Raw genomic sequence first — 69,903 nt, 5'->3', positions numbered from 1 at the left:
ACGTGCGTGCACTGAAGTCCGACATGCGTGCACGCGCGTATGATGCGGGCGGAAAGAAAATGCAGCGTGGCATTGGAGAGGAGCACGTGTTAATTTGCCCACGTGTGCACTGGGCGGAGCTTACTGGATCGGTCCATTACATGGGTACTATCGTTTTGTTTTATTATGGGGTATGATTGTATTATGGGGTATGTTTGTGTTTATTTCAGTATTATAAATGATCGTTAGCGTGATAATTTATTCAAAATATGTTAAAGTGGTACTGACTTTTTTCTTCATTGACTCTTCAGATGCTGAGCCTGAGCCCGAGCAACAGCAACAAGTTCATGAACAACCGGTTTCCAACAGCGTCGAATACGCCTACGCATCATACGATCAGCAGGGACGGGTACCAGCCAAGGCTGACACGGGGGAACCACACACATACACAAATGTCAACCAGGATGGCGGGGGAAATCAAGCGCAAGGTTGGAGGGTGAACCCACATGCTTCCCCGACGAATAACACAAATGAATAGATGCAGCTGGTGCCCAACAGCGGCCCCGAATACGCATATGCCTACGTCTCGCAAGCACGGGCACCAGGGAATGCCCTACCGGTGGAACCACTCCTATTCATCAACGTGAAGAATCCAAAGCCCAATGGGAAACAAGCAAATGTCAGGGGCGTGAAGGGAAACGGGAAGGGTTTGGAGTTTGAACACGAATACTTTGAGGTGAAAAAGTAAACAACCACTGCATATGTGTCAATTGGTTTTTTTTATTGTTTTGGTGTTGTGGCTGAAATATAATTTTAAGAAAGTTATCCTTTTCCCATTTTATTTCAAATATGTAATAGAACCTGAAAGTACGCCATTGTGTCTTTGAGCTTCCTGACCCCTCCGTGACCTTTCTATGGGGCTTTTACACAGGATTGCCCTTTCTCTAGCTATAATGTTTGACAGAATGATTTCTAATCGTAATCACCCGAGAAACACTCATGTTGGAATTTTATCTTGGCAAGATGGGAAATCTTTGGAGATTGTTATAAGAATTGTACTTACTACCTTCACATCCGGATTTTCGTAGCTACGTCCCCTTGTCCGATCAGGTTTACATTCACATTGCGTACTAGCGTGAGAACAAAATTGATAACAACGCCAAGATTTACCTACCTCCATCCGATGGATCTTAGATTGCTTGAATCATAATTATTTGAATACCGTTCTAATCGACGGTCGTTTTAGATTTGTTTGTAAATGAGAATTATTCTTTCAAAGCCATTTTTTTAAATATAGGTCCCAAAAACATGTAAGTCCCCTACTTAAGTTTCAGTTTTTACCCAATGACCGCCACAAAAACATTTCATAAATGTTTATCTTTGTACAAGTGAACCGAGTTTCACTAGTCCACATGTATTTTAGATTTTCGGAAGTAAGAGGTCAATGCTTTTGGCACGATATTTCTCTTTCACGTCATGCGATTGTTCAGTTTCCATAAATTGAGATGCTATAGTAACAGTTTTCCCACGGGTGATGTTCTTAAGAAATCAATGTACCAAAAATAATTTTAAACACTCCGACTTTTACACGCAATTGTGCCTCTTAAATTCTGTTGCGCCTGCGTCTGCCCCTTATCTAAAAGGAAAATTGAGATCAGAGGTGAAGCATGACATGCTGTAGAATAATAATTACAATACACTCCTCTTGCTGTAATTAGAATTCGGTCATGAAAACGTGGCATTTGGAAGATTAAACGTGATAAATAAAGGCAATAAGAGTGTACAAACTTCATTGCCCACGCTCAGGTCATCACATTTTGGGAACAATAACTTATTTGCGTACCTTATGAAAACGTCAACACAATTCCAAGAGGCATGTCAAGTCACAAAACATTATATCATGATTGGGTTGCACTTAAAGTAATTAGGCTCCATTAAGGGACACAAAATATGGTCGAAGCTGTTACATCAATGAACAATAATTTGAGTTTCGTGACAAAACCATTATTATGTTTGTGCACAACCATCTGTTGACTTGTCTAGACACGCCAAGTTCGGCTTACGTGTTTTGCTTCAAGTTCAAATTGTATCTTTGTAACTGTTTTGCAGTCACTTATTTTTGTCTGTTTCTACTGTACTAACTCTCTGCTATCCTTTTCAAGGAGACATCCATCATCAAATGTATTGCTTTTTCGTGGTTTTCATTTTTGTAAGTTATGCTTCCAATATTACGTCGAAGTCTACAAGGATTATTTTATTCCCGTCAAAAATACACTTATTCAGTGCAGGGGAACATCAAATCTTGACACATTTGGAACAACTAAAACTCTGTTATTAATTGTTTGCATATTTGAAATCTTAATACTCTGTCCACGGTGTTTGCTTTGTTGATTTAGCAGAACATTTTTAACATAACCAATTGCCTTTTAGTCTTTGCACCGACTATCTCAGTTAATTCGGACAAAAAGCAAGGCTAAAGTTACATGTAAAATACATGGATATATTCATGTAGATTTTTAAGCCGTTTTTGTGAAGTTTCTTTCAAGCGGCCGCGGCTGTTACTCCGCATTTACACTGAATCCGGCAAAGGGGAATCAACGTTAATTTCCTCCTAGCCAATGCCGATTTACCTGTTTGTATTGACATATTCATATGTCGATGCCGATTAATTGGTTAGAAATTCCCTACCGAAAAGGTTAAGGTTACGTAACACTTTATTTTTAATGAAACTACATGCACACAGACATGTTCACACAGGTGGGCAAAATCATTCAAAATTAATTTCTCCCGTTCGGAAGACGGTATCTTTATGCACCTTTTAGGGTTCATGTCATACTGATCCTTATTATGTGCTAAAAATCGTTGTGATATGATTACTTTTTGTTGATATTAGGCCTGTCTAAGTGCATTTTTGAAAGTTGTAACACATGACGTTTGTATTATCTGCCAATATTTTCAGGCCTCACGAATATTATTAAGCTTACTATATATGCATTTTGGTGTGCAGTAACAATGTGAAGAAAAGCCTCCTTCACGAGTTTACCCAGAGTTATTAATTGATAAATATCACCCTTTTTGCCGGCTTCCATTGGTCAATACCGAGACCCACGCAAAGTCACTCCGAGTGACGCTAATGAATATGCAAAAATTTGCCTCGTCATTGTGTTGTCAGGCCTCAATTCATTCACATTCACATTGCGTACTTGCGTGAGAACGAAATTGATAACGACGCCAAGATTTACCTACCTCCATCCGATGGATCTTAGATTGCTTGAATCATCTTTGAATACCGTTCTTATCGACGGTCGTTTTAGATTTATTTGTAAATGAGAATTATTCTTTCAAAACAATTTTTTAAAATGTAGGTCCCAAAAGACATGTAAGTCCCCTACTTAAGTTTAAGTTTTTACCCAACGACCGCCACAAAAACATTTCATAAATTTTCATCTTTGTACAAGTGAACCAAGTTCCACTAGAGTTTCGCGTTTGTTGAGTTACAAACGCAGAGTGGTCGGGCGGACAGCCTTCTCATTATACACTGCCCAGTTAAGTTAGGAATGTATGTAGAAAAAAGGATCACGAAATTAAATCCCTTCAAGTACAATCAATGTTTCAAAAAGGTATCTTTAACGGTGTGATAAACTTCAGTAAACATTCTATGTGCACAAAAAGTTATTTCTAGTTTGATGACGTCATCAGTCAAAAATGGTTAGTGAATACTGATAAAGTTCGGAGAGGATAATTTGTCATTTTAAAATTAAATAACGTATGAAAATATGGGAAATATAATTGTTTGTATTAATATCACCTAACTTCCGGTTTGACGACGTATTTATAACACCTAACTTCCGGTTTGATGACGTCACAGCATTAGAGATCCAAAGGTGAACATTGTAATGGATATCATTATTTGGACTTCGAAGATATGACAGGGATCAAATGATAGAAATAAAAAAACTTTGATCATTTTCGAATTCTCCTTAAAGTAACTTCCGGTCTGGTGACGTCATGAATTTGAAACCTTGCCACCTTATCTGTGATTAATCAGAGAATGTCAAGGGGCGATTTGGTAAAATTTGGACGGATAGTTTCACAATTACAGAAGGGAAACTATATTTTATGTGCCGATAGGGGCGCCCTTTCGGATGATGACGTCATCACACTGTTTTTTGCGTCTTGCATTCCTCACTATACACTTTCATAATATATATGTCTGTAGTGAAATGCTTCCGCTTTTGAGTTATATTCAGTTTTTATTGCACTTCCGGTAACACCGGAAGTAAAGGTCAAGCGGTTTTGCGTTCGGGAACATGAAATGTTTCTCACGGCATAGTCTACAACCTCACGAAAAAACGAACACGATACTCTATTTAGTTCAAAAGATATAACGCAAACTATTTTGTCAAAGTTTGCCCTTAAATCGCTTGTAATTTGATACCTGATTACGTCATGATGACGTAACAAAATGTACAACATCTTCGTAACATGGTACAAGTTCACACAAGGTTTTGTCATCATACCGTGAACCGTTCGGAAGAAATGCTGCTTTGTTTTGATGTCAGGCTAACGTCTTCATTTTGAATTCACCTAACTTGACCTTCCGGTAGACCCGGAAGTAAAGGTCAAGCGAGTTCACGTACACTACAAAAACTGTTAAGCGATTAATGGTCTATCTGATTACAGAATACAAACATCATTGATTGTTTAGTTCAAGAGTTATAGGTGAAAGTAATTGGTCACTTTTTCAGATAAAATCACTTGTAATTTGACACCCGATGACGTAATCATGACGTCAGAGTAATATGCACCACTTCGGATGAGGGTCGATATATATTGAAAGTTACAAGTTCATACCATATACCGTTTAAGAGAAAACCCGCGGAGAAGTATTGTCCGGAAAAAAAAAAAAAAAAGAAAGAAAGAAAGAAAGATTAATCGTAACAGATCCAAAGAGTGGTCGGGTTGTGCCCGACCACTCAACTAGTCCACATGTATTTTAGATTTTCGGAAGTAAGAGGTCAATGCTTTTGGCACGATATTTCTCTTTCACGTCATGCGATTGTTCAGTTTCCATAAATTGAGATGCTATAGTAACAGATTGCACTGCTCTGTTATAGTGTCGTAATCGGACTAGCTTTGCTGATCAACTGGCCACGCTTCGCCTTTGCAACCACACGGCTGTACAGACAGACTCATTGGTAGTATTGCGCATGCCTCATCGAAGATAATTAGGAGGTGACCGGTCACGTGAGAGGGTCTAATCTATACAAGGGTACATGAGTCCGCTTCCCTAGAGCCTGATTTTCATATGGCACCAGCAAAATATGCGGCTATAAAAGAGCACTTAAACTGTGTTGGCTTGTCACTGTTGGTTCTTCTAAGTAAGCGATATCACTACAACTGAACACTAATCTAGTTTAGAAAGATCACTGTCTGCAGCAACACAGTCAGTAAAATCGCTCAAGACTTAAGTCACACAACTCAAGACAATATCTTACAAGGTATGTTTTTGGAATGATTACACGTTTCTTTTCTGATGTTCGCATTGCAGTCTGTGAACGGAAGACAATCGTAAAATTTAAGCGCGATCCTGTCTAAAGTGAACTGCCAGTAAATTTGAAAATGTATTGTCATCATTTCACATTACTATTACTAGACGAGTTATAATAGAAAAATGCTACTCTGTACGAAGTATTAGAACAGAATATGAGATTAGGCAGAGGAGAACGATATGGTTTATTAGTATTGATTGTGAGAGCTTATAATCTCAGGCTCGTCCAGCTCGAGAAAGTGACAGTTTACTGAGGAGAACTAAAAACAAATGTCTCAAGACACCGAGCATTAGAAGGGCAAAGGGGGCAGGACTGAGCTCCAGTCGGGGGCATGCATTCCTTAATTGCCTTGAATATTATCTTCTTACCATCACCAATAAGTCATTAACAAAAATAAGAGGGGGATATACTAGTTAAACACAATGTTTACAATGTTGTTAATTTATGATTCTTTTCTTCCAGATGAAAACGTTCGTCGTGTTTCTGGGTATCTGCTCCTTGAGTTTCTTTGAGATCGGCGCTTTAGAGCTACCGACTTGCCCAACGCCATCGGACTCTGGTAAGTAAGCCTTGCATTCTCGGTCACACCAAATGTCAAGACACGTCTATTTAACGCAACTTGTATATCTGTGCTACTGTATGGATGCGAAGCATGGATAGTGGATAGCAGCATGGAGAAAAAGATCAGTGCCTTTGCTACTTCATGCTACCGCATCATGCTGGGCGTTAAACGGACGGACAGGGTCCCGAATAGTGTCATCCTCCACACAGTCAAAGCCAAACCACTCATCAACAAGGTGCATCGCAGGCAGTTGAACTACTTAGGTCACACCTTACGCATGAACCAGACAGAACCTGCACATACATGTATATATGCACTGTACACAACCAAGGAGGGAAAGAGACGACCAGGGCGGCAACGCACCTCCTATTTACAATATGTGCAGTCATGGGCGTCAATCCTGGGGGGGGGGGGGGGGGGGGGGGGGGGGGGGGGGGGGGGGGGGGACGGGGGACATGTCCCCCCCCCCCCCCCCCCCCACTTTTTGAAGGGAGGGGGACACAATATCAAATGTCCCCCCCCCCCCATTTTTTAACTCGTGTCCCATTTACAGGGCCCTATTATGTACTTCAATGTATCTTTTGCTTAAAAAATATTGGTTAAATTGGTCAGAAATTGCCTCAGATAGCACCACAGCGCATTTAGAATCCAGAATTGTAGCTCAGAATTCTGGTAGCCAATTCAATGACTCCAACCTCGAAAACGATGTTCAAATAATTAACTTTTGCTACGAAAATATTAGTTAATTAAAGCATGGAGAAAAGTGGTAAGAAATCGCTTCAGATCACACCACAGAGCATCTAGAATCCAAATTTTTTTCGGGGCCCTTAAGCGGGTCCCGAACCCCACGCCAAACGTTTTTGGCAAACATTTTATCACATGTCTGTACTCAAATTTGTTTCCGCGGTAGGCATTTGCTGATTTGTATTTGCCTATATAAAAGGAAACACAAACATTTTTATTTTCTCGTTATACTGTTGACCATACTTTTGTTTCAACAGACCTTTTTTAACTTTTCAGTTGAAATGGTCCATATATTTAACAAAAGATTGAAATGAAGAAAATTCACAATCCCAGTCCTGTGCTTACAGAATAACCGACTGGTTTTTATTTGGTGTGTGTGCTGAAATTGGCCGGGAAAAGTGCATTTAAATTCGGGGAATTATAAACAGTTACGGTCGAACATTGCCATTTCGTTGCGAATATGATATCAGAAAGGTTTAAATTTTAGACATTTGCAAACTAATTCGAGACAAAATTAGCAACATCCAAAATATTCGCAGACATTTGTGACTTTTCAAATTGCTGATTTTACGGTAGACGTAGAACGTTAGCTGAATAAATGACATGTAATTATCAGTTGCGCGGCCAAGACCACTGTAACATATTGAATTCGGGGGTCTGAGAGATAAAACCATTAAAAGGCCGGGATGAAACTCGGATTGAACTTCTAGTAGTAATTGCTCGATCCTTTTCCGATCTACAGGTGTTTCTGTATGCCAAACATCTGCTAAATACCCTAGTGCATGTCTGGATGATGCCAGAGAGGCATGCAGGGAGGATGGCCACCATCTTTGCAGTTTGGACGAGCTAAAGGCTGCCTTTGACAGTGGAGTAAGGAGTACAAACTGGAATCTGTTGGACGTCCGGGATAGGGATGCACGGATACATGTTTGTCAGGTTGGTTCCGGTAAACGTTACGACGGTGACGAGTGCTTTGTGAAAGTTGGTCCTTATGCTACTTGGCACATTCCGAACACCCCAAGACCTTACACCAATGCAAATGCTTTCTGCTGTAAGAATGATCCCGCTACCTTCACATATCACGATGTAAAGATAACAATAGAAATTATCTAAACCGGTTCCAAAAGCGCAGCTTTACATCATTTACAAGAGAGCCATCTTGGATTTTCGTGCTTTTCGAGTAGACTTAATAACTTAAAAAAAAAAAAAAAAAGAGAACACGCCTTCAGGAGGTCTGATGCATGCAAAATGGTGTGTAGCATTGTACGTTGACACGTGTTATTAACAACAGCCATCTGGTTTACGAATTTCAAATTGTCAGAAATAAATAGATTAGTATCTCCTCATTCTCTTATGGAGTATAGCATATTGTCGCCACACCGGGACAGCAGTCCCTGCCTGCTAGGTCAGATCAAAGAAAATGATACAGGTGTTGTGTTCATGACTGATATAGAACACCATTGAAAGACCGCCAATAGTAGGGCTCGATTGGTAAATTGCTGGAGCGCCGGCTCGGCAGTCTTGTTTATTGATCAATTTCATATCGATTAAACGTTTTCACTAGTAGTTTCAAAATTGTGTTTGTTTGTTTCATGCATGTACCTATCGAAACTATAGGCAAGCACGTATTTGTTAGGATAGTAAGGAGGATTGTGATACGACCATTGTTATTGATTACTGATAAATATGACCTTTGCAGTAGAAACAAAGGACATGATAGAAACACTACTGTATGCCACATAAATAGGCATTCAAAAGGTATCATCTGCAGAAACACGCCCTTGTGTATGGGCCATATAAAATTGAAAGTGACGTAAAATCTTCATTTTTGGAGCTTGAGAAGAGAAATGAAAGCCAAAATATAAAGTTAATTACCAGTCTGCTCTAATGAATCATGTTAAATTTGTGATTAAACATACCCTAATGTTTTAGGCCGCATTAAAAAAAATTAAAGCGATGCTAAGAATGTGTCAATAGTCTGGCACCATCCCATTCAACAGTTCACAATTTATATAATACATTCATGGAACACGACCAAAATGGCTTCCTCGTGAATAAGGCCCATTAACAGTGTCCCTTAGACTTTCACTCGCGGGTAAAGAAAAGGGTTGCTGTAATCATGACACTGGATTGGACTTGACCAAGGCTACTGTAATAGTTTAACTTTTGATGGGTAAACATTGTTTAGGTTGAGGTTTTGGTTTTAGGTATATTGATCATTTATTGGTATTTGGGTCTTTGCTTTTGATAAGATGAAACTATCATTGTCCCGAGGCTTTGCTGCTCTCTAGTGCTGGGTGCTAAAGGGTTTGTCTCCTTTTGGTCGATCAAATGATTCACGGCAACTGTTGCCCGGAAAGAAATATAACTAGCCATTTCACAAACCCAGACATCCAGCCGTCAAACGATATTGAAGAGAAATGTAGGCCGAGTTTATGAAAAGGGACAGCGGACAGCAAGAAGGAATTTACGAATAACTAGCATTGATTATCTTTGTTTCGTAACATCTGCTGTACTAAATTATAAAAATCAGTCGAAGATACGCTTTAGAATTAAAAAGGTTTATGGAGACTTACCATAGAAGTATTTACAACACATTAACAATAGCTGGCATGTAAGCAACAATATAGATTAACATTGTGTTCACATGAAATCTGTGCTGATTATGTTGAGTGTAATTCTATTGCATATCCACTTCTTTATTCATTTACAATCAAAGTTGTTAATGTACAACAACATACTCGTAGTATCACTTTCTTATACAGCTTATGCATTGTACTTCTGATTGCATATCGTTGATTTATTATAGTGCGTATAGTTCAAGAGGTGGTGGCTCAGTTGGATCAAATCCATTATTTAAAGTTTAAAAAGTATACCTATTGGAAGTGATTCTGAATTGAAGGTCTAAAAGTAGTGGAAGGTCTGCATGAAGGTATAAACTTTTATTCATTTACTGTTCCAAACTATTCGTTTGAATTTGATTAAAATATAATTATATGGCATGAAGATGAAGTGCCTTTGGTGTTTGTCATTGCATACGTGGATTTCCATGTGTTAACAATGGAAAAAAATTGGGGTTTAAAATTTGAACAGAAAACCCCTTAACTGAACAATGCACTCCTAAAATGACATCACAGCAACATCGCCCTTAGTTGTCACGAAAAGCATCGCAAATGGTAAATATTTAAAGAAATGCGTTTTCAATAACAGAAAGTAAAAGGGATGTAAAATAGTTTTCATACATTACGACAGGATAAGAAAGTTGTACAAAATGTGTTCCTCGGTCAAATTCATGCCATTGTCCCTTAGGCACCGGTTCATACAATGTCATTACACAGTGGTTTAAGACCCAGACATTTCACCCGATTTTTTTTCCCAGTTTTTGTTTATGCTTTTACCTGACATGTCTAAAGATATGATTCAAATCACAAAAAAAGTTATTTTGAGGTGAAATTTACTTCGAAATAGACATTTCATTACAAGGCCTCTTTATTTAATCATGACAGATTTTAATTTGGCTACATGAGATTTAAAGAGTTGCTGTGTCCAGGACCTTAACTTGTTGTTTTCTGTAACCTATTTTTTTCTGAAGCCACTTTATTACTCTTTCATTTGATATATGATTTATATCGATACCTGTGGCAAAAGGTCAGTAAAATGAGCGTAGACATAAAGATTATATCGCTATTTTAAGATAAATATTAACAAAACCAAAACTAAATTATTTTTTTTTAAATCGGCCACCAACGGCCAGGGTATTTTGCACTTTTTCCTTCATAATTTGTTAGACAGACTATCTGGCTACAAAAATAAAATAGCCCAAAAATCCCCCAAAATCTTCTTCATTCCGAAAAATCGATCCTTTTCGCCGGCCTGGTGATCGGAACGCAGCGGCTGAGCAAGAAAAACAGCGCCCTCTGTTGACAAGCCATGAAGAGGGGAATTCTTTTTCCAATCCGACTGCACATGACTCACATTTTACTAAGTGTCCTTGGCATGAAATAAAGATGCACATTTCGCACAGGCAGGTTCTTTGTAGGGTTTTGATGTCGTGTTTTGACACAGTACTCGGACACTCTCGATAGAAGTGACATTTAATTGAATGTACACGAACCATCGGTACCGATGGTTCGTGTACAAACCAGAATGAGCCAATAAGACAACAGCGCCAATGGTGTGTGCACTGACAGATACAACCAATAAGAGATCATACAATCACTGGTGGCCATCGGCCCAGTGGCCTCGCCTAGCTCAGCTATCAGCGAGATTTACGTAACGTTGCGTACTATGTACACTGTTGAAACCTTATACACGTATTTGCTTCTGTTTCCGGACATAAAGGTTTGCTGCTTGCACTATAATATATTGGTTGGACATGGTGGTACAGAAACTTGGAGAACGATAATCTAAACGGGAATATGCTGAATTGTAGCGCCCACTGAGAAAGAGACCTGGAGTTGTAATGTCATGGAATAGGAGCTAGTTGTCTCCTATCAGAGAGGGGGTGTGGACTCCACCTCGGGAGTTGAGGGTGGGTACCCTTGGGATGGAATAACAACTCTGGACTGCACTCACTGATCTTGAACTTGATTATCTCATCATTTAATTATCTCAGTTCGTCTTCATTGATCATCAATTAGCATTGGCACATGGTAGAAAACATCGGTATCGTAGGAAAACAAAAAAAAAACAAGCCAGACTGCTCTCACTCACAGCCGCCTATTCTGGCATCCTGTCGGGATGCCTATCATCTCCCAAAATGAAAGAATTTGGCCTGTAATTTCCAGCAACCTTGCAAGTCATTCAGCCCATCGACAGCGAAAAGCTAGAGAGAGCGAGAACCCTGACAAGTTGTTACACACTCGTACTAGCTGGGCGGACTTATCACTCCACACTTAGTAAGTGTTTATTTTAATTAACAAAAGTTATAATATGCCCCATAACTATTCAAGCAGAATTAATAATCAATTATGTAAAGCTAAATTTCCCATTTAATAAGCAAAAGGTTTTCCAAAGCTTGCAAAAGCAGGTACTATATTCCAATGGTTGGGAATGGATAGAGTTGTTTACATGGGTTAAGTGGCATCTGCCCAGATACAGTGTATAGGTGCTTGACATTAAAGGGACTTCATGAAAGTATGGACACAAATCAATGAAGTCTACACAATCCAACGCATTAAAGGGGAAAGTACTCCCTTCTCCCACACTTTCCCTGTTTTACGAACCATGCGGCCTCGAATGGTTTCAGCCTACTTTTGATTCCAGAAATTATTTCACAGGAAATCATCATATAAGATATTCACACATGTAAGCAATCATTTTCCTTCTCTTGGGAAAACATACTTTACCAGTCCAAGGTGAACAATTTATATTAACTTCAACTACACAAGTTCTATGAAACCATAGCAAGGCATAAAATGTAAATAAAACACAATCCTTTTGTCAGATTGATGTCCCAGTTCTAATTTACTTAAGCTGGTTTAGCTTCCTGAGACCCCATCAGCCGTTTTTCTTCAGCGGAAATGACATAACTCTGATTAGTTTGTTTTTTTTCATGTCAAAAGACGGCATGATCTGAAATTCACCCCAACAGACTTTCTGAAAACCATTAAACTTGGTTTAATTAAAATTCAATGAGCTTCCTCCAGTTTAAATCTCATACCGATTTCCAGCAGAATTATAATTTTCCACAACTTGATTTACGTTTAATACATTGTAACAAATGTATAGGCCCTAATCGTTGCAATTTACAGAGGTAGACCAATGTAAATAAAGCTGGCATTATGAAATTAGCGTTAACATCCTTTTCTTTCGACTTAATATTAATGGATGACTACGGCCAAAAGATAAGCAAAACCACTGAACCAACCAGAAATGTCGATTTCAAAGTCATTGGACAGGGAGTGGAAACCATGCATGTTTGCATTAGACACCCCATAAATTACAATTTGTTTTGCTGATGTTTCAACCTGAAGTGAAAGACACATCACTAAAAACATTTCGCAAATCTGGTTGTCAGTTTGCATAAAGGTACTACTTCAACAGAATATTCTCTTGAAGACCCTTGTCATGTCTTGATGTCAACAATTACAAGGTATCATAAAAGTACATGTTTATATCAAACAAAAGTTTAAATATCAAGGAAATCCTCTCCTCCTATATCAATACACTGTATACAGCTACTTCAATGCTGATTTAAAAAATTAATAAATCTTTCTCTCTGATGGACAATGTTTAAACACTAAACTACAATTACTTGTCTAAAGGTACAGGGTAATATAGACCCCTTACTCTTCAGCATTGACCGAAGAACAAGCACCACATAACCTAAATAGAACAATTATAACAAGCTATCAGTGGCACCCCCAGCAATTTATGGGTCTAAATTTTGCAGCTAAAAATTACCTCTCGGAGGCCCTTGCCATATCTAATGAGGCCTTCGTCAGTGAGATGACACCCATCTCCTGAAATACAATGAGGATGATTTGTTTTTCACTGATAGTACATCTTTACAGTTGGGTGATGCTTCCCAAGCTCTTTGTTAAAGAGGGCGTTGTATCGTTTGACCCTGCGTTTAAATGTGGTAACTGAAACTTGTCCTGGTCGGTCAATACGAGACCTCCTAATCACAGACAGGATTACGAGATGACTGGGATGCACCCCCTGGTCCTCTAACATTGTAAGAAACCGAAGGGTGTCCTGTACAACAACAGCAGGAGTACCCCCTATCCCACATAAATCATTTGATCCGAGGTCAATGAGCAACAGGTCCACTGAATGACGTTTGATTTCCTTATAGTAGTGATCCCCACTACTTAAGATTCTATTTAGCTTAGGCCCGGATGCCCTTCGACAAAAACATCATAACGCAATTCAACATTTAGCAGCTGACTCACTGTTTGACGGCTTCTACGTGCCGACCTTAAAAGCCGCGCGGGAAACGAAAGCCCGAATACGTACACATGTCGTTTATCTGACATATTTCAAAGTCAACAATACATTCCCAAAAATACTAATCTATACAACTGGTTTAAACTACAACCAGAGAAGTTTGAAAAATCCAAATGTACGCTTGTCACTATCTTCAGAATTCCTCAAGCCTAAGATCAGATCAGATTAGAGTGGTTTTCACCAGATCCGCTGAGCGGCAGCCTCCTATTTGAACTTCAAATCTGTGGAATTCTACGAAAACAAAGAAACAATAACTTGTAAATTGTGACATATCTACAAGCTCAATTTACTTATTACACAGGACATTGGTATGTCACATACTTAATCACCATAGGAACTGAGGCCCATCTCAATTTATGTTCTTAAATGCAACAACTCAAAAGTTGTCGTATCAATCACTCATCCACTAGTTAGCTTACAAGGTACAACTTATGTAATTGCACTTGGCCAATTGGCCACCTGATGTTTCAACTTTAACCGTACCGACCGTCTTGGCGCTACTACCGTGGCCGTACCACCTTTGGTATCACATCCTGGCAAACCAGAAGTGCTTTGCGAACCTAACATCGGAGGAATTGCAGTCTTGGGAGGGACACACACCAAAACTTCCTCATCAGAAGACGAGCTATCACTTTGAGGTTCTGGGTCAGACAAATCCAGACCATCTGTATCAGGTAAGTAGTTACGAGGCTCAACCTCACCTAGTTCCTCCACTTCACCCCTCGGGTCAAGAACCATTAGCCTCCTGTTCACCCATTTTTCCTTACCCCCAAGAACAGGTCGTACAGCAAACAAATCCTCTTCGTCATTGCACCTGGTAACAACATACGGTTCTTGGCCAAAGTGGTCACTCAGTTTGTGTCTGCCCTTAAAAGCCAGATTCTTGATCAAGACTCTACTTCCTACCACCAACGGCTGAGTGGGTTTACATTTAGCATCCAAATGCCTCTTATTTGAAGCGGCCGCCTTGATCAGACGATCTTTGACAATACCATAGGCATGATTCAAAAACTTTGCCTGCATCTGGACATACTCTTCTCCGAAGTCTTGCTTTGTATTTCCCACAAGGTGATCTAAGGGAGTCGTTGGTTGCCGACCAAACACAAGTGTCGAAGGGGCCACTCCTGTCACACTAAGCGGTGTCGAGTTATACATATATACTATGTGCGGGAGTAGTTCAGGCCACTTTTTACGTTCCGAAACATCCAAGGACCTTATTAGAGAGCATAGGGTCTTGTTAAATCTCTCAGTTTGTCCGTTGCCTTGAGGATGGTATGGACTAGTTCTTGTCTTTTTGACCCCATACAACTTGCAGAGTTCACCAATTAACTTCCCTTCAAAATTACGTCCCTGGTCCAAATGAACCTGAAGGGGGATACCGTAATGTGAAATCCAATGATCCCGCAAAGCTTTGGCAACCACAGGTGCAGTTTGGTCCTTGCAAGGGACTGCCAACGCATATTTTGTAAAGACGTCGATCGCTAGGCGTTCCATAGGACGGAAGGCCAACAAGTGCCGCATCGGTGTGCGGACAGTCGGGGTGGGTGGATTCGAAGCCACACACTTTAAACAATGGCGTACATGTTCCCTCATATAACCTGCAATCCCTGGCCAAAAACATCGTGTTCTCAACAATGATAGTGTACGGTTAACATCTTGGTGACCCCAACGGTCATGTACTGACTGGACCATCCATTTTTGGAGGTTTTTCGGTGTAAGCAATTGATACACAACAGCCAACACAGCATCCTGCACCTTTCGGTGCAGAACACCATTCCGTTCCACTATCTGACGTCGCTCCCTCAGCCAGCCACTTATGCCAGGAACATTCTTATCAATTCCATCCTCCACCGACTCCCACTTATTAACCCAATGTCTCCACACTGTCCCAAGTTGCTCATCTTCTTTCTGCATCATGGCCAGTTCACTTGAGGTAAACGACGGTAGAACCGATGACTGTTCAGTCACTTCCTGTTTAGAGGCATCGAAGGTTCTGGCACAACCTCCCTGGCCCTCAGCAGCAGCACGAACCTCACTTGGAATGGTGGAACAGTCAGTCACCTCATCCACTACCTCAACAATTTCCACTGGGCGTCTACTGAGAGCATCAGCACACCTGTTTAACTTTCCTGAACGAAATCTTACTTCCATATTGAAGGGTGCCAGCTGTGCGACCCAACGTTGTTCGGTTGCTCCCAATTCGGCAGTCTGTAAATGGGCCAGAGGATTATTATCCGTGTAGACCACAAACCGGGACCCTACCAAATAATCCCGAATTTTTTCCGAGATCGCCCACTTCAGGGTTAACAGTTCAAGCTTGAAGCTTGACAGATCTGAATAGTTCTTCTCTTCCCCGCGCAATACACGACGGTGAAGTGCCCCATCATCCCCAACCTGGAGTAGGCAGGCACCAAGCCCCTTGAGTGAGGCGTCAACCTCTACCACAAAATCTCTTCCAAAATTGGGATATGCCAACACAGGAGTCATACACAGTGCCCTTTTCAGCTCCCGAAAGGCATCTTCAGCTTCGGCCGACCACTTGAACTTTGGGGCCGTCCATGTTTTTGGCCCAGCCGTAGCTACTAGTGCATGTAATGGAGCCGCCACCTTGGAAAACCCACAGATGAAACGACTATAATACGAAGCGAGTCCGAGGAACGAACGGAGTTCCTCGGTGCTTCTTGTAGTTGGCCAACTTGCAACTCGCTCAACTTTGTCAGGGTCCACTGCAACTCCAAAACTACCAACCACATGCCCTAGATGCTTGATTTCACTTTGGAAGAAGTGACACTTACTTCCCTTGAGCTTAAGACCATGCTCAAACAGTCTTCCAAACACAACATCTAATCTCTCAAGATGTTCCTGAAATGTACTGGAATACACCAGAATGTCATCAAGGTACAAAATCAACTTGGACAGATGTATGTCCCCGAAAATCAACTCACCGGTCCTTTGAAAGGTGCTAGGGCTATTACATAACCCCTGCGGCATACGGGTGAATGAGAAAAGTCCTCATGGAACTCTTAATGCGGTCTTATCTACTGAGTCTGGGTGCATGACAAGCTGAAAATACCCGCGTGCCATGTCCAATGAAGTGAAGTAGCGAGAGCCCCCCAACGCCTCTAGAGTTTCTTCAATCCGCGGAAGCAGGACTGCATCTCTAAGTGTAACAGCGTTAAGCTTACGGTAATCTATGCATAGTCGGATTGACCCATCCTTCTTGAGAACAAGGACCGAAGGGCTTGCATAAGGACTCCCAGACCTTTGAATAACTCCCTTCTCCAGCAAGTCCTGTAACAATGTCTGCACTTCCTTCATGTAATGGGGAGGGATACGTCTGAACGGTTGTCTGATAGGCTGATCATTTGTCAACTTAATCTCGTGAGGAATAAGAGTACACCTCCCAATATCTAAAGGGCTCATTGAAAAAGCTGCCTCATTTTTCTTAATCAACTCAGCAATCAGCAAGGCCTACTCATGATTAAACTCCTTTAGACTGATTCCAGGAGGAAGCAGGTATGAGGAACCATCAGGGAAAACAACTGTTTCTCTAGGCGTACTAGGTGGACTATCCCTCACCAGATACTAACAATACAACCGTTTCATCCTCAACATCGGTTCCAGGATTCTGAGATGCACCTGAATTTCGTCGGTCCAAACTTGTTCCACGGTGACCTGCAACCCATCCTCAGTCTCCCAGAGGTGAACCTCCTTACTGAATGTAGCCTCAATAGCAGTCGCTGTTTTCAAACGTTCCGGAAGGATTACCGGAGTTTTGCCAAAATTACAAATTAAAACACTCAGAGAGGAATCCTCTACGAGTTGCGCACCCTCAATAACATGGATGTTATCCATCATTGACTCATTCACCTCACCTCTCGCATCATTAGCATGCACTCCAAGGGAAATCGCCTGTATAAGAACACACACGTCACAAGAATCAGCCGGCAATGGTTCACTTAAAACGCAGAATAAAACACGGGCCGAAAACGGAGCAATGGTCTCATCACGAGCCATGCAAACACTACCAACAAACCCTTGCATTGGGAACATCGACCTAGGAACTTTACCATCCTGTCCCTCATTCAAACAAGTCAGCCACTGCAGGGCAACCATCCATTCATCTTTGGACGGTCCACACGGGGTGACACGCATCTTAGCAAGAGTGCGCAGAATGTTACAACCAAGAAGTACGGGGTACATCTTGCGACGTTCAGTGGGTGCCTCTGAAATGTCGTCTCAAACTAGAAAACATACAGTAATGGTCAACCCAAAAATTGTAACCGGAATTTCAAGATAACCTTTCACGGGTATATCTAAATCATTGGCTCCCATCGATCTAATAAACCTCCCCACTGGCCTCAAACTACCCCCTTTGTTGGCCAAATATTGTTTATAGAACGTTGAAGTTATCAAGGATGTCTCAGCACCACTATCCAAAATACAATGAGTGGACACACCTCCCATGACAATCCCAGCCGTGGGACTACTGGCAATCAGTTTTTCTCGCAATTGCTTCTCAGTATAAGCACGATCAGTTCCTTAAACTTCAACTGCATTTGACTCTAAATGATCATCATTGGTCAACTCAACAGGGATTAGTTTGGGCAGGTCTCTTCCCTCCACCACCTTGCCCGCTATGGTGAAGGGCTCGGGTTTTCCTGTACTTTGGGTTTTGCCCAATCACGATTCTCATCGTTTTTCTTCCAACAATTTCTAGAGATATGACCTGTTTTCTTACAGTGATGGCATGTAACTGTTGGCCTGTTACTCTTTGAAGCGATAGCCAAATCTAGCTTTGTACTTTAATACTCTGGTTAATTCTGCCATCTGACTGGTAGCAGCAGCCTGCTGCTGTGACAGAGTTTCCAATTTCTCAACAATCAACTGATTAGAGGTTACTAACTGAGACAGACATCATCAGACCTCTTAACTGCAGCCCGAACTTGAACATCTTTAGACTCTTCACCACAGACTACAGTTTCCCTGATCTTATTTTTCTTTGCTAGTTTCCCTTCAGACTCTGGGAAAAGTTCCAGCACATGCTCCCTAAACTCATAAAAAGTCAACTTGGGCTTTTCGATCTGTATGCGGTGCAATTCTCTACGAGTTGGAATGAGAAATTGCACCAAGGCAAATGATCGAAAGCACCCAGGCAAATTATGGAGGACACCAATGTACATGAGGACACTAAAAAAGCAAAATAGACCCAACTTGTCTGTACAATCCAAGCTTGAAAAAAAAAAAAAAAAAAACAAAGCCGCGTGGCCGCGTCAATTCCGGAACTTTGGTCTGACCAGAGACCGAATATAATTTTTTTTTTTGGCCTAAGTGATAATTTCACGTAATTCCATTTTCAAAAAAAAAAAAATACTCACAACACTGCCAGGCGTATGAGACATCTATCAAACCTATCTTGGGTTTGTGTTGTGGAAAACAAGGCATTAGATATGCATGTAATGGACCAATCAGAAGATGAGAAACGGATGTCGTTTGGGAAAAAAGAAGATTCTTGGGCGGGAACGGGGGGTGGGACCGGGTACGAGTGACGCGCTATCATCAATACAAAAAAGATGTACATCATGAACAGCGCACCCTGGTACGTTGTCCTGGTTAGTGTTGTTTTCGTCTGAGTCTTATAGGCCTATATATATTTTATTTTTTTAAGAATTAAGGATGAAAACGTACTGTGCACATTATAATGTTTGATTACAACTACAGATGCGTCTTTATATAAACTACCCAGAATGCTATTCCCACTTCCTTTACAAGATGATGGGAAGCTAATCAGCCCTTCCCAACAGCGCCCTGTTTGCAGGGCGGGGGTACGAGCAAATAAATCAAGTAATTATTTCGCATTCAATTCAATGCTCCAATTAATTTTTGAGATAGCGTGTCGACGTGGACTATCGTTCCTGTGCAAAATTAAGGCAAATGTTCTGTTTGGACCGCACTGCAGCCCATCGCCAAGTTGTTCTCCGTGTCGCGACTCAAGACACTGTTTAGGGAGAGAAAAAAATATTTCGATTAAATCTTCTGTCTAGTTTGTCTTCTTTTCATGCCCAATCATCTGGCCACAATTCAATTCAATGCTCCAATTAATTTTTGAGATAGCGTGTCGACGTGGACTATCGTTCCTGTGCAAAAGTGAGGCAAATGTTCTGTTTGGACTGCCACTGCAGCCCATCGCCAAGTTTTGCTACGTGTTGCGACACAAGAGACCGTTTAGGGAGATAAAAACAATATTTCGTTTAAATCTTCTGTCTAGTTTGTCTTCTTTTCATGACCAATCATCTCTGTCCACAATTCAATTCAATGCTCCGATTATTTTTTGAGATAGCGTCGACGTGGACTATCGTTCCTGTGCAAGACAAACTTACTTGCGCGCGTGCCTCCTTTATGTTTCGTTTATTAGAGGGCGCGCCACATAAATAGTGGTCTCCGCAAAGCTTCAACACGGATGCTGCACTTTTGAACAAACTCGTTTCCGATGAATTAGCTCAAAACTAAACATGTCTGTCCTTCCAGCACAATAGAACATAAAAAATATGCTTGCCACGCTCGCTGTATACCTATTGTGTACTCCCTAAACCCGTGTGGACACTCTTCACATAATGACCCCCCCCCCTTCAGTCTTCATGTCGTTCCCCAACGATGTTCGTCCCTGAATAAGGAAAATGTAGCCTACATTTGATTCTATAGCTCAGAACAGCTATTTAATGACTCCAAACTCGAAAAAAAAAAAGACTTTTAAAGGATGATCTTGTGCTGAAACTTTGGCAATCGTCAGAAATTGCCTCAGATCGCATCACAGGGCGCCTGGAATCCACGCCGTTTTTAATGTGACATTGTGTAAGCATCGTTCCCTAGACTTAGCGTAAATACGATGAATTTTCCCAAGCTAGCTAAAGGAGCTAAATTAGAATCAGAAAACAAAATTCCCTCGTAAATATTTGTAACGGGTCAGTAGTTTGATGTAATGAGGTAGGGGAAACTTGCTAGAATTTCATTCAACCAGCGCGATATGTCAGTGCCGGCCGAAATACCGCGTCGCGACACAATTGATGAGACAGTTGCTCGAAGCATGGAGCTCCATGCAGGTGGTGACTCTGAATAGTCAACTGCTCGGTACATAAGAATGATTGTAGAAAAGAGTTACGTAACAGCATTCATGTGTATAGCGCGATGCTGATGCATCTTTCGTGCAGCTATGAAACACAAAGTAGCTCTCCCACTGCGGAACTAAGGATTATGTTTTAAACGCAAAGAGAAAAGCACCTACTGAAAACAGCCTAGTTGTTAAGCTGTCTGACAGCGGACCCAGGGTTAGGGGGTTCGAATCCGCTTGGTGTCACTTTTTGATTTTCGACGCCCGCGGTTCTGCCATTTAAGAGTATTAATTTCCCGTCGTCATTTACCAACAGCAGTTAGCTCGGTCGGTCGGTAAGCTGACTCACAAGTTGGGACTGTCTGCGAAGTCCAGGTTGGCGTCTGCGTATAGGTACGGGGTTCTTTTGCTGACTCGGCAGCAAGGCTTAGGGTGCCACCTCGTTTCCTCCCTTTATGGTGCCTGACTTTCGAGTTACATGGATGGACAGGGAAGGAGGTGTGGTGGGCCGGGTACCGAGTCCCAGAAGAGTTCTATATGGAAGTCGGTAAGGGGCTCATTAAGTTAGGGTCATAAGTCCGACTCCTGAAGACTTGGCCATCGCCACATAACTTTTTGTTTTATTTTTTCTTTACCATCGGAGGACAATTGCAAGAATGATTAATTTGTTATATTGAGAGCTTGTACTGTAATCGTTCGAAATTTATTTTTGAAATTGCTCGAAAATACAAAATTCAATCAAGCTATAATGTTTTTATTTCGTTGTCGCAAAACTGCATGAACATGCTCAGTACCGTGTTCACATATTTATTGGTTGTCATTTCAAAACTTTGAAATTCAATGACGACTTTGAATCTGCCGACAGTTACCTGGGGGTTTCCCAAAACTCGGATTCGTCTCTATTTCGGCTTTGCTTGATATATTGGGCTTAACTTTGGAGATTCCAGCTTAACGTCAGTCAATTTTTCTTACCGAAATATAAAATTGTATGTAAGGAAGAAAGTGTTTTTTTCATATTAATTTTATCGGAACTTTAAAGGCCCTTAATGATATAGCCAAATCGTAAACGAAGGCGAGCTTTAAGAAAGGGCCGTCATGTTTATTTTTAGCACGGACGGATCCAGGAATTTTTGCAGGGGTTTTTTCATCAGCAAAAAAATCTGAACATGTACACACGTTTTTTTCTCCGGACACTTGGCCTCCGTAACATAAAAAAACTAGGGGGGGGGGGGGCTGGTACCATACTTCAATAGGGGGCGCTGTTCGAATTCGACGATTATATTAACACTAGATTACAGAATGGTCTACCGTATTTTGAAAAGGCGCACATTATACCAGTATAATGGGGTTTTTTTGGTGTCACAGCAGGGGGGGGGGGGGGTTCACATTATTTTTTTAGGAACTTGTATGATCATTTTTTTTGGACAGAGCTGGGGGTGGTTTGACCCCCCCCCCCCCCCGATCCGCGCCAGTTTAGCCGTGGTGGCTATCTGCCCTTAGTTTTGACAGAAACCAGACTGGGAACAGCCTTCGCTTGTACACACTGCTCCACCCCAGAAGGGCTAAATTTCATTGGATAGATTTGAACCAGGTGCGCACAAAATGTACATGCATTATTCATGGCGGTGACCTACCCACAATGCTTGATGGTACCTACAAAAAAGTGAAAGAGATTTGCTGTCAACAGCTACCCATAGGATCGCACAAGGCATGATGGGAACCAACATGGCGCAGCAAGATCGTACCCTAACTCTTTCTTCTCATTTATAACGTTGAGGGGGTACTTGTGCAACACGTCTGCCTCCCCATTCAACACATAACCCACTGCGATGACGGACTTTTTTGGACAGCTCAATTCACCACTGAATTAGAAAAAAACATTAGGTATTTAGCCTTGTGATGATCAACACATTCTTTGGAACGATTGATTATTTATGGATACAAGTATTTTATACAATTTGAGGAAACAACATCTCCGATGTACCCCTCTCAACGCACTGTCCACAGCGGCAGCGCATTCTTCTGACAGCTTAACACAGCACTTATTCAGCAAGTATAATGTTTGATTACAGCTACAGATACATTTTCATATAAGCGACCCAGAATGCCATTCCCACTTCCTTTACAAGATTATGGGAAGCTAATCAGCCCCTCCCAACAGCGCCCTGTTTGCAGGGCGGGGGTACGAGCGAATAAATCAAGTAGTTATTTCGCACCAAGACAAACTTACTTGCGCGCGTGCCTCCGTTATGTTTCGTTCAATAGAGGGCGCGCCACATAAATAGTGGTCTCCACAAAGCTTCAACACGGATGCTGCACTTTTGAACAAACTCGTTTCCGATGAATAACTAAAAAAATACCGGATGAATTAAATTGAAATTTCGTGCAGTGATTAACCATGATGTGTAACATAAGTGTATTGAATATCACGAGAAACCGTAGAACAATAAATATAACATGATCGTAACAATGTGATGTTTTGAACGCGAAACATCCACGTCGACTTGCATTCGGATTGTATTGGGCGCGCTCAAAACACTGTGTTGTTACGGCCATAGTAGCTTCATTATTTGACGGTTTCTTATGAAATTAAATCTCGTCATGTTAAACATAATGAAAAATCGGTGGACGAAAATTCAATGGAATCCATCTGGTATTTCTTGAGTTGTTGCCCCCCAAAACGAGTTTGGTGGTCGGGATATCGAGCCACTATTTATGTGGCGAACCCTCTATTTGAAAGAAAATTAAAGCATATGCATTGTACAATCCAAGCTTGAAAAAAAAAAAGCAAAAAAAAAAAAAAAAAGCCGCGTGGCCGCGTCAATTCCGGAACTTTGGTCTGACCAGAGACCGATTTTTTTTTTTTGGCCTAACTCAGAAGTTCAGCTTTTATAATGCCTATCACGCGGTCAAAGGTAAATCAATTAACTGTGGTCAATACCCAGCTAAATGAGTTCAAAATGTTGAAAGAACCTAATCATTCATGAACTCCTACAAACAAATATGCAAGTATCAAGTCAAATACAGATCCAAACGCATGTGAATAAGAAAACATACATGTAGGAGCTAGAATCCATAGAGCACAGGGTGCCGAACAATAACAGAATACTCCAGTCACGTGTATTCACAAGTACAGTGCATACAAAATACTTATCATACAAAAGGAAAACACATCTTACAAATGTGACTTAATATGATAATGCAAAGCAAATCAACAGTTAGATGTAGTGGTTCAACTACAAAATTTTCCAAAACATGGCCTGGGGGGTTGGCATTACTTAATTTAAGCGTTACGTATACATCAGCAGTGATCAATAGACAATTATTGATAATTAAAGAATACAATCTTCGAATTTCCAAGAGTTGGTATCCTGTCTACGACGCCACTTTGTCATGGAATAGGAGCTAGTTGTCTCCTATCAGGGAGGGGGTGTGGACTCCACCTTGGGGGTTGAGGGTGTGTACCCTTGGGATGGAATAACAACTCTGGACTGCACTCACTGATCTTGAACTTGATTATCTCATCATTTAATTATCTCAATTCGTCTTCATTGATCATCAATTAGCATTGGCACATGGTAGAAAACATCGGTATCGTAGAAAAACAAAAAACCCCAAGCCTGCCTGCTCTCACTCACAGCCGCCTACTGCAATAAACAATATAGGGCCGAGTTAGTTGCACGTGTACGATACGCACTATTATTTACGAAAAACAGCCATTCGTACACTCAAAAAAAGCACACATTTTCCAGCTTAAATCATCAAGCCATTCAGCTTAAAGTTCCCTCATCGGAAGGAATAAACTATAAACTAACTTCTGGCATCCTGTCGGGATGTCTATCATCTCCAAAAAGAAAGAATTTGGCCTGTAATTTCCAGCAACCTTCCACGTCTTTCAGCCCATCGACAGCGAAAAGCAGAGAGAGCGAGAACCCAGACAAGTTGTTACACACTCGTACTAGCTGGGCAGACTTATCACTCCACACTTATTAAGTATTTATTTTAATTAACAAAAGTTATAATATGCCCCATAAACTATTCAAGAAGAATTAATAATCAATTATGTAAAGCTGAATTCCCATTTAATGAGCAAAAGGTTTTCCAAAGCCTGCAAAAGCAGGTACTATATTCCAATGGTTGGGAATGGATACAGTTGTTTACATGGGTTAAGTGGCATCTGCCCAGATACAGTGTATATGTGCTAAACATTAAAGGGACTTCATAAAAGTATGGACACAAGTCGATGAAGTCTACACAATCCAATGTATTAAAGGGAAAAATACCCGTTCTCCCACACATGTATTTGTCTAAACTTCCTCTATTTAATACGGTCAAGAACCTTGAAATATATTGTAGGTCTAACGTTGTAGTTATTAACTCCGAAAAAGGTTTCCTCGTGATATAATGCTTTCAGTACCAGAATGCTGCCACCATTGCAGTCATGTTTCCTGTATCCAATAAGTGTACTGAATTATAGTGTTTTTATACAAAAAGGAACCAGATTTGTTTTCCTTCCAGCCTCGCTTTGGTTACGTTTATTTAAATGGGGGAATATCCATTCAAATCAACGTAACCAAAGCGAGGCTGGAAGGAAAAATAGTCTGGTTCCTTTTTCACACAAAAATATAATTCAGTGCTGTTATTGGATACAGGGAACATGACTGAAATGGTAGCAGCATGATAGAGGTCTATTGTATTCGAAATGTAAGGCCCCAAGTAGGCTACCACAGCAAGGACAGCTGTCCCGGGCTGATTTTGTTTTGTTTTTAAGTACAAGCCAGGTGGTACACAAAATGGTAATTTTATAACGATCGCAATTAGGTTTCAAATGTAGTTTACAAACGTGTTTCAATTAGAAGTTTCTTGACACCTTTGTCGTAATACTTAACATTTAATAACGATGGTTGTATCATCACAGGCAAACTGGTCGAAACTCGACGGAGGAATTTGGTCAAGAATGTGAGTATCAACGCCGTTTTACCTTCAATAGTACGGCGGATAGGTGATGGGACTATTTATGTGATGATAAAAGCATGGAAAATTGCATACAGTCAGAGTATATCATGAGAAAGATATTTGGCTATTATAGGCGATCGCAGATTTGTCCTTGGGAAAAAAATAAAGTGAAATAACAAGCAATGGCAGCAATATGACAATTTGGAGAATTGCTTGTTATTCTACCTCTATTTTTTTCAAAGGACAAATCTGCGATGGACCTATAGCCATATATCTTTCCTATAACATACTCTGATTGTGTGCCACATTCCATGATTGTATCATCAAAGTGAACAACCCCCCCCCCCCATATTTCCCATGTATGGGCGGCCAATAGGGCAAAAAAGACAAAAACAAATATAAAACAAAACCACAAAATTAAACGAAAATACACAGAAATAAACGAACAACTCAGAAATAAACGAATGTAACTCAGAAATAAACGTTTAATTTTGTGGTTTTGTTTTATATTTATTTTTGTCTTTTTTTGCCCTATTGGCCGCCCATACCCCTGTATGCCCAACTAAAAAGGGTTTGACTCAACAATATTTTCGCTTTCATAACACTGAATTCAGAAAGTAACATACATCTGCCCGGTTGAGGTTCGCCTTGTGTTTTCTATAATACTTCTACAATCAATCTCCCATTAATTTAACGGTCTAGTCCTAAATTCTAGAGTGATAAAAGTGCCATATCCCAGTGAACATTCATCAAGATAGAGTCGTGAACTTGTTTTGCAATGGACCGATCCAGTAAGCACCGCCCCATGGTGTTCTGACCAATCACAGCCGTGATTTATGTCCGACGTGCGTGCACTAAAGTCCGACATGCGTGCACGCGCGTATGATGCGCTCGGAAAGAAAATGCAGCGTGGCATTGGAGAGGAGCACGTGTTAATTTGCCCACGTGTGCACTGGGCGGAGCTTACTGGATCGGTCCATTACATGGGTACTATCGTTTTGTTTTATTATGGGGTATGATTGTATTATGGGGTATGTTTGTGTTTATTTCAGTATTATAAATGATCGTTAGCGTGATAATTCATTCAAAATATGTTAAAGTGGTACTGACTTTTTTCTTCATTGACTCTTCAGATGCTGAGCCTGAGCCCGAGCAACAGCAACAAGTTCATGAACAACCGGTTTCCAACAGCGTCGAATACGCCTACGCATCATACGATCAGCAGGGACGGGTACCAGCCAAGGCTGACACGGGGGAACCACACACATACACAAATGTCAACCAGGATGGCGGGGGAAATCAAGCGCAAGGTTGGAGGGTGAACCCACATGCTTGCCCGACGAATAACACAAATGATTCGATGCAGCTGGTGCCCAACAGCGGCCCCGAATACGCATATGCCTACGTCTCGCAAGCACGGGCACCAGGGAATGCCCTACCGGTGGAACCACTCCTATTCATCAACGTGAAGAATCCAAAGCCCAATGGGAAACAAGCAAATGTCAGGGGCGTGAAGGGAAACGGGAAGGGTTTGGAGTTTGAACACGAATACTTTGAGGTGAAAAAGTAAACAACCACTGCATATGTGTCAATTGTTTTTTTTTATTGTTTTGGTGGTGTGGCTGAAATATAATTTTAAGAAAGTTATCCTTTTCCCATTTTATTTCAAATATGTAATAGAACCTGAAAGTACGCCATTGTGTCTTTGAGCTTCCTGACCCCTCCGTGACCTTTCTATGGGGCTTTTACACGGGATTGCCCTTTCTCTAGCTATAATGTTTGACAGAATGATTTCTAATCGTAATCACCCGAGAAACACTCATGTTGGAATTTTATCTTGGCAAGATGGGAAATCTTTGGAGATTGTTATAAGAATTGTACTTAGGCCTACTACCTTCACATCCGGATTTTCGTAGCTACGTCCCTTTGTCCGATCAGGTTTACATTCACATTGCGTACTAGCGTGAGAACAAAATTGATAACAACGCCAAGATTTACCTACCTCCATCCGATGGATCTTAGATTGCTTGAATCATATTTGAATACCGTTCTAATCGACGGTCGTTTTAGATTTGTATGTAAATGAGAATTATTCTTTCAAAGCAATTTTTTTTAAATATAGGTCCCAAAAGACATTTTAGTCCCCTACCTAAGTTAAAGTTTTTACCCAATGACCGCCACAAAAACATTTCATAAATGTTTATCTTTGTACAAGTGAACCGAGTTCCACTAGTCCACATGTATTTTAGATTTTCGGAAGTAAGAGGTCAATGCTTTTGGCACGATATTTCTCTTTCACGTCATGCGATTGTTCAGTTTCCATAAATTGAGATGCTATAGTAACAGTTTTCCCACGGGTGATGTTCTTAAGAAATCAATGTACCAAAAATAATTTTAAACACTCCGACTTTTACACGCAATTGTGCCTCTTAAATTCTGTTGCGCCTGCGTCTGCCCCTTATCTAAAAGGAAAATTGAGATCAGAGGTGAAGCATGACATGCTGTAGAATAATAATTACAATACACTCCTCTTGCTGTAATTAGAATTCGGTCATGAAAACGTGGCATTTGGAAGATTAAACGTGATAAATAAAGGCAATAAGAGTGTACAAACTTCATTGACCACGCTCAGGTCATCACATTTTAGGAACAATAACTTATTTGCGTACCTTATGAAAACGTCAACACAATTCCAAGAGGCATGTCAAGTCAGAAAACATTATATCATGATTGGGTTGCATTTAAAAGTAATTAGGCCCCATTAAGGGACACAAAATATGGTCAAAGCTGTTACATCAATGAAAAATAATTTGAGTTTCGTGACAAAACCATTATTATGTTTGTGCACAACCATCTGTTGACTTGTCTAGACACGCCAAGTTCGGCTTACGTGTTTTGCTTCAAGTTAAAATTGTATCTTTGTAACTGTTTTGCAGTCACTTATTTTTGTCTGTTTCTACTGTACTAACTCTCTGCTATCCTTTTCAAGGAGACATCCATCATCAAATGTATTGCTTTTTCGTGGTTTTCATTTTGTAAGTTATGCTTCCAATATTATGTCGAAGTCTACAAGGATTATTTTATTCCCGTCAAAAATACACTTATTCAGTGCAGGGGAACATCAAATCTTGACACATTTGGAACAACTAAAACTCTGTTATTAATTGTTTGCAAATTTGAAATCTTAATACTCTGTCCACGGTGTTTGCTTTGTTGATTTAGCAGAACATTTTTAACATAACCAATTGCCTTTTAGTCTTTGCACCGACTATCTCAGTTAATTCGGACAAAAAGCAAGGCTAAAGTTACATGTAAAATACATGGATATATTCATGTAGATTTTTAAGCCGTTTTTGTGAAGTTTCTTTCAAGCGGCTGCGGCTGTTACTCCGCATTTACACTGAATCCGGCAAAGGGGACTCAACGTTACTTTCCTCCTAGCCAATGCCGATTTACCTGTTTGTATTGACATATTCATATGTCGATGCCAATTAATTGGTTAGAAATTCCCTACCGCAAAGGTTAAGGTTACGTAACACTTTATTTTTAATGAAACTACATGCACACAGACATGTTCACATTGGTGGGCAAAATCATTCAAAATTAATTTCTCCCGTTCGGAAGACCGTATCTTTATGCACCTTTTAGGGTTCATGTCATACTGATCCTTATTATGTGCTAAAAATCGTTGTGATATGATTACTTTTTGTTGATATTAGGCCTGTCTAAGTGCATTTTTGAAAGTTGTAACACATGGCGTTTGTATTATCTGCCAATCTTTTCAGGCCTCACGAATATTATTAAGCTTACTATATATGCATTTTGGTGTGCAGTAACAATTTGAAGAAAAGCCTCCTTCACGAGTTTACCCCGAGTTATTAATTGATAAATATAACCCTTTTAGCCGGCTTCCATTGGTCAATACCGAGACCCACTCCGAGTGACGCTAATGAATATGCTAAAATGCGCCTCGTCATTGTGTTGTCAGGCCGAAATCGGTCAACCATAGTGTCTACGGGGCTTTAGGATCGTTGCCGAAAAGCACGCACTTGGGTTTGGTCGGCAACAATCCTCCTCGAAATTTTCTTTGGAGATAGTTCTCAAGGTAATATCAGCGTTTGCAACAACAGATTAAGCTGAAATTCTGAATAAAGATGATATAACAGTCCAACTACTCTTGAAATAACAACTTGATGAAATTCCTGGAAATTAAGATAAATACATAGATTTGGGGACGCTTTCGAACGATTTCTTCCCGACTTGAATGCCATCTTCACTAGTAACCACTATAGGGGTTTCGGCATAGATGACGGCGATTTTTGTCACTAACATGAAGTTTAAAATTTCTTCTTCCGTTAAAATGAACATTCCAATCATACTGAACATAATAAGAAACAAAACGTTCAAAAGGCAATGTTTTGGGGAGTGCGTGAATTGCACGGCTCTGTTATAGTGTCGTAATCGGACTAGCTTTGCTGATCAACTGGCCACGCTTCGCCTTTGCAACCACACGGCTGTACAGACAGACTCATTGGTAGTATTGCGCATGCCTCATCGAAGATAATTAGGAGGTGACCGGTCACTTGAGAGGGTCTAATCAATACAAGGGTACATGAGTCAGCTTCCCTAGAGCCTGGTTTTCATATGGCACCAGCAAAATATGCGGCTATAAAAGAGCACTTAAACTGTGTTGGCTTGTCACTGTTGGTTCTTCTAAGTAAGCGATATCACTACAACTGAACACTAATCTAGTTTAGAAAGATCGCTGTCTGCAGCAACACAGTCAGTACAATCGCTCAAGACTTCAAGTCACACAACTCAAGACAATATCTTACAAGGTATGTTTTTGGAATGATTACACGTTTCTTTTCTGATGTTCGCATTGCAGTCTGTGAACGGAAGACAATCGTGAAATTTAAGCGCGATCCTGTCTAAAGTGAACTGCCAGTAAATTTGAAAATGTAATGTCATCATTTCACATTACTATTACTAGACGAGTTATAATAGAAAAATGCTACTCTGTACGAAGTATTAGAACAGAATATGAGATTAGGCACAGGAGAACGATATGGTTTATTAGTATTGATTGTGAGAGCTTATAATCTCAGGCTCGTCCAGCTCGAGAAAGTGACAGTTTACTGAGGAGAACTAAAAACAAATGTCTCAAGACACCGAGCATTAGATGGGCAAAGGGGGCAGGACTGAGCTCCAGTCGGGGGCATGCATTCCTTAATTGCCTTGAATATTATCTTCTTACCATCACCAATAAGTCATTAACAAAAATAAGAGGGGGAAATACTAGTTAAACACAATGTTTACAATGTTGTTAATTTATGATTCTTTTCTTCCAGATGAAAACATTCGTCGTGTTTCTGGGTATCTGCTCCTTGAGTTTCTTTGAGATCGGCGCTTTAGAGCTACCGACTTGCCCAACGCCATCGGACTCTGGTAAGTAAGCCTTGCATTCTCGGTCACACCAAATGTCAAGACACGTCTATTTAACGCAACTTGTATATCTGTGCTACTGTATGGAAGCGAAGCATGGATAGTGGATAGCAGCATGGAGAAAAAGATCAATGCCTTTGCTACCTCATGCTACCGCATCATGCTGGGCGTTAAACGGACGGACAGGGTCCCGAATAGTGTCATCCTCAACACAGTCAAAGCCAAACCACTCATCAACAAGGTGCATCGCAGGCAGTTGAACTACTTAGGTCACACCTTGCGCATGAACCAGACAGAACCTGCACATACATGTATATATGCACTGTACACAACCAAGGAGGGAAAGAGACGACCAGGGCGGCAACGCACCTCCTATTTACAGTATGTGCAGTCATGGGCGTCAATCCTGGGGGGGGGGGGGGGGCGGTGGACACGTCCCCCCCCCCCACAACACTTTTTGAAGGGAGGGGGACACAATATCAAATGTCCCCCCCCCCCCGATTTTTTAACTCGTGTTCCATTTACAGGGCCCTATTATGTACTTCAATGTATCTTTTGCTTAAAAAATATTGGTTAAATTGGTCAGAAATTGCCTCAGATAGCACCACAGCGCATTTAGAATCCAGAATTGTAGCTCAGAATTCTGGTAGCCAATTCAATGACTCCAACCTCGAAAACGATGTTCAAATAATTAACTTTTGCTACGAAAATATTAGTCAAAGCATGGAGAAAAGTGGTAAGAAATCGCTTCAGATCACACCACAGAGCATCTAGAATCCAATTTATTTCGGGGCCCTTAAGCGGGTCCCGAACCCCACGCCAAACGTTTTTGGCAAACATTTTATCACATGTCTGTACTAAAATTTGTTTCCGCGGTAGGCATTTGCTGATTTGTATTTGCCTATATAAAAGGAAACACAAACATTTTTATTTTCTCGTTATACTGTTGACCATACTTTTGTTTCAACAGACCTTTTTTAACTTTTCAGTTGAAATGGTCCATATATTTAACAAAAGATTGAAATGAAGAAAATTCACAATCCCAGTCCTGTGCTTACAGAATAACCGACTGGTTTTTATTTGGTGTGTGTGCTGAAATTGGCCGGGAAAAGTGCATTTAAATTCGGGGAATTATAAACAGTTACGGTCGAACATTGCCATTTCGTTGCGAATATGATATCAGAAAGGTTTAAATTTTAGACATTTGCAAACTAATTCGAGACAAAATTAGCAACATCCAAAATATTCGCAGACATTTGTGACTTTTCAAATTGCTGATTTTACGGTAGACGTAGAACGTTAGCTGAATAAATGACATGTAATTATCAGTTGCGCGGCCAAGACCACTGTAACATATTGAATTCGGGGGTCTGAGAGATAAAACCATTAAAAGGCCGGGATGAAACTCGGATTGAACTTCTAGTAGTAATTGCTCGATCCTTTTCCGATCTACAGGTGTTTCTGTATGCCAAACATCTGCTAAATACCCTAGTGCATGTCTGGATGATGCCAGAGAGGCATGCAGGGAGGATGGCCACCATCTTTGCAGTTTGGACGAGCTAAAGGCTGCCTTTGACAGTGGAGTAAGGAGTACAAACTGGAATCTGTTGGACGTCCGGGATAGGGATGCACGGATACATGTTTGTCAGGTTGGTTCCGGTAAACGTTACGACGGTGACGAGTGCTTTGTGAAAGTTGGTCCTTATGCTACTTGGCACATTCCGAACACCCCAAGACCTTACACCAATGCAAATGCTTTCTGCTGTAAGAATGATCCCGCTACCTTCACATATCACGATGTAAAGATAACAATAGAAATTATCTAAACCGGTTCCAAAAGCGCAGCTTTACATCATTTACAAGAGAGCCATCTTGGATTTTCGTGCTTTTCGAGTAGACTTAATAACTTTAAAAAAAAAAAAAAAAAGAGAACACGCCTTCAGGAGGTCTGATGCATGCAAAATGGTGTGTAGCATTGTACGTTGACACGTGTTATTAACAACAGCCATCTGGTTTACGAATTTCAAATTGTCAGAAATAAATAGATTAGTATCTCCTCATTCTCTTATGGAGTATAGCATATTGTCGCCACACCGGGACAGCAGTCCCTGCCTGCTAGGTCAGATCAAAGAAAATGATACAGGTGTTGTGTTCATGACTGATATAGAACACCATTGAAAGACCGCCAATAGTAGGGCTCGATTGGTAAATTGCTGGAGCGCCGGCTCGGCAGTCTTGTTTGTTGATCAATTTCATATCGATTAAACGTTTTCACTAGTAGTTTCAAAATTGTGTTTGTTTGTTTCATGCATGTACCTATCGAAACTATAGGCAAGCACGTATTTGTTAGGATAGTAAGGAGGATTGTGATACGACCATTGTTATTGATTACTGATAAATATGACCTTTGCAGTAGAAACAAAGGAAATGATAGAAACACTACTGTATGCCACATAAATAGGCATTCAAAAGGTATAATCTGCAGAAACACGCCCTTGTGTATGGGCCATATAAAATTGAAAGTGACGTAAAATCTTCATTTTTGGAGCTTGAGAAGAGAAATGAAAGCCAAAATATAAAGTTAATTACCAGTCTGCTCTAATGAATCATGTTAAATTTGTGATTAAACATACCCTAATGTTTGAGGCCGCATTAAAAAAAAATGAAGCGATACTAAGAATGTGTCAATAGTCTGGCACCATCCCATTCAACAGTTCACAATTTATATAATACATTCAGGGAACACGACCAAAATGGCTTCCTCGTGAATAAGGCCCATTAACAGAGTCCCTTAGACTTTCACTCGCGGGTAAAGAAAAGGGTTGCTGTTATCATGAGACTGGATTGGACTTGACCAAGGCTACTGTACTAGTTTAACTTTTGATGGGTAAATATTGTTTAGGTTGAGGTTTTGATTTTAAGCATATTGATCATTTATTGGTATTTGGGTCTTTGCTTTTGATAAGATGACACCATTGTCCCGAGGCTTTGCTGCTCTCTAGTGCTGGGTGCTAAAGGGTTTGTCTCCTTTTGGTCGCTGTTCATGCTATTGCCCGAAACTGGGGTTTTTTCACAGTGATCAAATGATTCACGGCAACTGCTGCCCGGAAAGAAATATAACTAGCCATTTCACAAACCCAGGCATCCAGCCGTCAAACGATATTGACGAGAAATGTAGGCCGAGTTTATGAAAAGGGTAAAACAGCGGACAGCAAGAAGGAATTTACGAATAACTATCATCGATTATCTTTGTTTCGCAACATTTGCTGTACTAAATTATAGAAATAAGTCGAAGATACGCTTTCGAATTAATAAGGTTGATGGAGACTTACCATAGAAGTATTTACAATACATTAACAATAGCTGCCATGTAAGCGACAATGTAGATTAACATTGTGTTCACATGAAAGCTGTGCTGATTATGTTGAGTGTAATTCTATTGCATATGCACTTCTTTATTCATTTACAATCAAACTTGTTAATGTACAACAACCTACTCGTAGTATCACTTTCTAATACCGCTTATGCATTGTACTTCTGATTGCATATCATTGATTTATTATAGTGCGTATATCTCAAGTGGTGGTGGCTCAGTTGGATCAAATCCATTATCTAAAGTTTAATAAGTATACCTATTGGAAGTGATTCTGAATTGAAGGTCTAAAAGTAGTGGAAGGTCTGCATGAAGCTATGAACTTTTATTCATTTACTTTCCCAAACTATTCGTTTGAATTTGATTAAAATATAATTATATGGCATGAAGATGAAGTGTCTTTGGTGTTTGTCATTGTATACGTGGATTTCTACGTGTTTACAATGGAAAAAAAAATGGGGTTTAAAATTTGAACAGAAAACCCCTTAACTGAACAATGCCCTCCTAAAATGACATCACAGCAACATCGCCCTTAGTTGTCACGAAAAGCATCGCAAATGGTAAATATTTAAAGAAATGCGTTTTCTATAACAGTAAGGTAAAGGAATGTAAAATAGTTTTCATACATTACGACAGGATAAGAAAGTTGTACAAAATGTGTTCCTCGGTCAAATTCATGCCATTGTCCCTTAGGCACCGGTTCATACAATGTCATTACACAGTGGTTTAAGACCCAGACATTTCACCCGATATTTTTTCTCCAGTTTTTGTTTATGCTTTTACCTGACATGTCTAAAGATATGATTCAAATCACACACAAAAATTTGGTGAAATTTACTTCGAAATAGACATTTTTTAAAGGCCTCTTTATTTAATCATGACAGATTTTAATTTGGCTACTTGAGATTTAAAGAGTTGCTGTGCCCAGGACCTTAACTTGTTGTTTTCTGAAACCTTTTTTTTTCTGAAGCTATTAACAAAACCAAAACTTTAACACATTTTTTTCAATCGGCCACCAACGGCCAGGGTATTTTGCACTTTTTCCTTCATAAATTGTTAGACAGACTATCAGGCTACAAAAATAAAATAGCCCAAAAATCCACCAAAATCTTCTTCATTCCGAAAAAAACGATCATTTTCGCCGGCCTGGTGATCGGAACGCAGCGGCTGAGCAAGAAAAACAGCGCCCTCTGTTGACAAGCCATGAAGAGGGGAATCCTCTTTCGAATCCGACTGCACATGACACATATACATCGATCTCACATTTTACTAAGTGTCCTTGGCATGAAATAAAGATGCACATTTCGCACAGGCAGGTTCTTTGTAGGGTTTTGATGTCGTGTTTTGACATATTCCCCTGCGTCGCACACAATGATCAATTTTATTTCCAAATTTTGGAGTGATAACAATGATTAAAAATTACGCTACATTCCTTCGAAAATGAACAATCTCCAGTAAATTAATTATGTCCCATTTGTGTAGATTGAATAAAAGCATAGGTAAGTCTTACTTATAATCTCACAAAATAGTGCAGTGAACGTACGTTGTCCTAGATCCGCAGAGTTTTGACCCGAAAAAATAGTTGTCACACTGTACACTATTGATCAACAGAGGGCGCTACTCCCCAACATGCCGCAATGGCGAGTAAAACTCCCAAATAGCAAAATCTGCATCGTTTTGACAAAGATGCACGTACTAATGAATTTGGAACATATTTTTCATGGTAAATGATTCCATTTGAATCGATTTTCAATGATATTTTTGATGATGATTCAAGAATATCGATGATGTCTGGTAATGTCAAACCAATGTTGGGTAAATTTATATTGCCCAACAGTGTTTTTAACCATATTTTTTTATCTCATGTCAAGAGCTATAGCGAAAACACAAACTTGCTATTAACAGTTCTAGCCCCAACACTGCCAACACGGACACATAGGGCTTATATTTGGTTAATCTTCACAAGCAAAGTGGGCCCATCTTGGGATGAACAAGGTCAATATTTGCCCAATATTACCCAATGTTGAGCCACGTACGTTTTGCTCATTGACACAATATTGGTCCTATTATTGGCAATAATATCAACATGACATTGAATGAACATTGGCAAGAGTCAGCCAATGTTAATGTTCAGCCAATGTTTTGCCGCTGTTGCCACTATTGCCAGTATAGGACCAATTTTGTAACACAAAATGTACGTGGGCGTGTCACGATGCATTAAATTCACCAACAGCATATACACCTTCATGGGGTCTACCCGATGTAGAGGGGAACATCGGTATGGGGAATATCGGGTAGATCCCGTTTAGATAATGGTAATGAAGAAACTGTACAAAAATTAGCCATACTGTGTATCAACATCAACAAAATACAAACAAAACTGTTCGCGTTTCTTACTCTTCTAGATGTGTCATCGAATCCACTGGAAATATATTGAAAAAAATAATTGATTAGCCTAATTATGAAAATATAAACAACATTACAGTAAAACATTCTATGTTTGCATTTGAAAGTAATTAGGCCTCTAAAAGGGACACATAATATGGTCGCAGCTGTTACATTAGTTGAAAGTTACTGAGTTTCGTGACATGACAATATGATAGTTGTTTTGTAACGTAACAATATCATTTTGTAAAGTAACAGGATCACTTCAAAGCCGCTATACAGAGAATTAACGTTTCTGCACGGCCATCTGTTGACTTTGTCCAGACACGCCAAGTTTGCATTAGGTATTTTGTTTCAAGTTTTATTTTCATCTTTGCAATTTTTTTTTGCAGTCACTTGTAATTGTCTGTTTCTACTGTCAATTTTTTCTGCTGTCTTTAGAAGATAGATATCCAGAATTTAAGGTACTGACAGGGTTTTTTTAGGTGGATTTTCAAGTTTTAGATAAATTTTCCAAGATTATGTAGAAGTCTATATATTCTTGTCGAAACACACTTATTCAGTTGAGGTGAATAATTTTGAACAATTAAAACTCTGCAATTAGTTGTTTGCAAATTTGATATCTTAAAAGTCTGTAAACGGTGTTTGCAGAAAATGTTTAGCTCAACCAATTGCCTTTGTAGTTCTTGCACCGACTATCCTAATTCATTCCGACAAAAAGCAAGGCTATACTTGCACAACAAAGCCTTTCATCATTAGGAAGACTACGTGTATAAATTCATGTAGATTTATAAGCCATTGTGCGTAGTTACTTTCAAGTGACCGCGGCCGCAACTAGATCGACCTGGACGATGACACACTGGCCTGGCTCGCCTCGACAGAGCTGCAAGTCTAAGGACATACGACGAAAGAAGAAGTGGTTGATAGTGGTTCGTCGTGATAACGCCCTTTCGTGGTGGCGGGTTATCCCTGAGGCGGGTAATTGCGTATCTCAAACAACGTCTTGCCTCAAGGCTACTTTGATTTAAGCAACTGTATCCCCTGGTGCCAAGTGTGTTTTTGCTGTTTCAAGTGCTAATACAGTCTGCATAAAAAAACTATAATGGAAACTATGCCAGCAGAAAATCGTGTGCTTAGCAGAGATTGGGCCCTGATTAATAGCGCCATGTGTAAACCACGTTGTACACCCCATGATGTAATCCTAACCGCTAACATTTGTCAACACATGATACTGTTAGTCTCGACAACCTGGATTTAAATTGCCCTTGAAACAAACAGTTGGTCACTTTTTGTAGCCAACCCTAGTGAAGAAAGCACTATATTTTAATTTGTATACAAACTTGAATCTTTCCTTTTTTAACTTGGTAAAAGTGTCCTGTACCATTTGACGGTCGGGGTTTGGTTTGTGACGTGATGAACACCTGCGCACTATACTAATAGCACGCGCTAGTTAAATGATCAAATTAAGTTTTTGCTCTTCACAGACGTATAAACACTGTATACTCAGTGTGTTACCTCCAGGGTGAAAGTTGGACAAAATCACTCGGGTGGGACTCAAACCCACGACCTCCTGCTTTCTAGTGCCGACGTCTTACCACTCGACCACAAAGCTAACGGGATCGCTTGGCTGGTTCGAATCTGATGTACATAGCAGCAGGTACCGCATTAACCTTCTTTACCTACGCACTTCTTAACATCACTTTAGTCTAATGATGCTAATAAGTCCTGACTCCCCGTTGTTGTTTATGATGCCCCCAGCTATTGGTAACCAGCGATGCAACTGTGCCCATACTTCGGCTCCAAGTAGTCGATAGAGTAGTCGAACCATCATTCGTTTGAGCGAAAAAAATAGTCGAACTATGGTTACCTAAAGTTGGCGCCCGAATGAGCTCAAAGTCGACGGTTTTTTTTACTCATGTCGATATTTCACCATGTCACATGCGACGTTTATTAAAGATAAAGTATACCATTTGTTATATGTGAATTTTTTTTTCGTTTGAAGTAATAAAAGTGTTGAAAAATAAAGAAGGGTGCTTAACAACTTTAGTGAATGCTGTATATTCTGAGAAAAAAATTCTAAGATCTTGATATCAATTTTAGAGTTGCCGAGTCATGTTTTGAATATGCGCCCACAATCAGGGTCTGGGACACGTTCTCACTCAGCCGATTGCAGGTCTACGCAATGTCACGCACCGAACATACGAATATAGCCCGGTTCATACTTAATGCGAATGCGAATTTGACGTCATGAAACGTTCGCTGCGAAATTCGCCCACGTTGAAAGATCTGCTAAATGTATGCAAACAATTTGACATCCCTGTTTGGTTATTTTGTAGTATATAATTATGTGCACTTCTTTAAACAAGTGTTCCATGCTTTTCCTGATAACTGAGGGCGCTGATGCTGTGATGATATTATTTTTTTGAGGAAGACCCAGTTTAGTTAAGAGGTTTCTGGAAACACTTGCCAAAAACATGTTCTTGCTGTATTGCCGTGATGTAGTGAAGTAGCAAGGTATCGTCAAAGAAAAAGATTCACGACAGAAACATATTCAAAATTCTGGCATCCCTTGGTGCTGAAATAGCTGTAACATTGAGGTTTCTACTTAAAATGACGTCCCAATTTTGCTCATGAATATGGAAATTGAATAAGCATAAAACCAAAGAGGCAACGAAATACCCAAAACAATGGCAAAACGAATATTGAAAAAAAGTTCAACCTGCAAAAAGGTGCATTTTCAAGGATTACATTAAAAATGTTACATTGCATAGGCGTGGCCTCACGCGATCTATAACATTTCTAGTTGCATTTTCGTGCGACGGTAGGAATTCCATCTCCTTACCACATGAGCTCACGAGATATTTTGTCATAAGTTTTGAAACTTTATTTTAAGAAGGTGGCATCAATAGCAGTAAAACTGCAATACTGGCATGGAAAAAGCTGATTAAACAAACAAAACGGGTAAATAGGAGTATTAAATAACAATGATAATTAAACATACCTTTTTGTCGTGTTTTGTATGTTTGTTTTTGGTTTGGTTTGGTTTGATTTGTTTGGTCTAGTATGGTCTGGTCCGGTCAGGTCAGGCCAGGTCTGGTCTGGTTTTGTCTGGTCGGTTCTGGTTTGGTCTGGCTTAATTTGGTTTGGGTGGCAATTCTCTTCAATGATCCAGGCTTTGCAAAGGTGTCAAGTACTTATAATCAGGATTAAGACACAGGGTTCTTTGTGTTAAATACGATTTAAACAACACCCTAGCAAACAATATACATGTTTTTTCTCACCGTAAGCATATATTAGTACTGGGCGAGTGGAAAAGAAAGAGTCCGAATTAGAAAACACAAATATTTTGTAAAATATGTTGCTCGCTCCATTTTCTAAAAATTACAGCGGGAAAATTACATTCTATTGCACACTCCATTTCCAGGTCTGGTTAATTTTAATGAAACAAGATCACAGACTTCATCTGTATACCACTGATCATTTACCGTTCTACGAACTGATGAATCTGTTAGTATACACAATGAAACACGGACGTTTTCCCACCTCCATGAATGAACGAAAATTTGCAAAAGAAAATAATGATACAAAAGTCGCCATCAATATTTCGTGCGTGCACTTATTGTCATTAAAGGAAACAATAATTAATTCAAAATAAGAATCACTTCCAATTATTTGTTTAAACAATGGTAGAGTGATCTAGCTTAGTCACCACCATTTGAACTATATGTACTTTAAAACAACGATTTGCAAATAAAAGCTTAATTGAGCTATGTGAGAAAGTACTCTGGTAGTGTAGATTAACAACTTTTTTCAGTGAATGCAATTTGCAATTGAAATACACCAATATAATCAGCACAGTTTCCAAAAAACAAGTTATTATAAATTGTCGCTTGCATCGCCCATCTCGTGGTGCATTATATAAATCAACAGCCATACACCTGTATCACATTTACGACAGTATACTCCATGAAGGTACGGGGGGGAACTGAACCATGTATTTTTGAAATTCGTAAACCAAGGTGTGTTTTTCTAGTCTGCTCGTGCGTGTCCCTGTGGGGAAAAGCGTGCACATCCAAGATTGCTATGTTTTATTAAAGGATGCGTAGCCGCGCTTTTGACACCTTTTTAGATTTTTTCTATTGTAATCTTTACTTGGTATGTAGCAGTAGAAGAATCATTCTTATCATTCTTATCATTCTTACAACAAAAAGCATGTTCATTGGTGGCAGGTCGTGGGGTGTTAGCAATGTGCCACGTGTCTTCAGGCCCTACTTTCACAAAGCATTCGTCACCCTCGTAACGAGAAAACGGAGGAATCTCACATTTATGTATCTGTGCATCTCTGTGACTGACGTCCAACAGACCCCAGTGTGTACTCCTGACTCCACTGTCGTAGGCAGCCGCGAGGTCCTCCAAACTGCACAGACGGTAACCATACTCCTTACAGGCCTCCCTGGCACCATCCAGACAGGCACTAGTGTACACAGCAGATGTTCGGCAAACAGAAGCACCTGTGGATCAGAAAATAATTGATTAATCAGTAGAAGTTCACTCCGAGTTTCATCCCAGCCTTTCAATGGTCTTGTCATCTCTCAGACGCTCAATATTCAACTAAGCTGCAATTGTCTGGCAGCGCAGCTGCTTATCATTTCTTAGCTATTGTTTTACGTCTACCAAAATAATCAGCAATGTAAAGGAACGTTAAACGTCACAAAAGTCTGGGAATATGTGTGATGTTGCAAATGTGTTAAGTATCAAATTGCAAATTTGCTAATGTCGTATTTGCAACGATATAGCGAAGTTTGTATTTATTTTTTTCGAATTTCAATATTAAATTTTTTTTCTGTGTACGTGATTTCCAAGCGACCATTGCCCTATACACGAATAACAATTGTGTAATAATTATGTACTTACAAAAAAAATGCATTGAGACAGGCTTCAATTGTGTGTGGCTATTTCAAAACTGAGCAGACAATCCCCCGGTACTCTGTGATATTTGATGTCTCTACGAGAAAATAGCAAATGCCATGTTGTTCATAATGCCTAGATGATTAGGCCAACTTACCAGAGTTCGACGACGCCGGGCATGTCGGTAGCTCTAAAGCACTGATCGCTAAGAAACTCAAAGAGCAGATAACCAGGCACGCGACGAATGTTTTCATCTGGACAGAACAAAACACCATTTAACAAAATTGTAAACATTGTTAATAGCTATTTTATTTAGAGATGATGTCAAGAAAATAATTTACAGGGCAATTTTGCGCTAGCAGCGACGTAGTTAAGGAAGGCATGCCCCTAACACGAGATAGCTCAGTCCTGTACACCGTGCCACTTCGACGCACATTGATTTCAGAAGAAAACAAGTCAGGTGTGTTTACAAACACAAATGCCCCGCAACGGTGACAGTTCCCATGACATAACACCACTCTTTTAACATCAACTTACATGTACCTTGGTCACATGGAACATTCATTGACAGCATTAGTGTCTTCTGTAGGTTTTATATGAATTAATCCCTAATCCCCATAATCTCAGAATAAATACATGATTTCTATTGTTTTAGCCACTGTGAACTTGACCCTTGACCTTTTGGCCCCAAATTCAACAGGCTTCTTAGGATTACCAAGAACAATCCACAAACCAAATTTGAAGTTCATATGTTAAGTATTTCTCAAGTTATCGCGCTGACAAGATTTCTATTGTTTTAGCCACTGTGAACTTGACCCTTGACCTTTTGGCCCCGAATGCAATAGGCTTCTTAGGATTGCCAAGAACAATCCACAAACCAAATTTGAAGTTCACATGTAAAGTATTTCTCAAGTTATCGCGCTGACAAGATTTCTATTGTTTTAGCCACTGTGAACTTGACCTTCGGCCTTTTGGCCCCAAATGCAAAAGGCTTCTTAGGATTGCCCAAAACAATCCACAAACCAAATTTGAAGTTCACATGTAAAGTATTTCTCAAGTTATCGCGCTGACAAGATTTCTATTGTTTTAGCCACTGTGAACTTGACCTTTGGCCTTTTGGCCCCAAATGCAAAAGGCTTCTTAGGATTACCAAGAACAATCCACAAACCAAATTTGAAGTTCATATGTTAATTATTTCTCAAGTTATCGCGCTGACAAGATTTCTATTGTTTTAGCCACTGTGAACTTGACCTTTGGCCTTTTGGCCCCAAATGCAAAAGGCTTCTTAGGATTACCAAAAACAATCCACAAACCAAATTTGAAGTTCATATGTTAAGTATTTCTCAAGTTATCGCGCTGACAAGATTTCTATTGTTTTAGCCACTGTGAACTTGACCTTTGGCCTTTTGGCCCCAAATGCAAAAGGCTTCTTAGGATTACCTAGAACAATCCACAAACCAAATTTGAAGTTCATATGTTAAGTATTTCTCAAGTTATCGCGCTGACAAGATTTGTCCGGACACACACACACACACACCCACACACAGACTTGTTTCACATACCTAGTGTGGACTTTCCTTTCTTTTCGTGTAGTTAAGGAACACCAGTGGAAAAACTCATTTTTCTCAAACTGTGAAAACTCTTACAACCCAATTTTTTTTCAATGATTCCCTTTAGTGTTTCTCTTCATTCTGCTACAGATAAACCTAACCCAAAAATGCCTCTAAACCTGTTTTCCAGAAATGGGGAAACACTGTGTGGACGTGGGCAAGTCCACACTTCGTCGCTGCTACCTACATTATGTGGACGTCTTTTGTTCGGAAGTCCACACTGCGTATGTAAGACAAGCTCACCCCACCCACCCACACCGTCGTTTTTTGCTATGCTTCCGAGGATTGGCTTTGTGTTTTCCTTTGTCCCTGTAATATAACACTCTCCCATAGACTAAGCACACAAACCTGCGTTCGAGGACAATAGGCACCTTCCTTCGAGGATCAATGGCCCCTTTGTGCTCCTTTTGTTGTCTGTCCTCAGGCGTAATGCCATGCAGGAACACCCACACACCCACCCACACACCCACCCACCCACGGAAGGACAAGGCGGAAACAGTATGCCCCTTCGGCTTCGCCGCGGGGCATAAAAAATAACTGAGTTCTCTAAAAGAAACTGTCACTCTCTTGAGCTGGAAGAGACACAATCAGATGTACGAGCTCTCACAAGCAATGGTTATAAAACACAAGTATCGTTCTTCTGTATCTCCCAAATTGCTTTCGTACTTTGTACAGCGTAGTATTTCGTATTACATGGTGTATAAAAAAAGGCAAACAAATTATAACGGAATGCCAGACGTAGAACGTGTAACCAACACAAAAAATATAGGTATGTTTGAATGATGAGCCTTTCCACTTGAAAATGAGACATCTAACGTCCAAATCTGATAATTTTTGACAGAGTTATGAATACATTTGCAAGAGAGGTCAAATTGACCATGGCACAAAGTTTCCAGTTTTAGGTATTGGGACAAAGGGAGCCTAATTGCATAATGTGGGGGTAATTGCCTGGCCTACAAAAAAATGTGTTAAGCGAGTAAACACAATTCTTAACACTTTCATGTTATCAGTTTGTAAACATGTTTACATGCTAAATATTTTAGCATGAGGTGATAGCTAGTAAGTGTTTAGAATTGTATTTACTAGCTTAACAGCATTTTCGTAAACAAGGCAATCATCCACACAGAGACAATGAGGCTACCTTTGTCCCAACGCCTAAAATTGAAAACTTGGTCACATTGTCCATTTGACCTCTCTTGGAAAATTGCTCATAACTCCGTCAAAATTTATCAAATGTGGACGTTTGATGTCTCATTTGAAAGTGAAAAAGGATATCTTTCAAACCATACCTTTATTATTTACGTTGGTTGCATATTCTACGTCCGGCCGTCTGTTATATCTTGTTTGCTTTTTTATTCATACTGTTTAACAGGTCCAATAATAATAATGTTTATGACAATCAATATTGGAATATACTTGCTGTTCATTTCAGACAGGATGGTGCATAAATCTCATGGTTGTCATCCTTTACAAAACGAAATGCGAACGTCAGATAAAAGAAATCCCATAAACATACCTTTGTAGGATAATTGTCTTGAGAGATTTCTTGACTGATTGTACAGACTGTGTTGCTGCAGGTAGCGATCGCTCTAAACTGGACGATATGGAGTTGTAGTGATATCGCTACTTTAGAAGAACCAACAGTGACGAGCCAGCACAATTTAATTGCTTTTTAACAACCACATTTATTTGTTGCCGGTGATACCAGTGCCTTATTTTGTTCTGAACAATATTAACCTTTCGGCAGAGAATTTCTAACCAATCAGCAAAGACACATTCGTGAGAGTCATTTGAATATCCAAATGTATAACAGGCAAATTGCCATTCGCAATGATCAAATGAAACGGATACGCATCTTCTCCTACAGCAATATTTTATTAAATCCCTCTGTGGTGGACTCGTGTATCGTAATTGGTCTATCGCCGTTTGCGTGTTAGCCACGCCCCTTAGACAGCCCTGGGGAGTTTTTGTACATTCAGTTTTGTTTGTATCAGATTTTCGGCGTTCCGCGTCCATTTGTGTATCATGTAATTGGACAATATTTCACAAGCTGCGTTGACGCGATTCTACCGCGATAAGTTAATTATATGCATAGCCACATAATTGTATGTCAGTCATGTCAGTTTTGGGATGGAAGGGGCATTTTTTAAACAGTGAAGGAGTTCAGGAGGTAAGGAGGAATACAATATTACCCTTAGACAAATTCTTACAAGGCGAGCCGGACCTTTTTCACGGTTATGTGGAAAGTGAGGCACGTCGCGCGCACGTCGTGGCCTCCCCGTGGCAATCTCATGGAGGAGGTGGGGGTCCCTTGCCTGGGCCTTTCGGGAGAGGGCCAGCGTAGCGGCTTCTCGCAGGAAGCTAGCTGGGGCGATACCAACCTCGTCCCCAGGGTGTCGAGCAGTACGCGCCCACCACTACCTGCTCTCTCACCCTGGTATTGGATCATTTGCATGTGCAAGATTTTTGCACACGTATGCATTTTAGGAACAGTCTGGTGCCTGGATATGCGTTACACATTAGCGTTTGTTTTTGTATGCGGTGTCTGGGGTAAAAACAGAGTCAATTCGTAGCAGCGCGAGCACGGCTTGAGTTACGAAAACACGATTTTTGAAATCAAACTGTTACGATCTTATCGAGACAACATGCAGTATCATATTTCATATTAATATGAGCAAATTGGAAAGGAAATTAGTATTTTCGAGAAGGCGTGGACGAATGATCGCGAAAACACGTCCTGCACGTTGTGAACAAGATGCACCAAGTACACGATACAAATCAATTACTAGCCAATTGCGGTATCCAATCGGGATACAGGAAGAAAGTTTCCTATCCAGGGTTTACTATTGGAAACGCGGTTGGAAATAAAGTAAGCACTGGGGACGAGGTTAGGGCGATACCTGCTTTGGCACGAAGGCGCTCCGAGATGGTCCGCATGGCGCTATTGAGGACTGTGTGTAGTCTGATTCCCAGACCAAAATGATGCTGACTATTTCCGATAAAATTACCGACTTGGCGAATACGTTTTCAGTTTTGTACGCAACATATGGGAGTATTTTGAATCGCTAGCGAATTCCGAATGCGAGCACTCGGATTGGTTCAGATTCTAGAGCGTATTCTAGGCCGCCACGGAAGATCGTTCTCATTACTTCGAGGGGTTGTACTTTGTGTTGTTTAAAATAATAATACGCATTATAGGGCATACACGACTCAAATAAATCAAGTATACCACAATGAATCATTTTATTTCAATACACTGTAAAAATGTTGGGCAAAATGGGTAGATATGTAGACTTACGTCGGTCAACATATCAATAGGTTAAGGGCAGATTCTTCCCAATAGTTGGACAAGTTTTACCCAAATAAGGTAATGTCAAACCAATGTTGGGTAAAATTATATAACAGTGTTTTTAACCATCTTTTTTTTAATCTCATGTCAAGAGCTATAGCGAAAACACAAACTTGCTATTAAAAGTTCCAGCCCCAACACAGCCAACACGGACACATAGGGCCAATATTGGGTTTAATGATCTTGAAAAAAAAAGTGGGCCCATCTTGAAATGAACAAGGTCAATATTTGCCCAAAATTACCCAATGTTGAGCCACGTACGTTTTGCTCATTGACACAATATTGGTCCTATTATTGGCAATAATATCAACATGACATTGAATGAACATTGGCAAGAGTCAGCCAATGTTAATGTTCAGCCAATGTTTTGCCGCTGTTGCCACTATTGCCAGTATAGGACCAATTTTGTAACACAAAATGTACGTGGGCGTGTCACGATGCATTAAATTCACCAACAGCATATACACCTTCATCGGGTCTACCCGATGTAGAGGGGAACATCGGTATGGGGAATATCGGGTATATAGATCCCGTTTTAGATAACGGTAATGAAGAAACTGTACAAAAATTAGCCATACTGTGTATCAACATCAACAAAATACAAACAAAACTGTTCGCCTTTCTTATTCTTCTAGATGTGTCATCGAATCCACTGGAAATATATTGAAAAAAAAATTGATTGGCCTTATTATGAAAATATAAACAAAATTACAAGAGGTATTTCAAGTCAGACAACAGTAAAACATATGTTCGCATTTGAAAGTAATTAAACCTCTATAAGGGACACAAAATATGGTCGCAGCTGTTCCATCAGTTGAAAGTTACTGAGTTGCGTGACATGACAATATGATAATTGATTTGTAACGTAACAATATCATTTTGCAAAGTAACAGGATCACTTCAAAGCCGCTATACAGAGAATTAACGTTTCTGCACGGCCATCTGTTGACTTTGTCCAGACACGCCATGTTTGCATTAGGTGTTTTGTTTCAAGTTATAATTTCATCTTTGCAATTTTTTTTGCAGCCACTTGTAACTGTCTGTTTCGACTGTCAATTCTTTCTGCTGTCTTTAGAAGAGAGACATCTAGAATTTAAGGTGCTGACAGGGTTTTTTAGTTGGACTTTCAAGTTTTAGATAAATTTTCCAAAATTGTAGAAGTCTTTATCTTCTTGTCAAAACACATTTATTCAGTTCAGATGAACAATTTTGAACAATTAAAACTCGGCAAATATGACATCTTAAAAGTTTGTAAACAGTGTTTGCAGAACATTTTTGAGCAAAAAATAGTCGAACTATGGTTACCTACAGTTGGCGCCCAAATGAGCTCAAAGTCGACGTTTCAGATTACTCATGTCGATATTTCACCATGTCACATATGACGTTTATTAAAGATAAAGTATACCATTTGTTATTCGTGCATTTTTTTTTCGTTTGAAGTAATAAAAGTGTTGAAAAAAATAAAGAAGGGTGCTTAACAACTTAAGTGATTGCTGTATATTCTAAGAAACTATTCTAAGATCTCGATATCAATTTTAGAGTTGCCGAGTCTTGTTTTGAATAAACGCCCACAATCAGGGTCCGGGGCACGTTCTCACTCACGCACCGAACATACATGGGAACTATCGGACAGTCAGCGTCTATGTTTGTGGCGGCATTTTTGCACTCCTGAAAAAAAGCGCGGGGTGGGGGGTAAAACCCCCTATTCTCCCAAAGCTACACAAAAAAAATCCAAATTTTCCGACTTTCCTGATTCCTAATCCCAACTTTTCCTTATCTTACCCAACGAATTTTGGTATTTTTACTAATTGGACCACGTGCAATCGATCTAGCCCACTTGCGACATTAACATTATGCCTCTAAATAAGAGCTAAGGCATTATGGAGACATTGAGATGGCTCCCTTATTCCACCTGTCTCCCACTGGTGCAACTTTGACGCTAAAGTGTCTCCCAAAAGGTATAATTTACGATAGTAAACAATAATATAATAATAATATAATTACAATTCTTAACATCAAGCTCAAAAAGTAATCACAGGTGAACACTCTAATCTCACTCAAAAGCAATAATGATAATCTACGAGACCCTCGTACAGCGTCCAATGAAATGTTAACTAAATATTTGGCTGATAAAAGTATTAAAATGTAAATGTGTTTAGGAGAGTAGTAGAGTTTATTTGTTACATCTAAATTTCATGATAAAACAGTTTCAGTCTTTATCCAGCGACCAAAAGAATATTATTTCACCAGAAACGATTGATATTATCAGAACTGTGCGCCAATGTAATTCAACAATCCAGGCAAAACGTTGATAAGAATAACTTGCGTCTCCAATTGTTTTACGATACATTACAAAAGTCACGTTCATGCTGTAAACGATTGGTCACAAGGAAGGAAACAACAAGTTTTGCTATCCACAATAACACCAAATTCACAAAAATCTGAGAAAACAAATAAGAACAATCAAGCAATAAGTATACATTTTCAACTATGGGATTATCATTCACCTTTTAATCGATTCGTCATTGTTATATCTCTGTCTGGAATACTGTATTTGCATTGGCAAATTGGCAGTGTTAAGTTTAAAAAAAAAGTCATGGCACACTCCCTGTGGGATATCATGTACGGTGTGAAACGTTTGTATCGTTGGTACGCAGGCTATTTTCACCATGTTTTCTCACGTGAGTGGGAGCAGCCAACTAGCAGACGATCAGCTGTTTCGAGCACACAACATGTGAGTTGACGTTCGACTTTCATCGTAATTTTTGTGTTTACTGTTGTTGGTTTTCGTTATTTGTACATCAAAATCCAAAGATTCCAAGTCAGAGGTATAACAAAACAACTCAATTCTCGGTCATCACTATAGGAGTTTTTCATGTACTTCTTTTTTGCGTTATACGATTATTACATGACTATACTAAAGTCACATTTTATTGATGTTAAATTGCAGTTGTGCACCCGGGGGGGGCCTCAGGGGGCTTGAGCCACCCCTTCCCCCCCCCCCCCAAAAAGAGGTTGTCATTTTTTTTTTTTTTTTTTTTTTTTTAGTCCCACGATTTGGTCTTGGTGATATGAATGTGGCCTGTTTTCGAGTACTTTAATAGGGGTGTAAGTGTCGCCACCAACCTCAAAATAGGTCGCCCCTTAACAAAAATACCATTTGTTTTCTGCAGCCAAAACAGAGAAATTCCCACCCAAAAAAGACAACCCCTATTTTTCCCAAAGCGGAAAAGTAGTCATCTTGAAAATCGATTTCTCCACAACATGAACGAAATAGCGCCACTTTCGAGCTCCATTGCATCCAAAATGCTCAGAATTGGAAGTCCTAAGTCTGGGCCAGAGATTCATTGCAATATGTTTTTTTCAATTCCCCAATTTTATGGCTCTCAGAACTCTCTATTATAGAATATTTTGAGGGTATAACTTTTATTCATGAGCTCGGCGGATGAATTGAGGCCTATTCACAGGTGTGCACCCTTACACGTCAATTTCCTTCAATATATTCCATTCATTCTTTGGCGGTTCCTGTCAATTTTCAATAACTGTGTTTACATCTCGAACGGCAAGACGTACGTCGGAGCGCAGTGAGCAGTGTTTGTGTAGCGCGCCCTCTTTTGTAAGAAATTGTTGCATGTCGATAAAATACGGAGTGTCCTTCATACTGCAATTTCCTTCAATTATATTACATTCATTCTTCGGCGGTTCCTGTCAAGTTTATAGAATTTCGTGTCAAATACCATGACAAAGTATTACGGGAAATTTCATTGCAATACAATGTGTATATTTTGAGTTCCCATTGTCACAATAACTGTGTTTGCATCTCGAATGGCCTGACGTCGGCGCGTGGTGAGCAGTGTCCTTCATACTGCAATTTCCTTAAATTATATTACATTCATTCTTCGGCGGTTCCTGTCAACTTTCTAGAGTTTCGTGCCAAGTACCATGGCAAAATATTACAGGAAATTTCATTGCAATACAATGTGTTTATCTTGAGTTCCCGTTTGGACAATAACTGTGTTTACATCTCGAATGGCCAGACGTCGGAGCGTGGTCAGCAGTGTATGTGTAGCGCGCCCTCTTTTGTAAGAAATTGTTGCATGAGGATAAAATACGGAGTGTCCTTCATACTGCAATTTCCTTAAGTTATATTACAATCATTCTCCAACGGTTCCTGTCATTTTCTAGAGTTTCGTGTCAAATACCATGGCAAAATATTACAGGAAATTTCATTGCAATACAATGTGCTTATTTTGAGTTCCCGTTTTTCACAATAACTGTGTTTACATCTGCGGCCAAAATTTTTGGGCAATTTAAAAAAAATAAAAATCAACTTTTAAAAAGAAATTGTAAAGAAAAACAAGGGCCCCCCCCAAAAAAAAAAAACTAAATCCTGGGTGGGCCACTGTTAAATTGGTCTTTCAGTTGATTTTCTCACAAGATTGATTTTTCTGTTACTGCCGAGATCAGTTTTCACAAAGTACCCGTCCTTAAAGATAGCGATGAATCGAGATCTCGCAAGACATACGGCCATCGAACGCACTAGCCCACCTCATACCGCGGTAGTCTTGCCCCGTGTAGTTGACGGGATAGGAATACTCCCCATTCAGGTTACTCGGCACGAGATCCTCAGTGCCTACACCTCCAGTACAAGTCTTGAACCACCAGCCTCCCTTCAGCTCAGCGGCACAATTGGCGTTCCCATCGTCATCATTGTCGTGATCGTAGGTTGAGAACAGCTGGCCTGTATGGACGTCAATTAGAGAATGACCTGGCAAACGTAAGAAAAAGAGCTTCTTTGAGTCTTGGGATACATATTGGGTGCGTCCATTTAGCTCAACCGGGTCGACACGGGTCAGCCCGATGCCGGCTCTGACGTCATTCTCGGGGCTCAACGGGTCATCCACCACAAACCCTGCTCGTGGAGCAGAGTCACTGGTGGAAGTACGTCACGCATGCGTTGTTCACTTCATTCCCTATATATAAGACTCCGGCATTGTGGCTGAAACCAGCTCACCCCGGAATTATTGTCTGCCAACCAAATATTTAAACCCTTTTAAAGTGACAATGTTATAAAAATTAAGCAAGGGCCGAGTTTTTTCTTTCGGTCGGTTTCTCATCCTAAAGTGGATAACTATTGTATTGCTAGAAAAATAGTAGCAGCTACGAAAAGGCATCTATTTTCCGGGGATGAAACTCGAAAACAGTAAGAGCGAAGAAACGTGTAGAGGTTTTTTTTCTTGTAAAATGTCCTTATTGTCCGAACAAAAATAGAATAGAACTGTTTATTTATCCCCGTAGGTCATTAAATTTTATTTATTCATTTGATAGTTGATGGCACTAACTTGCTTAACGCTTTTGTACTAAAAATACAATCATATAAATTCAAACATGTAAAAGGATGGGGTAATTGTACCCAAGAAAGGGTGCAAGCTGCAACTACCCAACATTTGGTTGTTCTATAACCAGTTGTTTTGGTTAGAACTTCTTCTAAATTCAACCAAAACTTTCTTGGTTGAATTTAACAAAATTTCTAAATTAACAATTGGTTATAGAACAACCCAATTTTGGGGAGCTGCAGTTTTCACCCTTTCTTGGGAAAAATTAACCCAGGCAATTTTTCAGTGTTGAGTCACTTAGCTTAATTGTTCACAAAATATTTAACTCTAAGTACCATTTTTGCAGAGCGGGTATTGATTGGTTTAAGCTGCATAGACTTACCCATTGAATACGAAGGGTTTATACTCGCTAAGAGTTGGTACTCATCCCCTACGATCTGGAAATCTCTCAAATAAACGGCAGCCCATGAGCCTGGATTATCCAATGAAGTCAATGCAACCTTCAGTTCCCAAGTCCCCTCTGATGTTAGCTGACGGACGATCTCGTTCCCAAGCCAGAATGAGTTCTCAAGATCACCGAAGCCGTCTCGGTACTCGGCCCAGCTACGGGTGAAATTCACGGCCGCGACGTAACGCCTCTGAATCACCTGGAACAGATCAATAATGGATCAAGAGTTTTTACAAAAACGAAGTCCTGCACGGCTGCACTTCCCATAATGGCCAGGACTGTGTGCTGTCCCATACTGACCTGGCGAAGCTGGCTTACGCTGCAATAACTAACGTGTTAAAGGCATCTGGAACTTTGGATTTTACTAGCTTGACCATTTGAAACTATAGTCCGCCTGAAATGGTATGGATCACAAGAAAACAATAACAGAAGGTGACTTTAAAAAGGGTACTCGGAATCCACTTTACGACTCCGAGACCAAAATATTGTGATAGGTTTTTTCTTTTCGTTTTCTCAAAACTAGGCACTTGGTACAGAAGTAGTATGTTAATATTGATACGATTAAGTGTAAATTGGGGGGGGGGGGGCTTTCCGGCTAGTTCTACTTCATTTGGCTTATTTAGGGTACACTCTTAATGCAGATTGGTTGAAATAACATATTGCTTGAAACAGTCAAAAATTGGTAGGTATGTGTCCAACCAATCGGATTGGGAGGACACGCCAATCCTACCATTATATTGGTTATTTCAACCAATCGGTTTTAGCTTTGAATCACATTCAGCAATATAATAAACTGGAGCTACTTACAATCCACTTTCCACTGCAGGATACATACAAGCCGCCTGGATACTGCGCTGGGTAGATGATGACCACATCTCCATCATTATCGTCATCTCTGTCTGAACAGTAAGCATATCGGGGACTTGAAGGTGTTGTCAAAGTCTCGGCATCGCCTTCAGCTTCGGTACCATTATTGTCATCTGAACCATTCAGAAGGAAATTGATTGCGTTTTAAAACACACACACTTTAACTTTGGTCTCATAATTTTAAGGTTTTCACTTTTAATGTAAAAAAAAACAAGATTGACAACATAATAACAGTTTGAAAAAAAAGAAACAGTGTATCAAACCGCATAAATGACATTACTGAATACAGTTTATCGAAAATGTGTGATAACTGTAGATTTCTAGACAGACCAAAACATGGACTACCTGGGGTGCGTTTTGGCGGTCATAACCAAGAATTGGTTCGATGGTTTCTCTTTGGTTAATTGTTTTGGGAATTTGAGTACTACATGATCATGCGTAATTCTAATCCAATTAAAATTGCATGGTGGAAAGATACTAAGACAAGATAGGTTTGCGGTAGTGATTAAACAAAGAATACACATGGCACAGAAAATGAGGCCACTGTGGTAAAAATATATATCGTTTCATGTCCATATGTATTGTCTATGAGGTCATATAGGATAAGTGACGTCATCGCCGCCGCCTTTATTAAATCTTTTTAGAGTTTATTCTATCTATAATTAGATTGCTAACAAGAAATCGGATGGACCTCCACGGCGACGAGAAGGAGGGCACGCGCGCGCAACTTGGGGAGCTCCTCTAAGGAGGAGGAGAGGATGGTGGCGGCGGTGGCGGTGTCTGCACATGCGCAGACACCGCCACCGCCGCCACAACCAACTTGATCCTAAACTTGATCCTCACAGATCCTCAAGTTGATCCTTAACGGGGGTTCATTTACCCCACACATACTACTGAGACCTGAAACAGAATTGTCTATTACCTCAATCAACAATGATCATAATTTATTTTATAATAATCAATAAATGTACAGTAATTGGAATTAATAGGCGTGGTTAATATATTGGGCCCTTAACTATTGGAGAGATGAGCCAAGCCTACTGCACGCAGCAGCAATGCCCAACATCATCCAAAATGCACAACAATGTCAGCAATGCACCGCAATAACTATCATGCGCCCAAACCAGCCATATGGTACGTCAATACCGATTACTTGTATAGCTGTTCTTCAAGTCTGGAAGAAACCGTTCGAAACCTTCCCCAAATCTATGTATTTATATCGATTTCTAGGAATCTACTCAAGTTATTATTTCACGAGTATTTAGACACATTAACATCTAAGTATATATCGAATTTCAGCTTAATCTGTTGTTGCAAACGCTAGTGTTACACCTTGAACTATCTCCATGGAAAATTTCGACGAGGATTTTCTGCCGGCCAAACCCAAGTGCTTTGTTCAGCAAAGCGCCTAAGTTAGGCGGTACGGTTGACCGATTTCGGTCAAGCAGCACAATAGCGTATGGTAGATTATCATATCCATTAGCGTCATCGGCGTATTTCGCGTCGGTCTCGGTATCGACCAGTGGCAGCCGGCAAAAAGGGATATATTTAACAATTAATAACTCGTAAAGGATGGTTTTATGCAATTATCTACTGCACACCATAATGGATAGGAACTTCATTGATATTCGTGAGGCGTGAACAGATTGATAGATATTGCAAACGCCAGTGTTACAATTATCAAAACTGCACGTACGCAGGCCCATTTTCTAGTTTCAACGAAAAGTATAACCTTATTCCTCCATGGTATAACATATCACAACGATTTTTAGCACAGATCATTATAAGGGAAATAAACCCCGATACATGTAGTTGCACTTGCATGAAGACTCAGTCTTCCGAACGGGAGAAATAATTTTCAAAGATTTCGCCCGCCTGTGTGAACATGTCTGTGTACATGTAGTTTTATTCAAAATAATGTGTTACGTAACCTTTAAAAAATCGCCAGTTACAACCACATGGCTGAAACGTCAGCAATGAACAACCGGACAGGCAATGTACAACTGCATAAACAATGTACAGCAGTATACAGTGGTACAGCCTACCCGCTAAACGCATCGACCATGCAAGCCAGTATCAGCAACGTACAGCTAAGACAACCTTGTAATTGAAGCTTTGTACACATTTTCCAAAAAACGCACAGCGCAAGAAATTTACCCCCTGCCTATTTGCAGTTCGCAACTCAACTCCCCCGTACCGTAATCACGTGAGTATAGCCCTCCCGTACGTATGTCCACACATGTACATGTACATGTACTAAACCATGCACTGCACTATCCTACGCGCCTTTGGCAACCAATCGCGCACATGCAGCAGCTCGCAGAGCGCTAAGCCCCGCCCAGTCACCTACATAGCCTTGTGCAATCACGCAAAATCTACTGGCAAAGGGTCAACAATCTTCACAGTCACGCACACAGTGCACTAACTATTGTAATAATGGCGTAGAGAATAAACTTGATCTAAGTCCACACACTTTCCATCACATAGACAATGATTTCCAGGCCGGGCATTCAAAACTTTAGAAGTAATTAGGAGGGCCTGATATGTCGATGCTACAACGATTTTCCTCAAAGGGAAAACATATTTAATTGATTGGAATAACAAAACAAGGTAGAAAGCTCACCAGTAGAGACTTGCGTCCCTGGGCATCGTTTGCGTATTTCTCGAGTTGCTGCTTGCATCCAGTGTTCCCCAGGAAGCGGCTCCGGTGGCGGACCGAAGTAACAAGTCCTCAACTGACTCTCAACAACTCCTGCGTAAACTTGTGAGTCGAAAGCGAAAAAGCAATAAAAATGGTGTAAATATTACCAAGCTATTCAAGTTCAGAGGATAAGAATCCATGCCTCAAAAGACATTATATGAAACTCATGCTGGTCAACAGTATTCCAACGACTAAGGCCAAGTAAAAAAAAAAACATGTTTAGCGTCCCCGCCCGCTTCATTTTGGCCGGTCATTTTGATTGGTTTTTTTAAAACGATTGACTGATTGTGTGTTACCAGTTAGTGATACAGTATAGTCAATTGTGACATTATCAGATTGTGATACATAACCTGTTGATTACTGCATTATCAGTAGTAACATCCTGTCCAAAGTACAAAGTAAGTACAAGAAAGCGGAACCCATACCCCAAAAAAAAATATATTTCATTTGTTACAAAATATGTAGCACCAGACTGGCAAGCCAATTTCATAAGCAATTTTAACATGAAAACAATACTGCAATTGCTCAATCCGTTCAAAGAATATCACCATTTAAACGCAATGCGGGGGGCGGAGTTCACACCCCCATTTCACCCCAACCCGTGGCTCCGTCATTGGTTTCCGGGAAAACCAATTTTGTTTAAAAATGGCCTCACAAAGGCAAAACGAAACAGATAACAATTTACGAGTCAAATTATACTGGGAAAGGTCAGTCTCTAAACGCTTCAGTAAACACAAATAACGTACTATAAATGATGTACATGCTCCAATTATCAGGCCAGTTGGTTTCCATTGTCGTGAATACAACGATCGCATGCACAATGGTTCCCAAATATAAGCGGAAATTAAAAATGCCTTTGTTCGCCTTAACGTTTGTCGGCGGTGAAATTAATTTTCTTGCCAAAAATACTCCAACCGTACTGAAATTGAATCGCAGGAAAGGAGCACGGTCAGGCAGCTATTTTCTTCTATCACTGCATCCTTGTTTATACTCTTCGCCTGCTATATAATTTTAATTTAAGAGACAATAGCGCCATATATTGACTCAGTTTGCTGAATTAGTCTGGTTCCCTAAGCAGACCTTGTTATAGATCTGTGCACTATATTATCCCTCTTGAATATCAAGACTAGTGTTTCCGATCCCATGTAAGCAGAGTGATTGTAAAAGTAATCGGCACCCAACATTTTCAAAACTACTTTATTGACTAAGTTTGCTGAATTAGTCTGGTTCCCTGGCCAATTACTTTCCTAATGTCTCTCAATACAGTAGGGCGTAGATAGCCGTCAGATGCAAAAAATAGGCCATGACGCAACAAAGTTATAACAAACTCCTGAGCTCCTCTAACCGCATGTTGCGCAATGGACTTTAAACGTTTTCAGAGATACTTGTAGTGATATGAGTCACAACTAGGTGACTTGTCCCTTCTGTTTATGAACAGTAAAAGAATTGTACTATAGGCCTAGTTATGCAAATTGAATAGCTACAAATTAAGCAGACCTTGTAATGGATCTGTGCAGTATATTATCCCTCTTCAATATCAAGACTAGTGTTCCCATGTAAGCACACGTGATTGGAAAAGTAATTGGTACCGAAGATGTTCTACTTCTTTAAAAGCAATCATATTTAGAATACTACAACGAAACTGCAAAAGTAGAACATTCTTGCTTGGCACATTAGCTGGTAATTTGTTTTGCATATATTTTTGGTACTTAGTAACATTTCAGTGCAAGGGAGATCCATGAAATGGACCTCTCGTAGCTGAGCTAATCACAAGTCAATCACAAGTCAATCAAAAGTCAAATCACAAGTCACTTTTCAAGTACTAAGAACGGGATGATTATAAGGATAAGTAAATCATAGCATGTCACATCGAGACTAGATTTGCTCTGTGACTATATCGGACACTTGTCTCAATTACAACTCGGCATCTAACCCTTACAATTTGTAGCGACACTGAAGTCTAAATTGAAGCTGATGCATGCTTTCCTGGTTATTTTTTACCTTACACTGTAAAAAAGTTAGATAGCAAAATGGGTTGATAATTTGACCAGTGCTGGTCGAATTATCAACTGCCTACACTCTTGGGCAAATTCTTCCCAATAGTTTGACAGGTTTTACCCAATTCAACCCAATATGAGGTAATTTCATACCAATGTCGGGTAAATTACATTGCCCAACAGTATTTTACCCAACGTTTTTACAGTGTACGATATTTCAAAAAAGGGTTCATTTATAGCAAGAAGGGGCGTTTTTTAGTAGAAATAATACCTAATTCAGGTGGGGCTGAATCCGAAAATGCATGGATACCAAGCTGGATACGTAGTGGAAATATACATAATTTGCATACATCTTTAATTCCCGTCGTGTCATATATTTTTCCCATTTTTTTGGTATATTTTTTATAACTGTATTTTGTTGAAAGGTTTACTTTGGTGTATATACTTTCACTTCCTTACTTCAATAACATTTTCTAAAACACATAAGTGACTGAATAATTATGAGAACATAGTGACAATCCAAAATGGCCACTATTATACCCTAAAGTTGCAAGCATTTACTTGTCCTCGGATATCATCAAGTAGTAGTATCAAGCCAAATGTCAGCATTGATGAGCTTCAAAATTTAAAAAAAAAAGATACTAAATGGTACAGTTGCTCCAAAAAATTAATGGTAAATTATTTGAAAAATGATTGTATCTTGATATTTAGGCCAAAACGGGAAACGGAAGGAAATGAGGTGTCCATCAATTGGGCTAAAAATTAGGCGAAGGGTTGCCGAACGTGGGGGACTTGCACAACTTCAAGAAATATTCCCCAAATAAAAGATTATTGTTGCGTACAATAATTATGTCAACGTCAAAACCTTTTTAACAACAATTTTGAAAATTTTCTTGAACTTGTTCAAGTTTCCCACGTACGGGAACCCTTCAAGTACTTTTTAGCCAAGTTTATGGACACCTCTTTTTTCCGTTTTATATCACAATGTTATCTTAGTTCACATGATTTTTCCATATAGGGTAACTGTAGGTTACCGAGGTTTGGCAAGACTACTTGATGATATCTAGAATTAAGGTAAATGCGTGCAACTTTAGGATATAATAGCAGTCATTTAGGATTGTTTCTGTGTCCTTATGATTATTTAATCAATGATATGCTTTAGAAAATGTTATTGAAATATGGAAGAGTAAGTAGAATCACCAAATAAACTGTTTCAATAAAGAATAAAATAATTAAAAAAAATATACTAAATATGGGAACAAATATATTACAAAACAGGTATTAAAGATTTAGGCAAATTAGGCTATTTTCACTAAGACTCCAGCTTGGTATCCATCATTTTCGGATTCAGCACCCCCAAATTTGGTCAAATATCTATGTTACCAACTTCTACTCGGAAATGCTTCTTCATGTAACTTTTTTTAAATGTCGCTTAGACTATTGAGAGTGAGAGTTGAAAACGGCGAGAATTGAACACTATAGGCCTGAGGTATCCCATCGCAGCTCTTAGTACACAATCCACTGGCGATTCACAATGTAGTTCGCCACCAAGATAACGACATTTACATAAATCGTTGGGGAATTTTTTGAGCAACATTTTGATACCCAGTTTGCTACCCAAGACTGTAAATCGTCCAACACTGACAACGGTTTCTGAAAAATGATGCAGTTTTGAAAAGTTGTGAATTTATAGAGCACGCCAGTCGAGTGGAAATTGCTGTGTGACAATGTGACATTGCCCGAAACGAACGGCGGGAATATCACTCGCACCGTATACTTGTGTGCATGAGAGCACGTGAAATTGAATTACCCGCGCTTTGTTTGGGCACTGTGCAGTCGATAGGAACCAATGAATTACGGGCACGTGTCTTGGCGCTTAGCAATTTCTCCTCGCGTATCTCTTAAATTGCAACTTTTCAAACTGCATCGTCTTTTATAAATCGTTGTCAATTTTGGACGATTTACACTCTTTGGTAGCAAAGGGGTATCAAAATGTAGCTTACAACATTCCCCATAGGTATATATAAATGACGCCATCACAAGACGACCAGATTCAAAATTATGACTCCTCTGGGGAGTATGGACTTTCTTTTTCTGCGGTGTGTATCTTGTATTTTCACTTCACTTTGAGTACTTTAGCGAGATTTTCCCGTGAGACCATCAAGGTGTATTGACATAATTTTGTTGCCGTGGAAATTGTTTACAAACAGGCCGGAGTACCTAATATAGGTTTTCCATGACAATTTTGGAAAATGTGCACATGAATTTGTACTAGCCCTGTTTCTATTTAATACATGATGATTCTATTTCCATGAAGGTGCATTCAGTCGTAAAAAAAAGAAAAAAAGAATGAGCGTACGATTTCCCGTATGTGCACTGAATTTAGTATATTGACATTTCATTTTAGCGCAAAATCGAAGGCACATCCGCAATCCCGCATTCCTTTTAATTTTTCATTCATCTATTTCGCTAAATGTGCAGTCGATTTTCCGCGCAGTGTTATTTAACGTATGCCTGGTCAAGCAATGGACGCGTGTTAGCAAACATGTGAGGAATGTTTAACTGAAGGATTGAATATTTGAATATTCATGATGATTGAACTAAACCAAGTGATAGTCTTTTGAAACATACCGAATATAGGTTTACCCGGACAGTTTAGGAAAATGTGCATTTGGATTTGTAAAACATAAATTCAAATTGGCGCTGATTTTGAGAATGATGTATATCCTGGTTTCATTTTCGCAATAACTAGCATTCGATTTCATTTTGCGTCATTCAAATAAATGAAATGTGCATAACATTTCATTTAAAGGATTACAAAATACGTAATTTTGGCTTTCGGTTTGACGGATGCGTTGCCGATTATTACGAATGTGCAATCCAGATCGCAGAAAATTATTTTTTTATTGTGACACGGGGCTGAATTGAACATTCGTTTTCATTTGTTACAATTTAAATTCGCATATTCCGCATTCAATTTGATTAAAATATACAGGCCTATACAAATCTTGGCCCAGCTTTGATTGATTCATTAATTAATCAACTTGAATGCCTAATTGATCATTAATGTGTTTGTTCTTATATACACGAAGGCCTATTTGAAATAGGCAAATGAAATGTTAAAAAGATATAAATCTTACCTTAATAAAATCAATCACAATAATCTTGTACACCACTTGGTTTCAGCTCAATCATCATGAATATGCAAACTTTCAATTATTCAATCAAACATTCCTCATAATGCTACTTTAATGTAACATATATGAATTCCAATGCTTGACCAGGCATACGTTAAATAGCACTGCGCGGAAAATCGACTGCACATTTAGCAAAATAGATTGGTGATAAATTGAAAGGAATACAGGATTGCGGATGTACCTTCAATTTCGCGCTAAAATGAAATGTCAATATATCAAATTCAGTGCACATTCGGGAAATCGTACGCTGATTTTTTTACGACTGAATGCACCTTCGTGGAAATAGAATTATCATTTGTTAAATAGAAACATGGATTTGGAATGTTCATTCTATTTCGCTCGAAAATGAAGGCTTCTTTTACAAATGCATGTACACACTTTCCACAATTGTCCGGTATAACCTATATTAACAAATGAAAAGGAATGTTCAATTCAGCCCGTGTCACAATTAAAAATCGATTTTTTGCGAATCGGTTTGCACATTTGTAATAATCGGCAACGCCTAATTACGTATTTTGAAACATTTAAATGAAACATAATGCACATTCATTTATTTGAATGATGCAAAATGAATCGAATGCTAGTTATTGCAAAAATGAAATCAGGATATACGTCGTTCTCAAAATCAGCGCCAAAATATGTTTTACAAATTCAAAAGCACATTTTCCAAAATAGTCCGGGAAAACCTATATACAACACAAATTTTAACAGCAGTTCAGCAGTTAGTTTTTCGTCATTGTTTTGTTAAATCATACCGCAATAATTGGTGTTATGGGAAAACCAATGAATTCCTCTAGAACAATGGTGCATAATGATCTCAAAAGGTTTCTATTATACAGGGTGAGTTAAAAAAAGCGGAACCCAAACCCAAATATATTTACTTCATATTTAAAAGAAATATGCAGCATCAAAAATTATAACGAATGGAAAACCAATTTCATAAACTACTTTTAGATGAAAAAAATACTGAAATTGTTCAATCCGTTCAAATTATATCACCATGCATTTAAACGCAATGACCCTAAAACCTCTTTTGTCCAAAATGCTATTTCAAGAATCGTCGTCACAATTGTCTTCAAACTTAAACAGCCATAAAGCCTCAGTTTAAAAGTTAAAAATATCAAACGAAATCTTTTATTATTTGCCTAAGCATGATTGCTAATAAAGATATTGTGAACTACAGTTGTTGAAACAAGTATTGTGTGTCATCTTCTTTGTTGTTCCAAACAGTCAGAACACACAATAAATAGCTTTTTTGAACGAAGCAGGTTTTAGGGTCACTGCGTTTTAATTCTGATATTCTTTGAACGGATTGAGCAATTGCAGTATTTTTTTCATCTAAAAGTAATTTATGAAATTAGCTTTCAAGTCATTTTTTTTATTTTTGATGCTACGGGTTTGTTTAAATATGAATTTTTTTTTTTTGGGGGGGGGGGGGGGTTTGGGTTCCACTTTTTTTGACTCACCCTGTACAGGCAAGTCGTTTGGGAACAGACTGTACTTGCTTGGGTAAATTTTAGCCCGGGAAGCTAAACAGTTTAAAGGGACCATGGAATTAGTTTTTCCTAGGAACACATTTTGTGCAACTTTGCAATCCTCCTCAATGTATGAAAACTACTTGATATTCCTTTTTGGTCAATTTTATTGAAAAGTGCACTTCTTGAAACATTCAAACATTGTCCATGCTTTTCCAAACAATTGAGGGCGATGTTGCTGTGATGTCAATTCAGAAAGACACTGTTATAATATCTGTTGCAATTGTGAACCCAAAATGTGTTCATGGGAAACATTTGTGAAAAAGGTTAGCTCATTGGTTTACTACCATGTACTGACGCAACCACGAATCACCAATGAAAAGAAAATCTACCAACCACAAATTATTCAAAATTCTGGTCTCTTGGCTTTCTGTTCACTAGAGACAACACCAATCTAAATATCACACCAGAAATAAGCCCCTTACGATGGTACAATAAGCAAAATCTTAGCACTTGGATCATGATTTTAAAACGACTCAGCACTTGCACATTGTTCATCGCTCGATTTCCCTGTATAATTTTCCCAAACAATCATCACATTTGACACAGCAATATTTCCTCATTGCTATCAAAAATCTTCTTTCTAAAAGAATCTAAGATGAAGAACTTACCCCCGAGTCCCAAAGCAAGACACGTCCACAGAATCAGGGGATTCATCTTTTCTCACGGATGTGCCGCGGGCTTGACGAGAGACAACCGTCAGTGGCTCCTATATTGTGGCTCAACTATTGCCACGGTATGAAACAAGTAGGAATCGACCGGCCTGAGAGATGTACACAATTTTGACCTCAGAAATGCATCCAATTGCAACGCAATTAAAGGAGTCATCAACCCTCACTTCCTCCATTGACCTCAATATATTCTGGTTCCCTGACCCCATTGTCTTTCGGACAACAAGCATGGGGACAGGTAGCTAGCGGCGAATCTTGCATACATCAGGAGGTATCCCTCCTGATGTATGCAAATCATACGCATGACGTGTATACAGGTCTGAACCCCGCCTTCTGAATTCAAAATCACAACGGTAATGTTTGCCAGCAACCAGGCTATTGCAAAATGGCAATAGACCGCGCCACAAATATACACTTTCGGAGGTGATGAGCTTCGATTTTTGCTGAACGCAAAAGTGTCCATCAATAAAGAGAGAGAAATTACCAGTGGCGTAAATCTGGTCATGGGTGTTACAACTGATAATGTATAGTAACCAACGGATAATGTATCACCAACCGATGACACATACACGGACCAATACTGTATCACTAACCGATAATGTCACAGAAATTGACCGATAGTGTAGTAAAAATGTGCTACGCTATCAGTCGATTGTTGTTACATTTTCCGCCTTAACCGATAATGTAACAAATAATGACCGATAGCGTAGTAACATTTACTACACTATCGGTCAATTTCTGTTACATTATCGGTTAGTGATACAGTACCGATCAATTTGTGTGACATTATCGGTTGGTGATACATTATCCGTTGGTTACTACATTATCCGTTCTAACAATGGGGAATGACCAAAATCCAAAAATTGCAAATTCGAAAGAGGGGGAGGGCTTGACACCACATTATATTGGGGAAGGGGGGGGGGGCTCTTCAGCATATAGATGTATATCAATAGGAACAGGGTGAGAACAAAATAAACACCAAAAATTGTATTTCATATTTAAGGGCCCTAGAACGCATTCCAAATCGATTGCAGAACAAATGTGCTGTTAAAGGGGAATTTCCGTCGAAAAATGAAGGTAAAATCGATGAAAAATTAACTTATTTTTCTCGAAAAATTTGTTTATTTTTGCCCAAATCCTTGAAATTATGCGTTTTAGAGTATCGATTGATGTTCCTCTTGCATCCATTTGCAAATTTCTTGAAAGTTGCTAGAAAGATGCCTCAAGGGCCCAAGCACGCATTCCAGATCGATTGCAGGACAGATGTGCTATTAAAGGGGAATTTCCGTCGAAAAATTAAGGTAAAATCGCTCATAAATTAATTTATTTTTCTCGAAAAATTGTTTATTTTTGCCCAAATCCTTAAAATTATGCGTGTTAGAGTATCGATTAATGTTCCTCTTGCATCCAGATGAATTTCTGCCTTGTTTTGACAAAAGTCCATTTTTGGCGCATACCAGAAACCGGAGACTTTTTTTTTTTTGGCCTAACCCCTTGGTTTTTTTTTTAATTTTGGCAAAAAAAAGAAATTTCTGGAAAGTTGCTAGAAAGATGCCTTGAGGGCCCTAGAACGCATCCCAAATCGATTGCAGGACGAATGTACTGTTAAAGGGGAATTTCTCTTGAAAAAAATTAATGAAAATTGCTGAAAAAGTAAACTTTTTTTTTCTCGAAAAATTGTTTAATTGTTTGCTCAAATCCTTAAAATAATGCGTGTTAGAGTATCGATTAATGTTCCTCTTGCATCCAGATGAATTTCTGCCTTGTTTTGATTCATTTTAATGCGTCATATGCGAGATATTTTGTCGACCAGGACTATCGTTTCTGTGCAAAAGTTAGGCAAATGATCTGTTTGGAGTGCAACTGCAGCCTATCCCCCGATTTTTCTCCGTTTTTGCACAAGACACTGTTGAGGAAGAGAAAAACAATATTTTGTCTAAATCTTCTGTCTTTTTTTGTCTGTTTTTAATGATTATTAATCTGACCAGAATTCAATTGAATGCGTCACTCAATTTTGGAGATATTTTGTCGACCAGCACTATCGTTTCTGTGCAAAAGTGCGGCAAATGATCTGTTTGGACTGCAACTGCAGCCTATCCCCCAATTTTTCTCGGTTTTTGCAAAAGACACTGTTGAGGAAGAGAAAAACAATATTTCGTCTAAATCTTCTGTCTTTTTTTTCTATTTTTAATGATTAATAATCTGGCCAGAATTCATTTTAATGCGTCACTGAATTTTGGAGATATTTTGTCCACCAGCACTATTGTTTCTGTGCAAAAGTGAGGCAAATGATCTGTTTGGAGTGCCACTGCAGCCTATCCCCCAATTTTTCTCGATGTTTGCACAAGACACTGTTGAGGAAGAGAAAAACAATATTTTTTCTAAATCTTCTGTCTTTTTTGTCTATTTTTAATGATTAATACTCTGGCCAGCATTCATTTTAATGCGTCACTCAATTTTGGAGATATTTTGTCGACGACCACTATCATTTCTGTGCAAAAGTGAGGCAAATGATCTGTTTGGACTGCAACTGTAGCCTATCCCCCAATTTTTCTCGGATTTTACACAAGACACTGTTGAGGAAGAGAAAAACAATATTTTGTCTAAATCTTCTGTCTTTTTTGGTCTATTTTTAATGATTAATAATCTGGCCAGAATTCAATTTAATGCGTCACTAGATTTTTGGAGATATTTTGTCGACCGGGACTATCGTTTCTGTGCAAAAGTGATGCAAATGATCTGTTTCGACTGCAACTGCAGCCTATCCCCCATTTTTTTTCTTTTTGGAAAAGACACTGTTGAGGAAGAGAAAAACAATATTTTGTCTAAATCTTCTGTCTTTTTTTGTCTATTTTTAATGATTAATAATCTGGCCAGAATTCAATTTAATGCGTCACTAGATTTTTGGAAATATTTTGTCGACCAGGACTATCGTTTCTGTGCAAAAGTGATGCAAATGATCTGTTTGGACTGCAACTGCAGCCTATCCCCCATTTTTTCTCCGTTTTGGCACAAGACACTGTTGAGGACGAGAAAAACAATATTTTGTCTAAATCTTCTGTCTTTTTCGTCTATTTTTAGTGATTAATAATCTGGCCAGAATTCATTTGAATGCGTCACTCAATTTTGGAGATATTTTGTCGTCCAGGGCTATTGTTTCTGTGCAAAAGTGAGGTAAATGATCTGTTTGGAGTGCCACTGCAGCCTATCCACCAATTTTTGTCGGTTTTTGCACAAGACACTGTTGAGGAAGAGAAAAACAATATTTTGTCTAAATCTTCTGTCTTTTTTTGTCTATTTTTAATGATTAATAAATCGGCCAGAATTCCTTTTAATGCGTCACTGAATTTTGGGGATATTTTATCCACCAGGACTATTGTTTCTGTGCAAAAGTGAGGCAAATGATCTGTTTGGAGTGCCACTGCAGCCTATCCCCCAATTTGTGTCGGTTTTTGCACAAGACACTGTTGAGGAAGAGAAAAACAATATTTTGTCTAAATCTTCTGTCTGTTTTGTCTATTTTTAATGATTAATTATCTGGCCAGAATTCATTTTAATGCGTCACTGAATTTTGGAGATATTTTGTCGACCACCACAATCATTTCTGTGCAAAAGTGAGGCAAATTATCTGTTTGGACTGCAACTGCAGCCTATCCCCCAATTTTTCTCCGTTTTTGCACAAGACACTGTTGAGGAAGAGAAAAACAATATTTTGTCTAAATTTTCTGTCTTTTTTTGGTCTATTTTTAATGATTAATAATCTGGCCAGAATTCAATTGAATGCGTCACTGAATTTTGGAGATATTTTGTCGACCAGGACTATCGTTTCTGTGCAAAAGTGAGGCAAATGATCTGTTTGGAGTGCAACTGCAGCCTATCCCCCAATTTTTCTCGGTTTTTGCACAAGACACTGTTGAGGAAGAGAAAAACAATATTTTGTCTAAATATTCTGTCTTTTTTGGTCTATTTTTAATGATTAATGATCTGGCCAGCAATCATTATAATGCGTCACTGAATTTTGGAGATATTTTGTCGACCAGCACTATTGTTTCTGTGCAAAAGTGAGGCAAATGATCTGTTTGGAGTGCCACTGCAGCCTATCCCCCAATTTTTCTCGGTTTTTGCACAAGACACTGTTGAGGAAGAGAAAAACAATATTTTGTCTAAATTTTCTGTCTTTTTTGGTCTATTTTTAATGATTAATGATCCGGCCAACAATCATTATAATGCTTCACTGAATTTTGGAGATATTTTGTCGACCAGTACTATCGTTTCTGTGCAAAAGTGAGGCTAATGATCTGTTTGGACTGCAACTGCAGCCTATCCCCCATTTTTTCTCCGTTTTGGCACAAGACACTGTTGAGGAAGATAAAAACAATATATTGTCTAAATCTTCTGTCTGCTTTGTCTATTTTCAAAGATTAATCATCTGTCCGGAATTCAATTTAATGAGTCACTCAATTTTGGAGATTATTTGTCGACCAGGACTATTGTTTCTGTGCAAAAGTGAGGCAAATGATCTGTTTGGACTGCAACTGCAGCCTATCCCCCATTTTTTCTCCGTTTTGGCACAAGACACTGTTGAGGAAGATAAAAACAATATTTTGTCTAAATCTTCTGTCTTTTTTGTCTATTTTTTATGATTAATCATCTGGCCAGAATTCAATTTAATGCGTCGCTAAATTTTGGAGATATTTTGTCCACCAGCACTATTGTTTCTGTGCAAATGTGAGGCAAATAATCTGTTTGGAGTGCCACTGCAGCCTATCCCCCAATTTTTCTCGGTTTTTGCACAAGACACTGTTGAGGAAGAGAAAAACAATATTTTGTCTAAATCTTCTGTCTTTTTTGTCTATTTTTAATGATTAATGATCTGGCCAGAATTTAATTTTAATGCGTCCCTGAAATTTGGAGATATTTTGTCCACCAGAACTATTGTTTCTGTGCAAAAGTGATGCAAATGATTTGTTTGGAGTGCAACTGCAGCCTATCCCCCAATTTTTCTCGGTTTTTGCACAAGACACTGTTGAGGATGAGAAAAACAATATTTTGTCTAAATCTTCTGTCATTTTTGTCTATTTTTAATGATAAATAATCTGGCCAGCAATCAACTTAATGCGTCACTGAATTTTGGAGATATTTTGTCGACCAGGACTATTGTTTCTGTGCAAAAGTGAGGCAAATGATCTGTTTGGAGTGCCACTGCAGCCTATCCCCCAATTTTTCTCGGTTTTTGCACAAGACACTGTTGAGGAAGAGAAAAACAATATTTTGTCTAAATCTTCTGTCTTTTTTGTCTATTTTAATGATTAATGATCTGGCCAGAATTTAATTTTAATGCGTCCCTGAAATTTGGAGATATTTTGTCCACCAGAACTATTGTTTCTGTGCAAAAGTGATGCAAAAGATTTGTTTGGAGTGCAACTGCAGCCTATCCCCCAATTTTTCTCGGTTTTTGCACAAGACACTGTTGAGGAAGAGAAAAACAATATTTTGTCTAAATCTTCTGTCATTTTTGTCTATTTTTAATGATAAATAATCTGGCCAGCAATCAACTTAATGCGTCACTGAATTTTGGAGATATTTTGTCGACCAGGACTATTGTTTCTGTGCAAAAGTGAGGCAAATGATCTGTTTGGAGTGCCACTGCAGCCTATCCCCCAATTTTTCTCGGTTTTTGCACAAGACACTGTTGAGGAAGAGAAAAACAATATTTTGTCTAAATCTTCTGTCTTTTTTGTCTATTTTTAATGATTAATAATCTGGCTAGCAATCATTATAATGCGTCACTGAATTTTGGAGATATTTTGTCGACCAGCACTATTGTTTCTGTGCAAAAGTGAGGCAAATGATCTGTTTGGAGTGCCACTGCAGCCTATCCCCCAATTTTTCTCGGTTTTTGCACAAGACACTGTTGAGGAAGAGAAAAACAATATTTTGTCTAAATTTTCTGTCTTTTTTGGTCTATTTTTAATGATTAATGATCCGGCCAACAATCATTATAATGCTTCACTGAATTTTGGAGATATTTTGTCGACCAGTACTATCGTTTCTGTGCAAAAGTGAGGCTAATGATCTGTTTGGACTGCAACTGCAGCCTATCCCCCATTTTTTCTCCGTTTTGGCACAAGACACTGTTGAGGAAGATAAAAACAATATATTGTCTAAATCTTCTGTCTGTTTTGTCTATTTTCAAAGATTAATCATCTGTCCGGAATTCAATTTAATG

At 39.4% G+C, this 69,903-nt stretch overlaps 3 protein-coding genes across 3 annotated transcripts; 1 reads left to right on the top strand and 2 right to left on the bottom strand.

Annotated features, from left to right (window-relative positions):
- Positions 1-30,555: 30,555 nt before the first annotated feature.
- Positions 30,556-33,981, top strand: LOC119728769. Its single transcript, XM_038201152.1, has 3 exons — positions 30,556-30,690; positions 31,204-31,300; positions 32,753-33,981. Exons 2-3 carry the CDS (start codon positions 31,204-31,206, stop codon positions 33,121-33,123), a joined length of 468 nt encoding a protein of 155 aa, XP_038057080.1. The 5' UTR covers positions 30,556-30,690; the 3' UTR covers positions 33,124-33,981.
- Positions 33,982-40,455: 6,474 nt separating this feature from the next.
- LOC119728759 lies at positions 40,456-45,243 on the bottom strand. Its single transcript, XM_038201140.1, has 3 exons — positions 45,090-45,243; positions 42,121-42,217; positions 40,456-41,566 (listed from the first exon to the last, which is right to left on the bottom strand). The coding sequence occupies exons 2-3, from the start codon at positions 42,215-42,217 to the stop codon at positions 41,181-41,183; spliced, it is 483 nt and encodes a 160-aa protein (XP_038057068.1). The 5' UTR covers positions 45,090-45,243; the 3' UTR covers positions 40,456-41,180.
- A 6,166-nt stretch (positions 45,244-51,409) lies between these two features.
- On the bottom strand, positions 51,410-57,624 carry LOC119732726 (ficolin-3-like). Its single transcript, XM_038206374.1, has 5 exons — positions 57,603-57,624; positions 56,197-56,334; positions 53,514-53,686; positions 52,641-52,905; positions 51,410-51,690 (listed from the first exon to the last, which is right to left on the bottom strand). Exons 1-5 carry the CDS (start codon positions 57,622-57,624, stop codon positions 51,410-51,412), a joined length of 879 nt encoding a protein of 292 aa, XP_038062302.1.
- Between the last annotated feature and the right edge of the window lie 12,279 nt (positions 57,625-69,903).

The sequence above is a fragment of the Patiria miniata genome, unplaced genomic scaffold (genome assembly GCF_015706575.1).
Source record: "Patiria miniata isolate m_02_andy unplaced genomic scaffold, ASM1570657v1 HiC_scaffold_1, whole genome shotgun sequence".
In the NCBI taxonomy this organism is placed as follows: domain Eukaryota; kingdom Metazoa; phylum Echinodermata; class Asteroidea; order Valvatida; family Asterinidae; genus Patiria; species Patiria miniata.
Note: the sequence above shows the minus strand (reverse complement) of the source record. Positions and strands in the feature narration are given on the sequence as shown.

Coding starts and splice junctions, on each gene's coding strand:
- LOC119728769 (XM_038201152.1), top strand. CDS start 31,204: ATGAAAACATTCGTCGTGTTTCTGGGTATCTGCTCCTTGAGTTTCTTT. Junction 31,301..32,752: donor CCCAACGCCATCGGACTCTG/GTAAGTAAGCCT, acceptor TCCGATCTACAG/GTGTTTCTGTATGCCAAACA.
- LOC119728759 (XM_038201140.1), bottom strand. CDS start 42,217: ATGAAAACATTCGTCGCGTGCCTGGTTATCTGCTCTTTGAGTTTCTTA. Junction 41,567..42,120: donor CCCGGCGTCGTCGAACTCTG/GTAAGTTGGCCT, acceptor TCTGATCCACAG/GTGCTTCTGTTTGCCGAACA.
- LOC119732726 (XM_038206374.1), bottom strand. CDS start 57,624: ATGCGGTTAGAGGAGCTCAGGA. Junction 56,335..57,602: donor GCGGTTAGAGGAGCTCAGGA/GTTTGTTATAAC, acceptor TCGACTCACAAG/TTTACGCAGGAGTTGTTGAG. Junction 52,906..53,513: donor CCTGCAGTGGAAAGTGGATT/GTAAGTAGCTCC, acceptor GATCTGTTCCAG/GTGATTCAGAGGCGTTACGT.